Source organism: Rhinoderma darwinii, chromosome 1 (assembly GCF_050947455.1).
Source record: "Rhinoderma darwinii isolate aRhiDar2 chromosome 1, aRhiDar2.hap1, whole genome shotgun sequence".
Classification (NCBI taxonomy): domain Eukaryota; kingdom Metazoa; phylum Chordata; class Amphibia; order Anura; family Rhinodermatidae; genus Rhinoderma; species Rhinoderma darwinii.
In genome coordinates this window covers 479,683,986-479,756,074 of record NC_134687.1, presented here as the reverse complement: position 1 = coordinate 479,756,074, position 72,089 = coordinate 479,683,986, and the positions used below count along the sequence as shown (strand labels likewise).

General features: G+C 44.4%; 2 protein-coding genes across 2 annotated transcripts; both read left to right on the top strand.

Moving 5' to 3' along the window:
* The first annotated feature begins 46,090 nt into the window (after window positions 1-46,090).
* Window positions 46,091-47,062, top strand: LOC142743709 (uncharacterized). Its single transcript, XM_075854720.1, has 2 exons — window positions 46,091-46,240; window positions 46,356-47,062. The coding sequence occupies exons 1-2, from the start codon at window positions 46,140-46,142 to the stop codon at window positions 47,017-47,019; spliced, it is 765 nt and encodes a 254-aa protein (XP_075710835.1). The 5' UTR covers window positions 46,091-46,139; the 3' UTR covers window positions 47,020-47,062.
* Window positions 47,063-50,806: 3,744 nt separating this feature from the next.
* PSMD9 (proteasome 26S subunit, non-ATPase 9) lies at window positions 50,807-67,189 on the top strand. Its single transcript, XM_075834305.1, has 6 exons — window positions 50,807-50,997; window positions 53,511-53,613; window positions 53,931-54,124; window positions 64,753-64,854; window positions 65,003-65,091; window positions 66,169-67,189. Exons 1-6 carry the CDS (start codon window positions 50,884-50,886, stop codon window positions 66,194-66,196), a joined length of 630 nt encoding a protein of 209 aa, XP_075690420.1. The 5' UTR covers window positions 50,807-50,883; the 3' UTR covers window positions 66,197-67,189.
* Window positions 67,190-72,089: the final 4,900 nt, after the last annotated feature.

The window sequence follows — 72,089 nt, the reverse complement described above, 5'->3', positions numbered from 1 at the left end:
GCATGGTGATGGTAATGTGATGGTCTGGGGTTGCTTTGGTGCTGGTAAAGTGCGAGATTTGTACAAGGTAAAAGGGATTTTGAATAAGGAAGGCTATCACTCCATTTTGCACGCCATGCCATACACCTGTGGACAGCGCTTGATTGGAGCCAATTTCATCCTACAACAGGACAATGACCCAAAGCACACCTCTAAATTATGCAAGAACAATTTAGGGAAGAAGCAGGCAGCTGGTATTCTATCTGTAATGGAGTGGCCAGCGCAGTCATCAGATCTCAACCCCATAGAGCTGTTGTGGGAGCAGCTTGACAGTATGGTACGCAAGAAGTGCCCATCAAGCCAATCCAACTTGTGGGAGGGGCTTCTGGAAGCATGGGGTGAAATTTCTCTCGATTACCTCAGCAAATTAACAGCTAGAATGGCAAAGGTCTGCAATGCTGTAATTGCTGCAAATGGAGCATTCTTTGACGAAAGCAAAGTTTGAAGGAGAAAATTATTATTTCAAATAAAAATCATTCTTTCTAACCTTGTCAATGTCTTGACTATATTTTCTAGTCATTTTGCAACTCATTTGATAAATATAACTGTGAGTTTTCATGGAAAACACAAAATTGTCTGGTTGACCCCAAACTTTTGAACGGTAGTGTATATATATATACAGCACCAGAACCAAGCTCAGTACATAAATACAGTACCACAACCAAGGTCAGTACATATATACATCCCCAGAACAAAGCTCGTTACATATATACAGCACCAGAACAAATCTCATACATATATACAGCACAAGAACAAAGCTCAGTACTTAAATACAGGCACCAGAACAAAGCTCAGTACATATATACATCCCCAGAACAAAGCTCATTACATATATACAGCACCAGAACAAATCTCATACCATCCAACATCTCGCTGCAGATCATACAGTGACTACAGTGCTGATTAGAGGCAGAATAAACATTTACATTAAGTGACTCACCGGTGACGTCTCAGATTCTAGCTCTTTTCTTCTCCCTCCGGTCCAGAGCTCTATGATGGATTTCATCCCGGCTATGACCCATTTCTGCAGTTTTCTGCTCAGATGTCTTCAGCTTTTCACTTTTAAAACATTGCTGCACCTATAAACAAAGTTACAATTCTCAACACCTCTAAATATAATAAAGTGCCATACACTGCAGCTTTAACCATAATAGCGCCATACACTGTGTCCCTGATTATAATAGTAATATACACTGTGTCCAACACACACTGTGCCCCCTGTAGATAGTCCCCCATAGCCCCCTGTAGATAGTGACCACATAGAACCTCTGTAGATAGTGCCCTACAAAGAAGCCCCTGTAGAAAGTGCCCCACATTGTAATGCCAGGGTAGGGAGGCAGACAGGTGAGCCCTAATCTACCCGCCACTCAGTCCCTGCCTACTTGCAATGGCCCATCCTAGGTGACGGCGTACAACTGGGCGACGGTCCTTACTCTCACTATGTGCATGACAGACAGACAGACAGGGGTACAAAGAAGCAAAGAGAAAAGGGGCAGATGCCCACGGCAACACCGTGAGCACAAGAGTAGTGAACGAGCCGAGTCAAACCAGGAGTGTACGAGATACCAAACGCAGAGCAAGAGAGTAGTCAGTAAAGCCAGGGTCAATATGAAGCAGAGGACAAATAGTACAAGCAGCAGTAGCAGAGCCAGGAAACAAGTAGAATCACAGGCAAAGGAGAAGCAGGAAATGAAGGTATAAATAGACAGAGGCCGGGAGCTAGCTCCGTCTGGCCGGGCTGTGATAGGCTCTCCCACTCCTCAGCCTCCCAGACTGAGTGGTGGACGATCGAGTCACTCTATCAGACTTAGGAGCAGGTGCAGACTGAGTAACAACGGGCGTGTTATGGCAGGAAGGAGGTGAAGGGAACAAGTGAGCCCTAATCTACCCACCGCCCTGTCCCTGCCTACTTGCAACGACCCGCCCTAGGCGACGGGGTACAACTTGGCGGCGGTCCCTACGCTGACTAAGTGCAAGGGGATACAAACAGGGAACAAGCAAGGGAAGGGGCAGTAGCCCACGGAACACCGTGAGGAAACGGAGTGGTGAACGAGCCAGTCAGGATCAGGATGTAGTGGAGTATACAAACGCAGAGCATGGAGCAGGAAGCAAGCCAGGGGCAGAGCGAAGCAGGATAAGCGGGAACTGAAGCAAGGCAGAAGCAGGCTGGAGCAAGGCAGCAGTGGGGCCAGGAATCCAAGAAGAATCACAAGCAATGAGGAAGAGAAAACGGCAGGTATAAATGGACAGGGGGCGGAGCTAACTCCGACTGACCAGGCCGCGATAGGCTCTCGCACTCCTGAGCCTGCACCCTGATTGGTGGCAGCCGGTGTCAGTCTAAGAGGTCTGGCCTAAGGTGTCGACTGATTAATCCTGGGAGTATCCACAGACGTAGTGCCTGGCAGATCCTTTACAGTACTCCCCCTTTTATGAGGGGCTACCGGACCCTTACTAAGAGGACCCGGTTTAGTGGGGAAGAGAAGGTGGAACCTCCTGACCAATACCCCAGCGTGAACATCTCGAGCAGGTACCCAAGTCCTCTCCTCCGGCCCGTATCCTCTCCAATGGACCAGGTACTGGAGGGAGCCCTGGATCATCCTACTGTCCACAATCTTGGCCACCTCGAATTCCACCCCCTCAGGGGTGAGAACGGGAACAGGAGGTTTCCTCGAGGGGGAGCAGCGTTTAAGGAGGGAGGCATGAAAGACGTTGTGTATGCGAAAGGATGGGGGCAGCTCCAGACGGAAGGATACAGGGTTGAGGACTTCAATGACCTTATAAGGCCCAATAAATCGGGGAGCAAACTTCCTGGACGGGACCTTAAGGCGCAAGTTCCTAGACGACAACCACACCAGATCCCCGACAACAAACCGGGGGTTAGCAGAACGTCTTCTATCAGCCTGAATCTTTTGTACGCTCTGGGACGCCTCTAGGTTCTTCTGAACCTGGGCCCAGACTGTGCACAGTTCCCAATGAACGTCCTCTACCTCGGGATTATTGGAACAACCAGGAGAAACGGAGGAGAACCTTGGATTAAACCCGAAATTACAGAAAAACGGGGAGACCCCTGACGAGTTACTGACCCGGTTATTCAGGGAAAATTCAGCGAGGGGAAGGAATGAGACCCAATCAAATTGACAGTCAGAGATGAAACACCTTAAATATTGTTCCAGGGATTGATTAGTCCTTTCCGTTTGGCCATTAGTTTCGGGATGGAAGGCGGAGGAGAAGGACAGATCAATCTCCAACTTTTTACAAAAAGCTCTCCAAAATAAGGAAACAAATTGTACCCCTCTGTCAGAAACGATATTTACTGGGGCCCCATGGAGACGCAGAATGTGTTTAACAAACAAAGAAGCTAACGTCTTGGCGTTAGGTAGTTTCTTAAGGGGCACAAAGTGGCACATCTTGCTGAAGCGGTCTACTACCACCCACACCACCGACTTGCCCTGAGATGGAGGCAAATCGGTGATAAAATCCATGGAGATATGGGTCCAAGGTCTCTGGGGAATGGGCAAAGAACGTAGTAAGCCTGCAGGTCGGGACCTAGGGGTCTTGGACCTAGCACAAACCTCACAAGCGGCGACGTAAGCCCTAACGTCTTTAGGCAACCCAGGCCACCAATAGTTTCTGGTAATGAGGTGTTTGGTACCCAAGATGCCAGGATGACCAGATAGTGCGGAGTCATGGTTTTCCCTGAGTACCCTTAGCCGGTATTGCAGGGGGACAAACAGCTTGTCCCCAGGGAGGTTCCCGGGAGCTGAACCTTGATCAGCCGCAATGTCAGAGGCTAAATCAGAATCAGTGGCAGAAACGATTATACCAGGGGGTAAAATACAAGCAGGATCCTTCTCAGAAGGAGGATTGGCCATGAAACTACGTGACAGTGCATCAGCCTTAATATTTTTGGACCCAGCCCTATAGGTAACCAAGAAGTTAAATCTGGTAAAGAATAGCGCCCATCGAGCTTGTCTAGGATTAAGCCTCCGGGCAGATTCTAGGAAAACCAGATTCTTGTGGTCAGTAAGGACCGTTACCTGGTGTCTGGCCCCCTCCAGGAAGTGACGCCACTCTTCAAAAGCCCATTTAATGGCTAAAAGTTCACGGTTGCCAATATCATAGTTACTCTCCGTGGGCGAAAACTTCCTAGAGAAGTAAGCACAGGGGCGGAGATGGGTGAGGGAGCTGGTACCCTGGGACAAGACGGCCCCCACTCCCACCTCGGACGCGTCAACCTCCACAATAAATGGCTCCCTTTGGTTGGGCTGAACCAGCACGGGGGCCGAGATAAAGCACTTCTTGAGGGTCTCAAAAGCCTGGACGGCCTCAGGAGGCCAGTGGAGGACATCAGCACCCTTGCGAGTGAGGTCCGTAAGAGGCTTAGCGACGACCGAGAAGTTGGCAATAAATCTCCTGTAATAGTTAGCGAACCCCAAAAAACACTGTAGCGCCTTCAGGGGATTGGTGGGAGCCGGTGTCAGTCTAAGAGGTCTGGCCTCAGGTGTCGACTGATTAATCCTGGGAGTATCCACAGACGTAGTGCCTGGCAGATCCTTTACAGGGCGTCGACACAGAAGCTGTGTCTGGCAGATCCTTTACAGTACCCCCCTTTTATGAGGGGCCACTGGACCCTTTCTAGGTGGACCTGGCTTATTGGGGAACCGAAGATGGAACCTCCTAAGCAATACCCCAGCGTGAACATCCCGAGCGGGTACCCAAGTCCTGTCCTCAGGCCCGTATCCTCTCCAATGGACCAGGTACTGGAGGGAGCCTTGGACCATCCTGCTGTCCACAATCTTGGCCACCTCGAATTCTACCCCTTCAGGGGTGAGAACAGGGACAGGAGGTTTCCTCGAGGGAGCCAAGGACGGGGAGCAGCGTTTCAGGAGGGAGGCATGAAACACGTCGTGTATTTGAAACGACGGGGGTAACTCCAGTCAGAAGGAGACAGGGTTAAGGACTTCAATGACCTTGTACGGCCCTATATATGGGGGAGAAAATTTTTTGGACGGGACTTTAAGGCGCAAATTTTTAGAAGACAGCCACACCAGATCCCCGACCACAAACAAGGGGTTAGCAGAACGTCTTCTATCTGCCTGAGTCTTTTGTATGCTCTGGGACGCCTCTAGGTTCTTCTGAACCTGGGCCCAGACTGTGCACAGTTCCCGATGAACGACATCTACCTCGGGACTGTTGGAACCACCAGGTGAAACGGAAGAGAACCGTGGATTAAACCCAAAATTACAGAAAAAGGGGGAGACCTCTGACGAGTTACTGACCCGGTTATTAAGGGAAAATTCAGCGAGGGAAATGAAGGAGACCCAATCATATTGACAGTCAGAGATGAAACACCTTAAATATTGTTCTAGAGACTGATTAGTCCTCTCAGTCTGGCCATTAGTTTCAGGATGGAAGGCCGAAGAGAAGGACAGATCAATCTCCAAAACAATTAAACAAATTGTACCCCTCGGTCAGAAACAATATTGACAGGAACCCCATGGAGACGCAGGATGTGTTTGACAAACAAGGTAGCTAACGTCTTAGCATTGGGTAGTTTCTTAACCTCTTAACACACCAGGACGCACCGGTACGTCCTGCATTGAAGTGCTTTAAGGCACAGGGACATATCGGTGCGTCCTGGCTAAAAACTGTCACCCTGTCAAATGACAAGGTGACAGAACTGTGCCGTCAACTGTTTATGACAGTTGACTGGCACAGTAAGACGGCAGGGGACCATTCACAGCGGTCTCCTGCCAGCGATCGCTGTGATTGGTCAGTCAAAGCAGACTGACCAATCACAGCTCCATGATGTAGTGTATGTGATGGCGCTGGCTCAGCTTGAGCCAGCGCTATCACCGCCGGTAATCAGATGTCCGGCACCCCTCTGCAACGGCCAGGACCGGAGCTAGGCTCCGATCCGGCCGATTAACTACTTCGATGCATCGATCAACGCAATCGATGCATCGAAGTGTCTTGTAGCCTGTCGGCAACCAAGATGGTTGCCACGGGCGCGGATGTCAGCTGTTTGTCACAGCTGACATCGTGCTCTAACGGCCAGGACCGGAGCTAAGTGATTAGATCGCACGCTATGGTTGCTAATGACAACCATCGGCACCCGCGGGTGTTTTCCGATGGTTGCTATGGCAACCGTAGCTTAACAATCGCTTCCTAGTACAGAAGCCTATTAGGCCCCGCTGGGAGGCGAAGCCTAATAGGCTTGCTATCAGTGAATAGATGACAGCTCTAATACACTGCACTATGTAGGTAGTGCAGTGTATTAGAATAGCGATCAGGGCTTCATGCCTTCAAGTTCCCTAGTGGGACACAAAAAAAGGTAAAACAAGTTAATAAAAACGTTGTAAAAAAGTTTCATGAAAAAAAAAAGTTTCAAAAAACACTAACAGCCTTTTTTCCTATAATAAGTCTTTTATTATAGGAAAAATAAAAAAAAGTACACATATGTGGTATCACCGCATCCGTACCGAGCCAAAATATAAAAATATCACGCTATTTTACCCGTACGGTGAACACCGTAAATTTTTTTAATAAAAAACTATTCCAGAATCGCTGTTTGTTAGTCACTACCCCTCACAAAACAGAATAAAAAAAGGGATCTAAAAGTTGCATGTACCCCAAAATTATACCATTAAAAACTGAAGCCCGTCCCGCAAAAAACAAGCCCTCCCGCAGCTTTTTTGATGGAAAAATAAAAAAGTTATGGCTCTCAGAATATGGTGACACAAAAAATTAATTTGGAACAAAAGTGATTTTATTGTGCAGACGCTGCAAAGCATAAGAGAAACTATATACATATGGTATCGCCGTAATCGTACCGACCCGCAGAATAAAGTAAAATTGTCATTCATAGCGCATGGCGAACGCTGTAAAAAAAAAATTATAAAAAACATCAGAATTGCAGGTTTTTGGTCACCTTCCTTGCCCAAAAAATTAAATACAAAGTGATCAAAAAAATTGCATGTACCCCAAAATGGTACCAATGAAATCTACAGATTGTCCCGCAACAAATAAGCCCTCACCCAGCTTCGGTGGAGAAAAAAAAAAAGTTCTGGCTCTCAGAATATGGCGATGCAAAATGTGCAGAGTGTTCCAAAAGCGGATAAGATCTGGCACCATTTATCAGTGCGACACCGGCCACATATCTATGAATTATTTATTTACCCCATTAATATACCCTCTTATTATGCCCCTGATGTACTCCGCACAGATTACATATGCCCCATATAATAAACTGAAATACCAGCAAAACCCCAAACAAAACTACCACTAAGCAAAATCTGCGCTCCAAAAGCCAAATGGCGCTCCCTCCCTTCTGAGCCCTGCAGCGTGCCCAACGGGCGGTTTACGTCCACATATATGGCATCGCCATAACCGGGAGAACCCGCTTAACAGTTTGAGGTATTTGTCTTCAGTGGCATGAACTGGGCACAAAATATTGTGCACTAAAATGGCACATACCTGTGGAAATTTGCAATTTTCTCTTTGCACCATTCACTGAGCATTAATTTATTATAGAAAAAAAAAACCCTATGTGGTCAAAATGCTCACTACACCCGTTAATAAAATGCCTTCAGGGGTGCAGTTTCCAAAATGGGGGTCACTACTTGGGGGTTTGTTTTACTATTTGACCCCAGAGCCCTGCCATTGTGGGCTAATGCTGCGAAAATCACCAAAATAGGTCTCACATGCGCCTTTCACTCCTAAGCCCTGTCATATGTCCAGGCAAATGATAAATGCCTTGAGGGGTGTAGTTTACAAAATGGGGTCACTTCTCAGGGTTTTACACTCTACTCTGGTACCTAAGGAAGCTCTGCAAATGCGACATGGCGCCCGTACACCAGTCCAGCAAAATCTGTGCTCTAAAAGCCACATGGCACTCCTTCCATTTTGAGCTCTGCCATGTGCTCAAACAGCAGTTTAGGGCCACACATGGGGTATTGCCGTACTCGGGAGAAATTGGGTAACAAATTATGTGTTGTTTTTTCTCCTATTACCCCTTGTGGGAAAAAAATTGGGTGCAAAACTACATATTTTTGGGGAAAAAAATAATTTTTCATTTTCATACTGCCTCATTCTAATACAATCTATGAAACACCTGTGGGATCAAAATGCTCAGTACACCCCTAGATGATTACCCTGAGGGGTGTAGTTTCCAAAATAGAGTCACATCTCAGGGGTTTCTACTGTACGGGTACCTCAGGGGCTCTGCAAATGCGACATGGCGCCCAAAAAACAATCAACCAAAATCTACATGCCAAGTAGCACTCCTGCCATTCTGAGCCCTGTGGTGTATCCAAGCAGCAGTTTATGACCACATGTGGGGTATTACCGTACTCGGGAGAAATTGGTTTACAATTGTTGGGGCACTTTTTCTCCTTTATTCCATGTGAAAATGAAAAAAATGCAACATTTTAGTGGAAAAAATGTAGATTTTCATTTCCACTGCATAATTCCAATAATTCAGCAAAAAACTGTGGGGTCAAAATGCTCACTATACCGCTAGATAAATTCCACGAGTGGTATAGTTTCCCAAATGGGGTCACTTTTGCCGGGTTTGCACTATTTTGGCCCCTCAGTGGCTTTGCAAATGTGACATGGGGCCGCAAACCATTCCAGCAAAACTTGAGCTCCAAAAGTCAAATGGCGCTCTGTCCTTTCTAACTTCCGCCATGTGTCCAAACAGCAGTTTATTACCACATATGGGATATTGCTGTGCTCAGAAAAGTTTGCTTTACAAATATTATACGAAAACCATTCCAGCAAAATCTGTGCTGCAAAATCCAAATGGCCCTCGTTCCCTTCTGAAGTGTGCCGTGGGTCCAAACAGCAGTTTATTACCACATATGGGGTATTGTCGTAATCGGGAAACATTGTTTTACAAATGTTGGGGTGCTTTTTCTCCTTTATTCCTTGTAAAAACTAAAACATTGTATGTTTTTTCAGAAAAAAAGTAGATTGTCATTTTCACAGACCAGTTCAAATAAATTTACCAAAAAACCTGTGGGCTAAATATGCTCACTATACCTCTTGAAAAATTCCTTGAGGGGTGTAGTATCCAAAATGGGGTAACTTTTGGGGGTTTTCCACGGTTTTGGCACCACAAGACCTCTTCAAACCTGACATGGTGCCTAAAATATATTCTAATAAAATAGAGGCCCCAAAATCCACCATGTGCTCCTTTGCTTCGGAGGCCTGTGTTTCAGTCCATTACCGCACTAGAGCCACATGTGGGATATTTCTAAAAACTGCAGAATCTGGGCAATAAGTATTGATTTGCGTTTCTCTCGTAAAACCTTCTGTGTTACAGGAAAAATGTATTACAAATGAATTTCATTAAAAAAAAATTGAAATTTGTAAATTTCACCTCTACTTTGCTTTATTTCCTGTGAAATGCCTAAAGGGTTAAAAAACTTTCTGAATGCTATTTTGAATACTTTGAGGTGTGCAGTTTTTAAAATGGGGTGATTTATGGGGACTTTCTAATATATAAGACCCTCAAAGCCACTTCAGAACTGAACTGGTCCCTGAAAAAATAGCCTTTTGAAATTTTCTTGAAAATGCGAGAAATTCTAGCTAAAGTTCTAAGCCTTGTAACGTCCTAGAAAAATTAAAGGACGTTCAAAAAACGATGCAAACATAAAGTAGACATATAGGATATGTTAACTAGTAACTATTTTGTGTGGTATTACTATCTGTTTTACAAGCAGATACATTACAATTTAGAAAAATTCAGATTTTTGCAAATTTTCTCTACATTTTGGTGTTTTTCAGAAATAAATATTGAATTTAACGACAAAGTTTTTCAGTATCATGAAGTACAACATGTCACGAGAAAACAGTCTCAGAATCGCTTGGATAGGCAAAAGCATTCTGGAGTTATTACCACATAAAGTAACACATGTCAGATTTTCAAAAATCGGCTGTGTCCACAAGGCCAAAACAGGCTTAGACACTAAGGGGTTAAGGGGCACAAAGTGGCACATTTTACTGAAGCGGTCTACTACAACCCACACCACCGACTTGCCTTGAGATGGAGGCAGATCGGTGATAAAGTCCATGGAGATATGGGTCCAAGGTCTCTGGGGAATGGGCAAAGAACATAGTAAGCCCGCTGGTTGGGACCTGGGAGTCTTGGACCTAGCACAAATTTCACAAGCGGCAACGTAGGCCTTAACGTCTTTAAGCAACCCAGGCCACTAATAGTTTCTGGCAATGAGATGCTTGGTACCCAGGATGCCTGGATGGCCAGATAGTGCAGAGTCATGATTCTCCCTGAGTACCCTTAGCCGGAATTGCAGGGGAACAAACAGCTTGTTCTCAGGAAGGTTCCCGGGAGCTGAACCTTGATCAGCCGCAATTTCGGAGACTAGGTAAGAATCAACAGAGGAAATGATTATACCTGGGGGCAAAACACAAGCAGGATCTTCCTCCGAAGGAGGGCTGGCCATGAAGCTACGCGACAGTGCATCAGCTTTAATATTTTTAGACCCAGTCCTATAGGTGACCAAAAAGTTGAATCTAGTAAAAAACAATGCCCATCGAGCTTGTCTCGGGGTTAGCCTCCGGGTAGATTCTAAGAAAACCAGATTCTTGTGGTCGGTAAGGACCATTACCTGGTGCCTAGCCCCCTCCAGGAAGTGGTGCCACTCTTCAAATGCCCATTTAATGGCTAAGAGTTTGTGGTTGCCAATGTCATAGTTACTCTCAGTGGGTGAGAACTTCCTGGAGAAGTAGGCACAGGGACGGAGATGGGTGAGGGACCTGGTACCCTGGGACAAGACAGCCCCCACTCCCACCTCGGAGGCGTCAACCTCCACGATGAACGGCTCCATTTGGTTAGGCTGAATCAGCACTGGGGCCGAGATAAAGCACCTCTTAATGACCTCAATAGCCTGGACCGCCTCAGGAGGCCAGTGGAGGAGATCAGCACCTCTGCGAGTGAGATCCGTAAGAGGCTTAGCGATGACCGAGAAGTTAGCAATAAATCTCCTGTAATAATTAGCAAACCCCAGGAAGCACTGTAACGCCTTCAGGGAGGCAGGTTGGACCCATTCAGCCACTGTCACGAAGCGGGTTAGTGGACCCACTAGGCCGTACCGCCGCAGCGGGGAGGCAGCTGGCCAAACAACAGGACACCCCAGAAATACAATGTCCCGCACAAGGGTACCTGAATAGTCCAGATGGTGGCCGCAGCTCTGGCACAGATGAGATGTGTGCAGCAGATGGCGCCAAACGTGGCGGATGACACAGGAGCCGCAAGTTGCGCCAGACGTGGCGGATTCCTCCGGATGTGGCAGATGACACAGGACGTGGCGGATTCCTCCGGACGTGGCAGATGACACAGGACGTGGCAGATTCCTCCGGACGTGGCAGATGACACAGGACGTGGCAGATTCCTCCGGACGTGGCAGATGACACAGGACGTGGCAGATTCCTCTGGACGTGGCAGATGACACAGGACATGGCACGACTTGATACTAGGGCAAAGCACGGGAAACAGGAACAGGGAACAAGGTACGGGTAACAACAGGAACGGGAAACACTAAGGGACCATTTGCAAGACAGACTGGGAAAACTAACAACGCTCAGGCATCGAACTAGGGGGCTGGACCCCTCTTATAGCCCAGGGTACTCACGGGTCAAAGGTCGCTCAAGATGTCCGGCGCGCGCACTGCCCCTTTAAGAGCGGGGACGAGCGTGCGCGCGCACCCTGCGGGCTCCGGCGGAGGTGAGTGGATGCAAGCACTGGCGTCTCCTGAGGAGGTGGCTGGGGCCAGCGCTTGCCGACTCGTGGCTGCGGCTGTCAGTGGGAGGCTGGAGCTGACAGCCCGCAGCCACGGACATTACAGTATCCCCCCTCTTACGCCCCCTCTTCTTGGGACCGGAGCGAGAGAGAAACTTCTTTAGAAGAGTAGGGGCATTGAGGTTCTCCTCTGGCTCCCAGGACCTCTCTTCGGTACCAAACCTCCTCCAATCCACCAAATACAAGGTCTTTCCTCTCACTCTCTTGGTGTCCAAGATCTCCTTTACCTCAAAGATGTCCGAGGAGCCGCTGGGAGCAACCGCAGGGCTGGGAGTCTTGGAATAGCGGTTTAGGATCACAGGCTTCAGGAGGGAGACGTGGAAGGAGTTGGGAATCCTGAGGGTAGGAGGCAGCCGAAGCTTGTAGGCGACAGGGTTGATCTGCTGCAGGACCTCGAATGGTCCAAGGAACCTGGGAGCGAACTTGTATGAGGGCATCTTCAAGCGAATGTTCCGAGAGGACAGCCAGACTTTAGTCCCCAGAAGATACTGAGGCGGCTCTCTTCTCTTAGTATCTGCCTTTCGCTTCATGCGATCTACTGCCAGCAAAATAGAGGACCGGGTCTGTTGCCAGATTTGCAGGAAGTCCCCATATGCAGAGTCAGCAGCGGGAACCTGAGATGAAGTCGACACAGGAAGAAGGACTCTGGAATGTTGACTGTAGACGATGTGAAACGGAGAGCAAGTGGTGGACTCACTTGTGTGGTTGTTGTAAAAAAATTCGGCCCATGGTAGAAGCTGTACCCAGTTATCTTGCTGTGAAGAGATGAAATGGCTGAGATAATTTTCCATGATCTGGTTGATCCTCTCAACTTGCCCAATGGACTGGGGGTGATAGGCAGAGGAAAAGTCCAATCTCACATCCAGGAGTTTACAGTGGGCTCTCCAGAACTTAGAGGTAAACTGAACCCCCCGGTCGGACACAATGTGAAGAGGCAGGCCATGCAAGCGGAAGATGTGCTGGATGAAGAGACTTGCCAGATGAGGAGCAGAAGGTAGGCCGGTCAGCGGGATAAAATGAGCCATCTTAGAGAACCGGTCCACCACCACCCAGACAGTGTTACATCCTGCTGAGGGGGGAAGGTCTGTGACGAAGTCCATCGCAATGTGCTGCCAGGGGGCATTGGGTACAGGCAGAGGTTGAAGCAGGCCGGCAGGCTTGCTGTGAGTCACTTTGTTAGAGGCACACACCGTGCAAGAAGAGACAAAGTCCAGAACATCCTTATGTAGCGTGGACCACCAAAAGTGACGAGCAATCAAGTCTCGGGTTTTACGGACACCGGCGTGCCCAGCAAGTCTAGAACTATGCCCCCAGCGGAGAATTCTTCTCCTGTCCGCCAACCGAACAAAAGTCCTCCCAGGAGGGATGTCTCTAACCTGCAGAGGATTAGCAGTGACGATGCAGGACGGGTCTATGATGGTCTGGAGGGACTCCACCGTGTCTTCCATCTCAAACGATCTGGACAGGGCATCTGCCCTCACATTCTTGTCCGCGGGACGGTAGTGGAGCGCAAACAGAAAACGGGTGAAGAACAGCGACCACCTGGCTTGACGAGGATTAAGTCTTTGAGCGGACTGAAGGTAAGTGAGGTTCTTGTGGTCGGTGAAGATCAGGATGGGGTGAGCAGCGCCCTCCAGAAGATGTCTCCACTCCTCCAGAGCCAATTTGATGGCCAGCAGCTCCTGATCTCCAATGGAGTAATTGCGCTCAGCAGAAGAAAACAGTCTAGAGTAGTAGCCACATACTACAGCCTTTCCTTTGGAGCTCCTCTGGAACAGAAGTGCACCTGCACCGACAGAGGAAGCGTCCACTTCCAGTGAGAACTGCCGAGATACGTCAGGATGATGGAGGATCGAGGCTGAAGTGAAGGCACTCTTCAGGCTATTAAATGCAGACTCTGCCTCTGGAGTCCACACTTTGGCGTTCACACCCTTCTTGGTAAGGGTCGAGATGGGAGACGTCAGAGAAGAGAAGTTAGGAATAAACTGCCGGTAGAAATTGGCGAATCCCAGGAACCGCTGTATGGCCCTTAAGCCTTGGGGACGTGGCCACTCCAGGACAGCCTTCACTTTCTCAGGATCCATCTTGAGGCCTTGATCCGAGATGATGTAGCCCAGGAAGGGCACAGAACTCTTCTCAAAGACGCACTTCTCCAGCTTGGCGTATAAATGATTCTCCCTCAATCGTAGTAGAACCTGACGAACATGCCTCCGATGAGTCGTCTGATCTGGTGAGAAAATCAAAATATCATCGAGATAAACAACAACACAGACATAGAGTAGATCTCGGAAGATGTCGTTAACGAACTCCTGAAACACTGCTGGAGCATTACACAGTCCGAAGGGCATCACCAGGTATTCGTAGTGCCCGTCCCGGGTGTTAAATGCCGTCTTCCATTCGTCACCCCGGCGAATCCGGACTAGATTGTAAGCCCCACGCAGGTCTAGCTTAGAAAAAAATTTGGCCCCTCGTATGCGATCAAATAGCTCAGAGATGAGTGGCAACGGGTATTTGTTCTTGACTGTGATCAGGTTGAGGCCCCTGTAGTCAATGCAGGGACGAAGGGATCCATCCTTCTTTTTAACGAAGAAGAATCCAGCCCCGGCCGGGGAGGAAGATTTTCATATAAAACCCCTCTCCAGATTCTCCTTTATATAGGCCGACATGGATAGAGACTCAGGCAAGGAGAGAGGATATACCCATCCACGGGGAAGAGAGGCATTAGGAACCAGTTCAATGGGGCAGTCATAGGTGCGATGTGGAGGCAGCGTCTCAGCCTCCTTTTTGCTGAAAACATCTGCATACTGAGCAAAATGGGGAGGCAGTCCCGACAGTGACTGAGGCAGAGAAGGCTTGACAGGATGGATCTGCAACAGACAACGACCATGGCACTTGGAGCCCCATTGGAGAATTTCTCCAGAATTCGAGTCCAGAACTGGGGCATGAAGTCGAAGCCAAGGCAGGCCCAGCAGAACAGGATTGATGGCCTTGGGCAAAACAAGGAACGAAATAAATTCAGAGTGAAGTACTCCAACCTGGAGCTTCAACGGCTAGGTTTTAGAGATAATGGGATCAGGCAGAGGCAGTCCATTAACTGAGGCCACAGCCAAAGATGTCTCCAGGGGAACTGTGGGCAGCTGAAGATGATCCACAAGCTCTTTCTGGATGAAATTTGCAGCAGAGCCAGAGTCAAGATAGGCAGAGACTTGATGCGTCCTGTCGCTGGATACCAGGGTCACAGGAATAGTCAGTTTGGAAGCAAATCCTCTGTTAGATTCTGTTCCACCTAGGGTTGTCTCTCCAACCAATCCTAGGCAATGGGGTCTCTCCGGCCTCTGGGGGCACAGACGCACAATATGGCCTCCATGGCCGCAATACAAACAAAGTCCAGAAGTGCGTCTGCGTTGTTTCTCCTGGGTAGACAATTTAACATAATTACTCTGCATCGGGTACTCTGGTGGGACGACTGGGAAGTTCTCTCCCCCGGAGAACCTCTTGGGAACGTTCCCGGATCCTCATGTCGACACGGGAGGCGAGTAGGATAAGATCGTCCAGGGTAGATGGCAGATCGCGAGCAGCCAGCTCGTCCTTGATCCCTGAAGACAGTCCCTGCCAGAATATAGCCACCAAAGCCTTGTTGTTCCAGGTCAATTCAGCAGCCAGGATACGGAACTGAATGGCATACTCGCCCACGGAGAGGGCTCCCTGGTGTAGGGTCAGCAAGGATGCAGCAGCCGAAGAAACTCTCCCAGGTTCCTCAAAGATCGAGCGGAAGGTCCGTAAGAAGCACTGCAAGTCCCGAGTCTCTGGTCCCTGATGTTCCCACAGAGGATTGGCCTATGCCAGGGCTTTGCCGGTAAGGAGAGAGATGATGAAGGCGATCCTGACGTCATCCGAACAGAAGGACCTGGCATGTAGTCTGAAATGGATCAGGCACTGATTCAAAAATCCCCTGCAGGACCTCGGATCTCCATCATAGCGTGGAGGTAGCGGCAAGAAACACAGGGGGTTGGTACCGGTACAGACAGGAAGTGTAGCAGGCGGAACCGCAGGAACGGGTGCGGTGATGACTGTGGACGGAGCAAGCAGCCGATGGGCTATGGCGTTCACCGACAGGAGGAGCTGGTCTTGTCGTGACTGGAGATCCTCCATCTCAGCCAGCATGGCTTGTGTAGTCAACGTCTCAGGTTGACCAGCGGGGTCCATGGCCTGAGCGTACTGTCACGAAGCGGGTTAGTGGACCCACTAGGCCGTACCGCCGCAGCGGGGAGGCAGCTGGCCAAACAACAGGACACCCCAGAAATACAATGTCCCGCACAAGGGTACCTGAATAGTCCAGATGGTGGCCGCAGCTCTGGCACAGATGAGATGGGTGCAGCAGATGGCGCCAAACGTGGCGGATGACACAGGAGCCGCAAGTTGCGCCAGACGTGGCGGATTCCTCCGGATGTGGTAGATGACACAGGACGTGGCGGATTCCTCCGGACGTGGCAGATGACACAGGACGTGGCAGATTCCTCCGGACGTGGCAGATGACACAGAAAGTGGCGGATTCCTCTGGACGTGGCAGATGACACAGTACATGGCAGATTCCTCTGGACGTGGCAGATGACACAGGACGTGGCACGACTTGATACTAGGGCAAAGCACGGGAAACAGGAACGGGGAACAAGGTACGGGTAACAACAGGAACGGGAAACACTAAGGGACCATTTGCAAGACAGACTGGGAAAACTAACAATGCTCAGGCATCGAACTAGGGAGCTGGACCCCTCTTATAGCCCAGGGTACTCACGGGTCAAAGGTCGGAGGTGAGTGGATGCAAGCGCTGGCGTCTCCTGAGGAGGAGGCTGGGGCCAGCGCTTGCCGACTCGTGGCTGCAGCTGTCAGCGGGAGGCTGGAGCTGACAGCCCGCAGCCACGGACATTACAGCCACAGCCTGAACCTTGGCAGGGTCCATGCGGAATTCATGAGGAGTGAGGATAAGATCGAGTCACTCTATCAGACTTAGGGGCAGGTGCAGACTGAGTAACCACGGGCGTCAACACAGAAGCTGTGTCTGGCAGATCCTTTACACACATACAGCACTTTGTATAGTGCCCACATATGGACTCCAGAGCTGCAAGGCAATAGTGCTAACCACTGAGCCATCGTGCTGCCCTACATATAGCTTCCCCTATAGATAGTGTTCCACGTATAGCCCACCTCCGTAGATAGTACCTCACATATAGCTCCCCCTGTGTATAGTGCAGTGGTTCCCAACCGGGGTGCCGCGGCACCCTGGGGTGCAGCGAGAACCGTCCAGGGGTGCCGCGACACTCTGCTCATCCACTGCAAACAAAAACAAAAAAAAATAAAATAAAACACTTTTTTTGTTACAAGCTGCGCCCCCAACGTTGTAGTAGACGTGACCCGTGCACGTCTGTTACGAGTACCGCCCACCGCTTCCCACTAGAAGCCTGATGGAGGGAGAGGAGCCATTAACACTGGGCAGGGTAAGTATTTTTTTTCTTTAGTTTGTTAGCAATTGTGTGAGAAATAGAGCGAGGGGAATTCTGGTAGTTGTAGTCCCCTCCTCTTGTACCTCCTCCCTGTAATGTCCTCTGATATCCCATAATAACAGCCTGGACATGCTGGAAGTTGTAGTCCCCTCCTCTAATACCTCCTGTCTGTAATGTCCTCTGATATCCCATAATAACAGTCTGGACATGCTGGTAGTTGTAGTCCCCCTCCTCTTATACCTCCTCCCTGTAATATCCTCTGATATCCCATAATAACAGTCTGGACATGCTGGTAGTTGTAGTTCTCTCCTCTTATACCTCATCCCTGTAATGTCCTCTGATATCCCATAATAACAGCCTGGACATGCTGGAAGTTGTAGTCCCCTCCTCTTGTACCTCCTCCCTGTAATGTCCTCTGATATCCCATAATAACAGCCTGGACATGCTGGTAGTTGTAGTCCACTCCTCTTATACCTCCTCCCTGTAACGTCCTCTGAGTCTGGACATGCTGGTAGTTGTAGTCCCCTCCTCTTATACCTCCTCCCTGTAATGTCCTCTGAAATCCCATAATAACAGCCTGGACATGCTGGTAGTTGTAGTCCCCTCCTCTTATACCTCCTCCCTGTAATGTCCTCTGATATCCCATAATAACAGCCTGGACATGCTGGTAGTTGTAGTTCTCTCCTCTTATACCTCCTTCCTGTAATGTCCTCTGATATCCCATAATAACAGTCTGGATATGCTGGAAGTTGTAGTTCTCTCCTCTTATACCTCCTCCCTGTAATGTCCTGTGATATCACATAACAGTCTGGACATGCTGGGAGTTGTAGTTCTCTCCTCTTATACCACCTCCCTGTGATGTCCTCTGATATCCCATAATAACAGTCTGGACATGCTGGAAGTTGTAGTTCTCTCCTCTTCTACCTACTCCTCCTGTAAACTTTCTCTGATATCACATAACATCCTGGACATGCTGGGAGTTGTAGTCCTCTCCTTTTATATCTCCTCCCTGTAATGTCCATTGATATCACATAATAATAGCCTGGACATGCTGGGAGTTGTTGTTCTTATACCTTCTTATTTATTCCTTCCCCAGGAGTAAGCACACTTTCTCTCTGTGATGGACACTTTACTAGGGGGGCAGATGGTCATTTTACTGGGGGGGGGGGGGCGGAGGGATTATACTGGGGAGGGACTGAGGTTGATGGTCACTTTACTGGGGGAGCTGAGGCTGATGGTCACTTTACTGGAGGGGGCTTATGGTCTCTTTAGTGAGGAGTCATTATACTGTGAGTGGGGGGCTGATGGTCATTTTACTGTGAGTGGGGGGCTGATGGTCATTTTACTGTGAGTGGGGGGCTGATGGTCATTTAACTGTGAGTGGGGAGCTGATGGTAATTTTACTGTGAGTGGAGAGCTGATGGTCATTTTACTGTGAGTTGGGGGCTGATGGTCATTTTACTGTGAGTTGGGGGCTGATGGTCATTTTACTGTGAGTTGGGGGCTTATGGTCATTTTACTGTGAGTTGGGGGCTGATGGTAAATTTACTGTGAGTGGGGGGCTGATGGTCTTCGAGTGATTTCCGCCTCTGACCTCCCATTGAAATTAATAGGAGGCAGGAAATACCTGCGGCGCTCGTTTGGTGCTTTTTTGTGTGCGGTTTTTGCATTCGCTTCAATGGCTTAAAAAAATGTGGGCAAAAAACACAGCAAAAAAAAAAAAGTCAAACAACACTGTCAATTCAAAATCTGCCTCAGAATTCCTAAAGGAATTTTGAGGCAGATTTTTAGTTTCTGCCTTACAAAAAAACGTTGTGTGAACATACCCTAAGGCCTCATGCACACAAACGTATTTTTGTCCTCCCATAAATACTGAAGTAAATACGGGTCCTTGGTCACACGTATTCGACCCGTATTGCACCAGTATTTACGGACCCGTGCCCGTAAATACGGGTTCGGTATCACCCGTATTCCACCCGTATTTACGGGCACGTTTTCGCTGCAAAATTACACTCCAGTAATCGGCAGCCCTTCTCTCTATCAGTGCAGGATAGAGAGAGGGGACAGCCCTTTACTCAGAAAAAGTAAAAGAAATTCATACTTACCCGGCCGTTGTCTTGGTGACGCATCCCTCTCTTGACATCCAGTCCGACCTCCCTGGATGACGTGGCAGTCCATGTGACCGCTGCAGCCTGTGATTGGCTGCAGCGGTCACATGGGCTGAAACGTCATCCCAGGAGGCCGAACTGGAGGAAGAAGCAGGGAGTTCTGAGTAAGTATGAACGTCTTTTTTTTTTTACAGGTTGATCCATACTGTCCAGGGTGCTGAAACAGTTACTGCCGATCGTTTCACTCTTTCAGCACCCTGGACAGTGACTATTTACTGACGTCGCCTAGCAACGCTCCCGTAATTACGGGTGCACACACGTAGTCACCCGTAATTACGGGAGCCCCATAGACTTCTATGGGCCTGCCCGTGCCGTAATTACGGCCTGAAATAGGACATGTTCTATATTTTTTAACGTTAAAAAATATAGTAAGGATGCACTCCTAGTCGTTGGTGCTATTACTAGGTTCGGGTTGTACCCCAATTGTAGAGATGAAGAAACCTATAAAGCACTCCAAATGATTGTGTAGATTTCCAAGAAGAATTTGAATTTTTTATTATTTTTTATTATTCGTTCATTCCATAAGGTACATTGTGTACAGAACAAAGGAAATTAAATGCAAGCGATAGGTATTAAGGACGTTTCGGCCCAACCAAGGCCTTTCTCACATTCGCTGCAACTAGAAACAAGAGTATAAGATAACATATAACAATTTGTATTGGACTGAAAAAAATAAATAATATGCATATAAATTCAAGCATTTAAATACATTTAAATACAAAGTAATACAGAAAGTCGTACATTAGAACAATTTAATGTTATATATGGTATTCTGTATAAGCAGTAAGGTATATACCGTTTAAGTCTGACCATGTCAATGATAATCAAGTATATTTAGAAGGTCATCACCTAAAGTAAAGTATAAAGATGTAGACAAGGGGGATAGGACCTATAAAAAATGAAAACTGTTCTATATATAATGATACGTAGTATAGGTAAAGTGGAAATATATAGTAGTAGGAGAGGTATTATGGAAATATCTCTCTAGACCATACCATAAAATACCGGTGTGGAAAATGACTAGTGAACAATAGAGATATAAGGAAAGAAAGAAAGGGATAAACAAACAGTAGAAAAAGTAAGCTGTTATCATACTATCGGAATAGAGTAGTATCATACCTGTATATGGTCAAGAAAGAAGATGTGGGATCTAAATGGCGTCTGTATATGGATCTATTGTTTCTTAAGTATAGGAATATAGGGGGAGAAAAAGGAGCCATAAATAAGCAATAAATAAAGTAAACTGTTGTTATGGTGTCGGACTAGAGAAGTATCGTACCTGCATATAATCAAGAGAGAGGATGAAAGGTATATTTGGCGTCTGCCAGACGCTCCAGAGTGTGAAAAAGCTCACCAATGTGTCTGTTTTTAAACAACCTGTCTCGATACCGGATATCCGCTGCATGGCACGCAACTAGAAATAGGTGCATGCGCAATGTGGGGGATAGTGTCCCCTAGTGGAACGCAAGCTATCCTTGTTGTTATGATGCCCAGTAATGACGTATCTGGGTCTAATGCTGCTGTAGGTAAACAAAGCAATCGTGCTGGTGGATGTATGTGTTTACAACATTTTCAAGTTTAATATGTTATAGAAAATAAATGAGTGAATGTATCAAGAGAAACGGGCTAAAGATAAATTTTGCGTAGTGTATTGGAAACATCTATATATATCTAAATATATGAATAAATTATATATAATGAAATGAAAAGGAAGGTTATGTATTGATCAATGGCATATCTGTAATTAGATGTCAAAGACACTAAAAATATGGAAAGGAGAGAAAGAAAATGAAAAAGAAAAAGAAAAAAAGGAGGAAAAAAAAGGAAAAACAAGAGCAAAAGGTATGTGAACCGGTTTTATGGTACCTGTATCTGGTCGTCAGTTCAATTTAGCGTGTCTGGTTAAGAAATAGATACATAAATGGTATTAATAACATGGATCACTGCGATCGACAAAGACTAATGATAATGTCAGCATAGTAAATCAAATTCTCTGTTTAAGCCTTTGGGTGTCAAGGTATCTAGTGTGTGAATCCAATAAGATTCCCGTTGTTTCAGTAAGTGTATATGGTTGCCACCCCTCCTAGGTCGTAAAACCTGTTCAATAATTTGGAATCTCAGCTGGGAAATGTTGTGGTTAGATTTGATAAAGTGGTCGGGAAGTGGTAGCCACGTTTTCTTGCACCTAATTGTAGATTTATGACTTGAGATACGATCTCGAATGTGTTGAGTTGTTTCGCCAACATAGGTTAAGCCACAAGGGCATTTGATTAAATAAATGACAAAATTCGAGTCGCATGTGAAAAAACCTTTAGCCGGGAAGATTTTATTGGTGTGAGGGTGTTGGATTGTATCGCCTTTAATAATGTTGGAGCAGCATGAACAGTGCAGACATGGAAAAGTACCACTACGCTTAGTCTGAAGGAAAGTTTGGCGCGGTGTCTTACATAAGCTGCCAATGTCAGCTCTAATGACACGGTCGCGAACATTAGGGGGTCTCTTAGAACACATCATCACTGGGTTTTTGAACTCTTCGATCTCCGGATAGGCGGTATGTAATACCGACCAATGTTTGCGTACGCTCTGTAGTAGTTTCGGTATTATAGGATGGTATGTTAGCACCAGTGGTAACCTGGCTTGTTTTGGACCTTACACTATGGTCTCATGACCCGTCCCTGTAAATCTATCGAGTTCCTTTGATAAGAGTCGTCTTGGATAGCCTCTCTGTTCGAACTGATTAGACATACTCTGTAGTCTAATTTTTTTGGTGTCCACATCAGATACGATCCTAGACACTCGCATGAATTGAGACCGTGGTAAGGAGAAAAGTGTGTTCCTAGGATGGTTGCTGTTATAATGAAGTAGGCTGTTTCTGTCTGTGGGTTTAGAGTAGAGGTCAGAGCTGAGGGATCCCGTCCCATCTAGTTCAATGATGGTATCCAGAAATGAGATCTTTTCCTTATTAAAGTTAAGGGTAAATTTTAATTCCTCTCTCACCTGGTTAATGTGCATGACAAAGTCCTCTAGTGTTCCCATAGGTCCATCCCAGATGCAAAATATGTCGTCTATATATCTTAACCAGCATAGGGCATGTTGTATAAAGAGAGGATTGTTGTATATATACTCATCCTCGAATAAAGCCATATACGCATTAGCATAGGGCGGGGCGACATTCGAACCCATGGCCGTTCCGTATACCTGGACATAGAATACATCACCAAATAGAAAGAAGTTTTTGTGTAGAATTAATGTAAGCAGCTCCAAACATAATGATATTGAATCGGGTGACATAGTGGTAGATTCAAGAAGGCGAGTGACAGCTTGGATACCCTTTCGATGAGTAATAGAAGTGTACAGACTAGTGACATCCAGGGTAACCAAGATACAATTATGACTAATCGTTGGAAGGTCACTGATTTTTTTAAGAAAATGTCCCGTGTCCAAAATAAAAGAGGGTGTGGTCTTGATAAGCGGAGTAAGGATCTTCTCTAGAAAGATAGAGAGAGGAGAAAGAATGGAGTCCGTTGAGGCTACTATAGGCCTACCGGGTGGGTGTTGTAGAGATTTATGTATTTTAGGTAGAATATAGAAAACTGGAGTTATGGGATGGGGATTCTGTAGGAATTTGAAAGTTTTGTCATCGATTGTACCTCGGTCTTTATAGTCTTCTAGGATAGTGGCAATATTAATACGAATGCTGGATGTGGGATCACCATCAATCCTATTGTATGTCCTAGTGTCTGCTAACTGTTTCTCTATCTCAAGAATGTAGTCTTTTTTATCCCATACTACTATGGCTCCTCCCTTATCAGCAGGCTTGATGACTATATCCCTGTTGTTACTCAAAGCTAATAGGGCAGCCGATTCTAGTTTTGTCAAATTATTTTTATGTGGATAAAGACCCATCCTGTATCTAGTCAGGAGCGTTTGTGTATCCCTTTTAATTAGCTCAATTACCGCCTCTGTGGCGTGATATGTAAGAACAACGACCTGGTCATCAACATCTCCTCCTATACTTTGAGTCCAGCGGAACTGTCGGTCCTACAGAAAGGTTTATCCTTTTGTCCAACCGCTTCCTGCAACACGTTTATCCTAGAACAGGAACTCAATAGATTTTATAGATCTATGAGGCTTAAGACCCATTTTGGGGTTTCTGCTGATGTTACTGGTCCACCTAGCTCTGTTGTAGCTCAAACACCATTGTCGATTGATTCACTAGGTCTATTCAACCGCAGCAACTATTCTCCCCCAAGATCATATCACGCCACAGAGGCGGTAATTGAGCTAATTAAAAGGGATACACAAACGCTCCTGACTAGATACAGGATGGGTCTTTATCCACATAAAAATAATTTGACAAAACTAGAATCGGCTGCCCTATTAGCTTTGAGTAACAACAGGGATATAGTCATCAAGCCTGCTGATAAGGGAGGAGCCATAGTAGTATGGGATAAAAAAGACTACATTCTTGAGATAGAGAAACAGTTAGCAGACACTAGGACATACAATAGGATTGATGGTGATCCCACATCCAGCATTCGTATTAATATTGCCACTATCCTAGAAGACTATAAAGACCGAGGTACAATCGATGACAAAACTTTCAAATTCCTACAGAATCCCCATCCCATAACTCCAGTTTTCTATATTCTACCTAAAATACATAAATCTCTACAACACCCACCCGGTAGGCCTATAGTAGCCTCAACGGACTCCATTCTTTCTCCTCTCTCTATCTTTCTAGAGAAGATCCTTACTCCGCTTATCAAGACCACACCCTCTTTTATTTTGGACACGGGACATTTTCTTAAAAAAATCAGTGACCTTCCAACGATTAGTCATAATTGTATCTTGGTTACCCTGGATGTCACTAGTCTGTACACTTCTATTACTCATCGAAAGGGTATCCAAGCTGTCACTCGCCTTCTTGAATCTACCACTATGTCACCCGATTCAATATCATTATGTTTGGAGCTGCTTACATTAATTCTACACAAAAACTTCTATTTGGTGATGTATTCTATGTCCAGGTATGCGGAACGGCCATGGGTTCGAATGTCGCCCCGCCCTATGCTAATGCGAATATGGCTTTATTCGAGGATGATTATATATACAACAATCCTCTCTTTATACAACATGCCCTATGCTGGTTAAGATATATAGACGACATATTTTGCATCTGGGATGGACCTATGGGAACACTAGAGGACTTTGTCATGCACATTAACCAGGTGAGAGAGGAATTAAAATTTACCCTTAACTTTAATAAGGAAAAGATCTCATTTCTGGATACCATCATTGAACTAGATGGGACGGGATCCCTCAGCTCTGACCTCTACTCTAAACCCACAGACAGAAACAGCCTACTTCATTATAACAGCAACCATCCTAGGAACACACTTTGCTCCTTACCACGGTCTCAATTCATGCGAGTGTCTAGGATCGTATCTGATGTGGACACCAAAAAAATTCGACTACAGAGTATGTCTAATAAGTTCGAACAGAGAGGCTATCCAAGACGACTCTTATCAAAGGAACTCGATAGATTTACAGGGACGGGTCATGAGACCATAGTGAAAGGTCCAAAACAAGCCAGGTTACCACTGGTGCTAACATACCATCCTATAATACCGAAACTACTACAGAGCGTACGCAAACATTGGTCGGTATTACATACCGCCTATCCGGAGATCGAAGAGTTCAAAAACCCAGTGATGATGTGTTCTAAGAGACCCCCTAATGTTCGCGACCGTGTCATTAGAGCTGACATTGGCAGCTTATGTAAGACACCGCGCCAAACTTTCCTTCAGACTAAGCGTAGTGGTACTTTTCCATGTCTGCACTGTTCATGCTGCTCCAACATTATTAAAGGCGATACAATCCAACACCCTCACACCAATAAAATCTTCCCGGCTAAAGGTTTTTTCACATGCGACTCGAATTTTGTCATTTATTTAATCAAATGCCCTTGTGGCTTAACCTATGTTGGCGAAACAACTCAACACATTCGAGATCGTATCTCAAGTCATAAATCTACAATTAGGTGCAAGAAAACGTGGCTACCACTTCCCGACCACTTTATCAAATCTAACCACAACATTTCCCAGCTGAGATTCCAAATTATTGAACAGGTTTTACGACCTAGGAGGGGTGGCAACCATATACACTTACTGAAACAACGGGAATCTTATTGGATTCGCACACTAGATACCTTGACACCCAAAGGCTTAAACAGAGAATTTGATTTACTATGCTGACATTATCATTAGTCTTTGTCGATCGCAGTGATCCATGTTATTAATACCAGTTATTTATCTATTTCTTCCCCAGACACGCTAAATTGAACTGACGACCAGATACAGGTACCATAAAACCGGTTCACATACCTTTTGCTCTTGTTTTTCCTTTTTTTTCCTCCTTTTTTTCTTTTTCTTTTTCATTTTCTTTCTCTCCTTTCCATATTTTTAGTGTCTTTGACATCTAATAAGGGTATGTGCACACGTAGTGACCAAAAACGTCTGAAAATCCAGAGCTGTTTTCAAGGGAAAACAGACCCTGCTTTTCAGCCGTTTTTTGACCAACTCGCATTTTTCGCGGCGTTTTTCGCGCCGTTTTCGCGGCGTTTTTTACGTCCGTTTTTGGAGCTGTTTTCATTGGAGTCTATGAGAAAACAGCTCCAAAAACGTCCAAAGAAGTGTCCTGCACTTCTTTTGCCGAGGCTGTATTTTTACGCGTCGTCGTTTGACAGCTGTTTTGTCGTTTTGTAAACAATTTTTGGTAGGGGTGCCCTGAGAATTTTTTTTTTCCTGGTGTGCCTTGAGCCTGAAAAGGTTGGGAAACTCTGGTATATTGTCCCAAATATAGCCCACCCCTGTAGATAGTGCCCTACATATAGCCCCCCTGTAGCTAGTGCCCCATAGGTAACCCACCCCTGTATATAGTGTCCCACATATCGCCCGCCCCTATAGCTAGTGCCCTACAAATAGCTCCCCTATAGATAGTGCTCAACATATAGCCTACCCCTGTATATAGTGTCCCACATATAGCTCCCCCTGTAGATAGTGCCCCACATCCTCACATATAGACCTCCCTGTAGATAGTGCCCCACATATAGACCCCCCTGTAGATAGTGCCCCACATCCCCACATATAGACCCCCCCTGTAAATAGTACCCCACATCCCCACATATAGACCCCCCTGTATATAGTGGCCCACATCCCGACATATAGACTCCCCCTGTATATAGTGGCCCACATCCCCATATATAGACCCCCCTGTATATAGTGGCCCAAATCCCCACATATAGACCCCCTGTAGATAGTGGCCCACATCCCCACATATAGACCCCCCTGTATATAGTGGCCCACGTCCCCACATCTAGTGGCCCACATCCCGACATATAGACCCCCCCTGTATATAGTGGCCCACATCCCCACATATAGACCCCCCCTGTATATAGTGGCTCACATCCCCACATAGAGACCCCCCTATATATAGAACCCCCCCCCCTGTAGATAGAGCCCCCACTGTAGATAACACACTCAGTTTTAGTAGAAAAATAAATAAATTACATACTCATCCTGATCCCGTTCCCGCGCTGTCCGGTGGTAATGCAGATCTGCTCTCTTCTGAGCAGGTCTGCTGGAGCTGAACGACGCAAGCGGCGCGTCGTTCAAAGGCGCTGCTTGGCAGGGCAGAATGACTTGCCTCGTCAATCAGCGCATTTCAAGCACGGAAGCAGCACGATGACTTCATCGTGCCGCTAGCGTCGTTGAAAGGCGCTGATTGGCGGAGCAAGTAATTTTGCCCCGCCAATCAGCGTCATTGTAAGGCGCTGAATGGTTGGGCACAGAACTGCTAATGCATGTATTTGTACCTGCGTGCTATAGACGCAGGTACAATTACTGCAACAGGGGGTGACTGTCGCTAGCACCGGGGCCCCCTCCGGTGCTAGCGACGCCCCCGGGCATGAAAGGGCCTGTGTCGTCCGGCCCATACATGTCAGTGGCTCGGCGGCGCGGGCCCCGTAGTAGCGTCGCTACCGCTGTAGCAGCCATAACGCCTGCTAGCGGCGCCACCGGGCATATGGGGGGCGTGTCGGCTGCTGTATGTTTAAAAAATATTTAGAGTAGGGGACTTGATAAATTTCCTAAGCACTGACTATGAACTTATGTAAACCTTTGAATTCTTTTTTTTTTTAATAAAAATGTATCATATTTGTATCCTGAATACATAGAAGCTGAGTCTGAACTCAAATCCGAATCCGTCAGTTCTGCAGGACTAACGGCTTCGGTGACAGTGGGTCCTGCGTGTCGCTGACACACAAGATCCACCTTTCATGAATCACATCAAAGTTTTGAACTTGCTGTCACCGAAGCTGTCATTCGCGCTGACCTGACGGATTCATATTTGACCGCAAGATACAGCTGTTATGTATCCAGGATACATAGAAGCTGTTTCTCCAAAAGATTTTTATATATATATATATATATATATATATATATATATATATATATATATATATAAACCAATTACAAGGTAATATGATAGATTTTTTAAAAAAAGTGTTGGAAGGCTTACATAACCTTTAATTACTATTAAATGCGTACATAGGATATTCATGTGAGGCGTGGAAGGAGTTGAAGGCTACATGTGAGGGATCCAAAGATGATCACGTTTCCCACCAGTTACTAAAATAAATCTAATTGCAAAAAAAAAGGAAAAACTTATACTGTATGCTGTTTTTTTTTGTGTTTTGTGTTGTTTGTGTTGTTTTTTTTTAAAATCTCCATTTGGTAGCTTTTTTGCATTCTGACCATATGTCTTGTCTTGTTCATTAGAAAAGCCAAAGGAAAACTATGAAATTACTTCTCAGCAGGGGTTCTGCAGTACATAGATTTCAAGGGCTTCTCCTTGCTTCCCTTTTGTGCCTTATGAGCTTCATGACATCAGTGAGTGCACAGAGTGGTATCATCCTCCCTGTTTTCTTTAAAGGGGTATTCCCAACTTGGACATTTATGGCTCGGCTGTTTTCGTACTTCCTATACAACAGAATTGAGAGAGCTTCGGCCCTCTTTCCACTAGTTCCCGCCTGGAATATGCGGCCTGTGGCTGCCCCACCAGGCAATACTGGGGTCAAATGCGACCTACATCTATCAGACATTTTTGGCATATCCTGTGGATATACCATGAATGTCTAAGTTGGGAATACCCCTTTAAGAATAAATACTGCCTAATAAAGAAATAGCAGCAAGGTGAAGCCCACCGATCTGTACATGATGGGACCCGACATGAATAACATATTTTTTAAGGAGCAAGGGAATAACTTTATTTACTGTATTTTCTACTTTTTCCTTGAGATACACTTTAAAGACTAAACGAATGGAGAGGAGTGCATGACGCTGATTGGTCAGCGTCATACACTCATCTGTACAACGCCCACTTGGTCTAAAGTAAAAACACGCCCACTTGGGCATTAAGCAACTCATTAGCATAAATCTAAAATCGCTAATAAAGTGGTGAAAACAGATCGTTTTTTTTAAAATAAAAAGCACTGCTGTCACATACATTATTGCGCCGATCTCCTTATGTAGGAGATAGGGTACTTATAATGTGGTGACAGAGCCTCTTTAAGGACAATACACTTGCATAACTATTTATTGCAGTCTACTATGTTTCAAAGTCTCACCACCTGCAAGCTATTGGAAATGTGCCATTGACAATATATTGCAGAGAGAAGAAAAACAGAGGTTACTAGGAAGGTAATTGCTCTGCATGTGCATCTGGCTTCTAATGATTTTCATAAGGGGTGTTATCTGTAGTAAAAATCCCATTGGATGGTGAAGTGGGATGTGGAGCCAAAGCAAAGTTTGCATTGTTAGGACATAACAATGTAAGGTAACTATTTTTTAAACTATTACATTTATTAAAATATTATAACACACACATAATGACAAATAATATAATTAATATATTACATATGGACCTACAGCTATAGAAACATACCAGTACCTTGCAAAAGCATCCCCCAAACCCTTGGTGTTTTTTCCTGTTTTGTTGCATTACAACCTTGAATTAAAATAGATTTTTGGGGGTTTTGATTTTCACAGCATGCCTACCACTTTGTAGGTGAAAAATATTTCTACTATGACACAAACAATGTTTAAGCCCTTCCCGCTCCATGACGTACTATTAGGTCATGCTTAGCATATCGTTCGTGCTCAGTGAAATAATAGTATGTCATGGAGTAAATGCAGCGCCATTTTCACTGGTCGCGTTCATGAGCTGTGATAACTGCTGTTTCCGACACACAGCACCGCGTGCAGGGACCAATCACGAACAGTCAGTAACTACCAACCAATAGCGGCGATCGCGTACATCATTTCCTGCCCCTGACATCAGATCCTGCCGCACCCGCTCTGAACTTCTCTATTGACGTTAGTGAGTCGTTCAGAGCAGTTGTGTTGAGAGTTGCTGAGAGTTCCCGAAAACAAATCTAATATTAGAGTTTTTTTTGTTTTTTTTGCTTTCGTCTCTCTCCATCCACTTCCCACTTTTGCCCTCCTCCTCCTTGTGTTCCCCTAGTCATCCCCACGTTTTTGGTTCAGTGATCTCCTATCACTGAGCACTTTTGAGTCTTCAGGGCCACATTTCTTGGTCCCTGGGGCTTATTTCTTTTCTTTTTTTTCCCTTATAAAATATTTAAAAAAAAAGTTATTTTAGATAAAATTTAATATGGCAGGGCTCAGTGAGATGGACTTTTTCAAGTTCTTTTTCATGGATGAATTCATAGAGCTTATGGTGTCCCAGACAAATTTATATGCCCAACAGTATATCACCAAGAACCCTACATCTTTTTTTGCCCAATCCCACAGGTGGACTCCTGTAGACGCAGCAGAGTTGGGCAAGTTCTGGGGACTGCTCTTGAACATGGGGCTTCTGAAAAAGCCATTCTTTAGGGCCTACTGGAGTAGAGACATGTTATACCCCACCCCGATGTACCGCATGGCCATGTCCAGGATGCGTTATGAGGCAATAATTAGCTTCTTACATTATGCTGATAATGAGCAGTGCTCACCCTGAGATGACCCCAGTTTTGACAGTTTGTATAAAATGAGACCCCTATTAGACCATTTCAGTGACCGGTTTGCCCAAGCATACACCCCCAGAAGTGTATTTCTATTGATGAGTCCCTGGTACATTTTAAAGGGAGGCTTCAATTCCGACAGTACCTGCCAAATAAGAGGGCAAGGTATGGCGTGACGATGTATAAGCTGCGAGAGTGCATCAGGGTATACGTAAAAATTTAGGATATATGAAGGGAAGTACACCAGTATTCAGCCCCTAGAATGCCCCCCTTACTGGGACTTAATGCAAAAATTGTGTGGGATTTGATGCACCCACAGCTGGACCGGGGTTACCACCTCTACCTGGATCATTTTTATACCAGCGTCCCACTCTTCAAGTGCCTTGCTTCGATAAATACTGTGGCATGCGGGACTGCTAGAAAAAATCGGAGAGTCCTCCCTAAGATACTGCTTGGGCAAACACTCAGAAGAGGTGAGAGCAGGGAACAATCCTGCAGCAACATATTGTGTGTCAAGTAGAAGGACAAGAGAGATGTCCTTGTATTGACAACAATACATGGCCACACCAGCACCCATGTACCACGACAAGGTACCAGTACAGAGACCCCCAAACCAGACTGCATCCTGGACTACAATAGGTACATTGGATGTGTGGCCTTGTCAGATCAAGTCCTGAAGCCCTACAGCGCCATGCGGAAATTGAGGGTGTGGTATAAGAAGCTGGCCGTGCCTTAATACAGATGGCATTGTACAATGCGTACATGCTATGTCGATGTACAGGCCAGAGGGGAACTTTCCTGGAATTTCAAGAGGTGGTTATCAAGAACCTAAACTTTAGGAACCAGGAATGGGGGGCACCCAGTACTTCTGGTAAGCGAGGCCACACACATCGTACCAGGGCAACACTTTCCAGGAGAAGTTCCCCAAACTGGCAAGAAGGGAAGAAGTCAGAAGAAGAGCAAAGTCTGCTATAACAGGCGGATAAGGAAGGACACAATATACCAATGCGACACGTGTCCCGTAAAACCAGGGCTCTGTATAAAAGAGTGTTTTAAAATGTATCATACATCCCTTGATTTTTAATTTACCCCAGTGTTAGTTACCCTGATGCACTCCGTACAGTTTATCCCTCTCATCTTTCCCTTCTGAGCCCTGCCGTGTACCCAGGCAGCAGATAACAGCCACATGTAGGGTATTGCCGTACCCAGGAGAACCCACATTACAATTTATGGTGTGTATATCTCCGGTGGCACATGCTGGGCACAACATATCGGACACTGAAATGGCATATATATATATATATATATATATATATATATATATATATATATATATAAAATTGCAAATCTCTCTCTGCACCATCTGCTGCGCATTATCTTTTACACAGTACCTGTGGGTACAGAATTCTCACTACACCTCTAGATAAATGTCTTAAGGGGTGTAGTTTTTAAAATGGGGTCACTTCTCGGGGGTTTCAACTGTACTGGTACCTCAGGGGCTTCTGCATACATGACTTAGCACCAGAAAAGCTCCAGTAGGCCAAATGGTGGTCCTTCTCTTCTGAGCTCTGCCATGTTCTCTGGATCCCTAACGCTAAACCTAACTATGGTGATGGATTCCTGACGCTAAATTCCCTGACGCTACACCTAACTGCGCTTTTTGACGGTTCCCTGACAGATAACAGCCACATGTAGGGTATTGTCGTACCCGGGAGAACCCATATTACAATTTATGGGCTGTCTGTCTCTGGTGGCACATGCTGGGCACAATATATCGGACACTGAAATGGCATATATATGTGTCAAAAATTGAAAATCTCACTCTGCACCATCTGTTGACCTTTCACACAATACATGTGGGATATAGCACCTATACTGAGATATGGGCAGAAGACTCTGGACATGGCAGAAGACACTGGACGTGGCAAACGACAGCAGGTGCAGTAGACACGACTCCAACACTAGTAGGCACAGGAACAAGGACAGCACGGGATACAGGAACAGTTAACAGGGCACGGGTAACAACTGGAATGGGAAACACTAAGGGACCATTTGCAAGACAGACTGGGATAAACTAACAATGCTCAGGCAAGGATCAGAAGGGCTGGGGCCTTCTTATAGACATGGAAATCATGGGCCTTTGATGATGATGATTTCCTGATGTGCGCACACTGGCCCTTTAAGGCCGGGCACGAGCGCGCGCGCACACCCTACAGAACACAGCAGAACGGAGTGTAAGTGAGCGCTGACGTCTCCTAGGAAGGAGATGGGGACCAGCGTCACGGATCCATGGCTGCGGACGTCGGTAGGTGAGTAAACCCGACGGCCCGTGGCCATGGATGCTACAGTATCCCCCTCTTATGCCCCCTCTTCTTGGGGCCAGAGTGAGAGAGGAATTTTTTAATAAGAGCAGGAGCACTGAGGTTCTCTTCTGGCTCCCAGGACCTCTCCTCGGGACCAAACCCTCTCCAGTCCACCAAATAGAAAGTCCTTCCTCCTACCCTTTTGCAGTCCAGGATCTCCCACATCTCGAATATATCAGAAGAACCACTGGGAGCAACTGTGGAACTAGAAGTCTTGCTCTAGCGGTTCAGGACCATGGGTTTCAGGAGGGACACATGAAAGGAGTTGGGGATTCTGAGGGTAGGAGGCAGCCGCAGCTTATAGGAGACAGGGTTTATTATCTGTTGCAGAATCTCGAAAGGACCAAGGAACCTTGGAGCAAACTTGTATGAGGGCACCTTCAAACGAATGTTCCGAGAGGACAGCCAGACTATAGTACCCGGAAGATACTGAGGCAGCTCTCTCTGATACTGACACAGCAGAACATAGCGGAAGTGAGCGCTGACGTCTCCTACGAAGGAGATGGGGACCATAGCTCATGGATCCATGGCTGCGGGCGTCGGGAGGTGAGTAAACCCGACGGCCCGTGGCCATGGACGCTACAGTAACAATGCTTTATTAGGGATATACAGATACAAAATACATAAAAGGGAACCACAATACCCACACAAAATGGTTCCCCCCTAGTCCTGGTCTGTATACCTCTTTTCACTTGAGTTTCAATCTGTAGCCTTTCTTGTACCATGCACGTTTTGTGCTCTTGTTTTACCTTTTCTATAATGTGTTAGCTCTCCTTTGCTGCAATATGCCTGCACTTTAGTGAGGTTTTGACCCGGTCAATATGGAGAACCATTTTGTGTGGGTATTGTGGTTCTCTTTTATGTATTTTATATCTGTATATGCATAATAAAGCAGTGTTACTTTTTTGACTAATATGAGAATTTGTGTGATATTTATATTAGTGATACAATACGTGGGGTTAAAATGCTCATTACACATCTAGATATATGCCTTAAGGGGTGTAGTTTTTAAAATGGGGGCACTTCTTTGGGGTTTCAACTGCACTGATACCTCTAGGACTCTGCAAAAGCAACATGGCACCCGAAAACCAATCCAGCAAAATTTGGACCCCAAAGAACACATAGTGCTCCCTTCTGAGCCCTCCCGTTGGCCCAAATGACAGTTTATCATCACAAATGGGGTATTACCGCACTCAGGAGAAATTGTGCAACAAAATTGGGTATTTTATTCCTTGTGAAAATAAGAAATTTTTAGCAAAAAATACATATTATTGAAAAAATATCTTTTTTTTAGTTTTTATTTCCAATTCAAATAAGTTCTATGAAAAACTAAAAATGGGGTCAAAATGGTCACAACACCCATAAATTAATTCCTTGAGGGGTGTAGTTTTCAAAATCGGTTCTTTTGGGGGTTTTCTGTGTTTTGGCACCACAAGACCTTTTCAAAGCTGGCATGGTGACTAAAATATATTCTAATAAAAAAGAGGCCCCAAAATTCACTAGGTGCTACTTTGCTTCTGAGTCCACTAGCACACTAGAGCCACACGTGGGACATTTCTAAAAACTGCAGAATCTGGGCATTAAATATTGAGTTGCGTTTCTCTGGTAAAACCTACTGTGTTACAAAATAAAATGGGTTAAAGTGTAGCTAAACGTTTGACAAACTTCTGACATGTCATAGTGACATGTCAGAAGTTTGTATTGGTGGGGGTCCGAGCACGGAGACCCCCCCATCAATCGTTAGAATGAAGCAGCTGAAGTGCTCGTATGAGAGCTCAGCTGCTTTGTTTCTGTTCGGCTTTTTCCGGAAAGCCGATGTATCGGAGTACGGGCTCATAGACTTTCTATTGAGTCGGTACACGGATACATTTATTTCCGGAAATAGCCGAACAGAAACGAAGCAGCTGAGCGCTCACACGAGCACTTCAGCTGTTCGTTCTAGAGATTGGCGGGGGTCTCAGTGCTCGGACCCCCACCAATGAAAACTTCTGACATGTCACTATGACATGTCAGAAGTTTGTCAAATGTTTAGCTACACTTTAAAATTATATTTGCAAATTTCACCTCCATTTTAATTCTGTGAAACTCCTAAAGGGTTAAGAAACGTTCTAAATGCTGTTTTGAATACCTTAAAGAGTACAGTTTTGAAAATGGGGTGTTTTATGGGGGTTTCTAATATATAAGGCCCTCAAAGCCACTTTAGATCTGAACTGGTAACTACAAAAAAAAGGCTTTTGACATTTTCTTGAAAATATGAGAAATTGCTGCTTATGTTCTTAGCCTTGTAACGTCCTAGAAAAAAAAAAGGATGTTCAAAAAAACAATGCCGATCTAAAGTAGACATATGGTAAATGTTAATTAACAACTATTTTGTGTGGTATAACCAACTGCCTTACAAGCAGAAACATTTAAATTTAGAAAAATGCAAATTTTTCCACATTTTCTCAAAATTTTGCTATTTTTCACAAACAAACACTGAATGTATCGACCAAATTTTATCACTAACATAAAGTGCAATGTGCCACGAGAAAACAGTCTCACAATCATTTGGATTAATAAAGGCATTCCAAAGTTATTACCACATAAAGTGACACATGTCACCCAGACAATTTTGTGTTTCCATGAAAACTGACACTTATATTTATCAAATGAGTTGCAAAATGACTAGAAAATATAGTCAAGACATTGACAAGGTTAGAAAGAATGCTCCATTTGCAGCAATTACAGCATTGCAGACCTTTGGCATTCTAGCTGTTAATTTGCTGAGGTAATCGGGAGAAATTTCAACCCATGCTTCCAGAAGCCCCTCCCACAAGTTGGATTGGCTTGATGGGCACTTCTTGCGTACCATACGGTCAAGCTGCTCCCACAACAGCTCTATGGGGTTGAGATCTGGTGACTGCGCTGGCCACTCCATTACAGATAGAATACCAGCTGCCTGCTTCTTCCCTAAATAGTTCTTGCATAATTTGGAGGTGTGCTTTGGGTCATTGTCCTGTTGTAGGATGAAATTGGCTCCAATCAAGCGCTGTCCACAGGTTATGGCATGGCGTTGCAAAATGGAGTGATAGCCTTCCTTATTCAATATCCCTTTTACCTTGTACAAATCTCCCACTTTACCAGCACCAAAGCAACCCCAGACCATCACATTACCTCCACCATGCTTGACAGATGGCGTCAGGCACTCTTCCAGCATCTTTTCAGTTGTTCTGCATCTCACAAATGTTCTTCTGTGTGATCCAAACACCGCAAACTTCGATTCGTCTGTCCATAACACTTTTTTCCAATCATCCTCTGTCCAATGTCTGTGTGCTTTTGCCCATATTAATCTTTTCCTATTATTAGCCAGTCTCCGATATGGCTTTTTTTTTGCCACTCTGCCCTGAAAGCCAGCATCCCGTAGTCGCCTCTTCACTGTAGACGTTGACACTGGCGTTTTGCTTGTACTATTTAATGAAGCTGCCAGTTGAGGACCTGTGAGGCGTCTATTTCTCAAACTAGAGACTCTAATGTACTTGTCTTGTTGCTCAGTTGTGAAGCGGGGCCTCCCACTTCTCTTTCTACTCTGGTTAGAGCCTGTGTGTGCTGTCCTCTGAAGGGAGTAGTACACACCGTTGTAGGAAATCTTCAGTTTCTTGGCAATTTCTCACATGGAATAGCCTTCATTTCTAAGAACAAGAACAGACTGTCGAGTTTCACATGAAAGCTCTCTTTTTCTAGCCATTTTGAGAGTTTAATCGAACCCACAAATGTAATGCTCCAGATTCTCAACTAGCTCAAAGGAAGGTCAGTTTTATAGCTCCTCTAAACAGCAAAACTGTTTACAGCGGTGCTAACATAATTGCACAAGGGTTTTCAAGTGTTTTCTAATCATCCATTAGCCTTCTAACACAGTTAGCAAACACAATGTACCATTAGAACACTGGAGTGATGGTTGCTGGAAATGGGCCTCTATACACCTATGTAGATATTGCATTAAAAACCAGACGTTTGCAGCTAGAATAGTCATTTAGCACATTAACAATGTATAGAGTGCATTTCTGATTCATTTAATGTTATCTTCATTGAAAAAAACTGTGCTTTTCTTTCAAAAATAAGGAAATTTCTAAGTGACCCTAAACTTTTGAACGGTAGTGTACTTACCGTCTCAAAGTTGCAGATGTCTTCCGTCTAGTGTCACATGACTCCGCCACCGTCTGAACTTTTCTCTTCCGCTGACGTCTCGTTCGGTCTTCTTCAATCCCGACTTCCGGACGAGCTCCTCTTCTGGTCTTCTTACTTCTTACTTCTTCCTTTCCAAATGACGTCTTCTTCCCCTTGAGCCTATTATGCATGCGCAGTAACCTACAATATTTTGCGCATGCACATTGAAAGCAATTTCATTGCGCATGTGCATTAACAGTAAGTTCATTGCGCCTGTGTTCGAGGCATCCTAAGCCTCCTCAATACCCGCCCTGTTCTTTCTTTTGATTACGCCTCAATGCGAGCACTATTTTCTTTTCATTCATGTTATCCCTTAGTGCCCGCGCGCCCCGCAAAGATGGTATCTACAGTGATAATTGCACTGAGGAATAACGTGAATTCATGTTATTCCTCAGTACCATTATCACTGTAGATACCATCTTTGCGGGGCGCGCGGGCACTGAGGGATAACATAAATGAAAATCAAATAGTGCTCGCATTGAGACGTAATCTAAGAAAGAACGGGGCAGGTATTGAGGAGACTTTAGACCAATAGGATGCCTCGAACACAGGCGCAATGAACAGACTTTTAATGCGACTTGAGAGGGACCTTATTTAACTAATTATTTGACTTCTGAAGGGAATCGGTTTGACTAGACCTTATTTATGGGTTTCATAGCAAAGGGGTTGTATACACTTCAAATTTTTTATTTTTTTTCTTCCACTGTAAGAATTTGGACCATTTTGTCTGGTTCACGACATAAAATCTAATTTAAAATCCATTTTAATTCTAGGTTGTAATGCAACAAAACAGGAAAAACACCAAGGGGGCTGAATACTTTTGTAAGGCACTGTACGATGCAGCCTGTAGTACACAAATGTCCAGTACATCATATGGTAGTATTTTAGCAGTAAGAGGCTGATACAGACCCAAAAAACACATTGGTAAAGAATGTCACATTTTTCTGTAAAGCGGCGCTTCCTATGTCAGCAGCAAATTCTATGCACTCTATTACTTCTAAATGCTATTATAAGTTATAAGTAATGCTGTCGGTACATAAAGAACTATCTCTCATTTGGTAATGAGTTTTTGTTAACAATTTTTCATCATGTATAGTAGACAATAATGATGCCAATTTTCTTAAACACTTTTGTCCCATGATTCATACACACATATTAAAAATACTTTCAGAAAGATAAAATGCAGGGGCAAAACTTTTCTTCATTGGCTTATAGAGTAAGGAGCCATGTTAATAGGAATTACCAATTTCATGAATAATATGCATAGAATGCTATGACAAGCTCAGATTATTGTGAGTTGGTTCATCGTGGTGCGGTTTTTCGGACAGAACGTGTTGCGGATTCCAGGTCAGATACGCTGCGCAGTTTTTACGCAGCGTATCCAACCTGTGGGAACTCGATCCCAGGCTGGGTTTTCAAGCTGCAGTTTTGTTCCTTTTTTTGCTGCGATTAGTGCAATATAGTGGTTAAATGCTATCGTTTTTTTTAGTAATTTTGCAAAAAAACGTTGCATTTTGCCGTAATTTCACAGTAGTCGCAGCCAAAAAAAACAACGCACGACAACCGGATGTGTGTGAGCCCAGCCTAAAGTATGGAACGGGACTGCTGAGGTCAGTGATTTGGCTGTTTGTTCCACCTACTCTTTTGTAGTATACGTCTTGTCTACCAGTGCAATGCCTCACTTAATTGTTCGTTAGCCACCCCCCTACTGTAAATGCTCTGACTTTGTATTTTTGCGTTGATTACGGCTAATGATTTTTTTGCCTGCCTACTTGTGTTGGCCCCGCCTGCCACCAATTTTGACCTACCTACAATATCAGGGCCCCTTTAGATTTTTTTCCTGGACCACTGTAAGTTCCCAATCCGCCCCTGGCTACAGGCCACGTTCGGCCTGCAACCTTTAAGGCACAAGGACTGGATCCCTGCGAAGGCTGGCGTGATAACGTCACTGGATCACACCAGCCTACGCAAGGATCCCGTCGGCATTGACATTGCTTTGGAGAAGCTCCATTCGTCACGGGAATGGGGCCTAGGTGAGTATAATTTTTTTTGTTTTATTTGTTTGGGTGGCGCTATCTACTGGGGGCTGTATTGCACAATCTACAGGAGGGCTGTATGGCGCAATCTACAGGGGAGCTGTATGGCAGAGAATCTACAGGGGTGCACTATCTACAGGGGGCACTATCTACAAGGGTATCTGTATGTGGCACCCAGGGAAGGGGGGCCCAGTCAAAAGTTTGCTATGGGGCCCATTCTTTCCTAGTTACGCCCCTGGCTATCTGACATTTCTTTTAATGACAGAAGAGCCTATACTGGTAAACTCACTGTAAAAATACGTAGTTGATTGCTGATCCAGGCTTATTGCCATGCAGGAACAGGAAGGAATTGTTTTTCCTTTTAGGGCAAATGGGCCTATTGGGTTTTTTGCCTTCCTCTGGAAAAACATGGGTAAACTAAGAATTCCGTTATCTCTCCATTGCACTTTACCTTCCCTCTTTAAATGTGATGGGTATATGTCCTTTTTCAATTAAACTATCTGTAAATGTAAAATTTGGAAAATATGGCTATAGCTAAAACTGATTCAAGGGAGTATGTCACCACTTGTGCCTCCCGTTTTTGCCTCACCGCTAACACAGCTGGATAGGTGTAGAGGGTATAAGTTTTATTATACCTGTGTTGGTGATCATACTTCAAGCAACACTAGGAAAATTACGTTTTAATCCTCACATGCCGTATGCTAATGTGAAGTGGTCAACTTCTCCCCTCTGGCTACTGCGTTCAAGAGAATAGTAAGATAAATTCAAGTAATTTTTTTACAATTTGGCATAGACTACGACTAATGGTGAGGCCCAGGCATTGCCATGTTCTGGCTGGTGATGTCCCAACAGAAAGAGATTGAGAAGCTTTGTATAATGAGAACATAAGTAAAACATTGATTGTAAGTTGGTCATAAGCAGGCTTCCTGGAGATCAAGAAGACTGATGAGATCCCTGCTCTCAAAGGGCACATTCAGACGTGGCGGAATTTTTCCGCTGCAAATGTTGGTGCAGATTTGGGGCAATTACGCAATGAATCTGCACCAACATTTGCATATTTGACAGGTAATTCAGTCATTGCAGATATCACAGCGGACTTGCCACCGATTTCAGTTTTTGCATTGCAAAGGCTGAAATCCACAGTGAAATTCCGCTTCTTCTCCACAATGGAAAGAGCATGTAATGTTCTGCAACGTCTAAACTAACTTTCCTAAAAATGTATAGAAAGAAATGAGTCGCTGGAGAATTCCACTGCGGAATTCCACAGCAATTTCGCCACGTCTGAACATGCTCTAAGTTAGGCAACAATTGTAGCACTTGGCATCACCCCATCTATGTGAGTGTATTCCTTTCTTCTTCCTATGTAAACAAACTTGTCATTTTATAAAAACAAGTAAGCTCCTTGTGAGCTCCTTCTACAGAACAATACGCAAAATATTGATCGTATTGACTTATAAACTGATAAACGCACAACTTCCTAAAACCCCTAGTAAGTTTTTTATATAAGAAGACAAAATTGTTATGGGCTTCCCTTGATAAAAGGCACATAATTAAAGGGATGTTATAGATTTGACAAGTAATTTTCATGGAACTGAGAAATAAATTTGGTACAGAATTGCACAGTGGATATTATTAACTTACATATATCTATATAGTAGCCTAGAAAAGATCACAGATATCAATGTACACATTGCATCCATGTAAGCTGCTGTGTGAATGTAAGTAAATAGTCCCGTCTTGTCCCCCTCCAGTGTCACACTGAAGTTCCTTGGGCCGACCAGGGGGCTAGCGCTACATTTGTACAAATGGACATCCACCTGTTATGAAACCTTTGTTGTTCTCATTGCACACATAGGACATATCATAAATAAGGTCAAATAGGTTATGTGTGAATGATCCCATTAGAAATATAGCCTAGTGACCAGTGATTGACTTCAAAGTCAGCTCCAAATGGGGTTTTATTCTACTGACCTTCTGGGCCCAATTATTGTGTCAGAGCCTGGACCCGCCAGAGGATCCTTTAGAACTCTGGTGGGCCAGTCTGAACCTGGTCCCCCACCACTGCTACAAGCACCAGAATCTATGCTAAGGGACTTACTTTCAACATATATTGTACATACTATATTAGAAACTTAGAGCACCAGGGTCAGACTGACCTACCAGAGGACCAGAAGATCCTCCAGTGTAACCAGGTTCATAATAATGAGGCCCTGCCACAATAGAACCCATAGGGCAATAGAATAAAGCACGTAACACTTTCTATTATCTATGCAAAAAAAGGTTTTTCTTAGTGTATCAAAAATAATTAATTCAACATCAGTGAGAAAAAAATAATTAGTAAGTATAATAAATCAGTTTAGTAAATAAATAAACTTCACAAAGTCTCAGAAATTCCACCCCCTTTCTCAAGCAACCCCCCGAAACATCGCGCCGATGTAGCAAGACGCCAATCTTTCTTCCTCGTGGAGTTTCCGCAAAAGATCCACATGTACTGAAATACATTTGGAACCTTTATGGACTTTTCTGGCAGTTTGGGTGAAGTTTAATTATTTATATCTCACTGATATTGAATGAATTGTTTTTGATACAATAAGAAAAACATTTCTGCAAAGCAAATAGAAAGTGTATAATGTTAGTATTTATTTATGGTATAACTATGACAATCGTAGTAATAGACTTTATATTGCAATTAAAGGCATTGTCTCATGAAGACAACCCGTTTTTGCATGCAAAGATCAGCTGAAAAACAAAGACAAAAAAAATTTAATTTGTATAGTGGCTTCCCTCTCCTAAGTGATTCCTCCTGGCCATCATCCTTGGCATGCAGCTAGCACTGTTAGGGTATGTTCACACGGCCTATTTACGGACGTAATTCGGGCGTTTTTGCCCCGAATTACGTCTGAAAATAGCGCCTCAATAGCGCTGACAAACATCTACCCATTGAAAGCAATGGGCAGACGTTTGTCTGTTCACACGAGGCGTATATTTACGCGCCGCTGTCAAATGACGGCGCGTAAATAGACGCCCGCGTAGAAGTGACCTGTCACTTCTTTGGCCGTAATTGGAGCCGCTATTCATTGACTCCAATGAATAGCAGCGCTAATTACGGCCGTAATTGACGCGGCGTTCAAGCGCCTGCACATGCCAGTACGGCTGAAATTACGGGGATGTTTTCAGGCTGAAACATCCCCGTAATTTCAGCCGTTACGGACCCCCGCCGTGTGAACATACCCTTAGGGTATGTTCACACGCATTGATCAAAAACGTCTGAAAATACGGAGCTGTTTTCAGGCGAAAACAGCTCCTGATTTTTAGACGTTTTTGTAGCAACTCGCGTTTTTCACGGCGTATTTTAGGGCCGTTATTGGAGCTGTTTTTCAATGCAGTTAATGAAAAACGGCTCCAAAAACGTCCCAAGAAGTGACATGCACTTCTTTTTCGCGAGCGTCTTTTTACGCACAGTATTTTGACAGCGACGCGTAAAATGACACCTCGTGGGAACAGAACACTGTAAAACCCATTGAAAGCAATGGGCAGATGACTGTAGGCGTAATGGAGCCGTTTTTTCAGGCGTAATTCGAGGCCCGAATTACGTCTGAAAACACTGCGTGTGAACATACCCTCACTTTTGCTGACTGGCCGATAATCACTGAAGAAAGGAAAATTGCCATATCTGTCCTGAAAACGGGAGGCCCTCCTGGAAAGATGGAGTTTGTTCAACCGGAGCGATCAGTGACTGCTTACGGAACATAAATACTTCCCAGCTTTGATCTCTGCTGATAAGAGATCAGCACCTGGCTTTCTGAACAAAGACTTGTTTGCTTCTCAAGTGTAACTTCCTGGCAGCAAGCAGGGGCACTGGAGCAAGGAAGTATGTTTATTTCTTTTAGAATATATTGAACGTCACTGGCACTATTTACGGGGTCACTCTGGCTGGCACTGTTTAAGGAAGCACTTGGACACTATTTATAGGAGAATGCTCTGCTTGGCATTGTTAAGGAGGGCACTCCTTGACTTTTGCTGCAAAAAGTGTTCCTTATGTTATCCTCCTCGTACCAAATTCTTGAAATAAATGCCATTGTCTGATCCCTTTATCAACTTCATTTTTCTTTCTGCTTTGGATGAAGAATACTGTAAGGCCTCTTTTCACATGGCAGGGTTTCCCGGCCGGGTGCCAGCCGTTCATAAATTGGCCGGCACCCGGCTGCATTAGGAATAATAGACCCGGGAAATCCGGCCGTCAAAAAATAGGACATGCTCTATCTTCGCCCGGGTTCCCGGCCGCCCGGCTCCCATAGAAGTCTATGGGGCCGGGTATTACACGGCCATCACCGGAATGTGTTCCGAGTGATGGCCGGGTTTCCCAGCGCTTGCGCTCTATCTCCTCCTCACAGCGCAGAGTGCATGTGAGGAGGAGGAGTTGATGTGGCATCGCTGTACACTGTGTGGCAGGGCCGGGGTGTACAGCAGGTGGAAGGGAGCGCTGCGCTGGCTCCCGTCCCCTGCTTGTTTTCCTGGCCCGGCGACACCTTCGATGGCGCCGCTAGTAGCAGCAGCTGCTGCTGCTGCGGCTGCTACTACTGTAGCGACGCCACTATAGCAGAGCGGGGAGGTATCTCCCCGCTCTGCTATGTGCTAGCCGCACTTTAGCTCCTTGAAGGAGCGGAATCCCCGTGTTTTCGGGAAATCCGCTCCTGGACAGAGCGCTTGATGTCTCTGTCCATATCTGGGCAGTGACATCAGGGGAAACTCCTGAAGCGGAATCCCCGAACACATGGGGAGTTGCCGCTGTTGTCACTGTCCGGATCTGCCCGACCCGGCACGGATGCAAAGCTTAAAGAGGCTCTGTCACCAGATTTTGCAACCACTATCTGCTATTGCAGCAGATCGGCGCTGCAATGTAGATTACAGTAACGTTTTTATTTTTAAAAAACGAGTATTTTTGGCCAAGTTATGACCATTTTCGTATTTATGCAAATGAGGCTTGCAAAAGTACAACTGGGCGTGTTGAAAAGTAAAAGTACAACTGGGCGTGTATTATGTGTGTTACATCGGGGCGTGTTTACTTCTTTTACTAGCTGGGCATTGAGAAGAGAAGTATCATCCACTTCTCTTCACAACGCCAAGCTTCTGGCAGTGCAGATCTGTGACGTCACTCACAGGTCCTGCATCGTGTCGGCACCAGAGGCTACAGTTGATTCTGCAGCAGCATCAGCATTTGCAGGTAAGTAGCTACATGGACTTACCTGCAAACGCCGATGCTGCTGCAGAATCATCTGTAGCCTCTGGTGCCGATGTGTCCTCGCTCGTCTGACACGATGCAGGACCTGTGAGTGACGTCACAGCGTGATCTCTCGAGAACACGGCTGTGTCTGCACTGCCAGAAGCTGGGCGTTCTGAAGAGAAGTGGATGATACTTCTCATCAGAGGGCCCAGCTAGTAAAAGTAGTAAACACGCCCCGATGTACGCACATAATACACGCCCAGTTGTACTTTTACTTTTCAACACGCCCAGTTGTACTTTTGCAAGCCTCATTTGCATAAATACGAAAATGGTCATAACTTGGCCAAAAATGCTCGTTTTTGTAAAAATAAAAACGTTACTGTAATCTACATTGACAGAGCCTCTTTAATGCAAACCGGCCGGGCAAAATGGCCGATTTTACCGGCCGACACTCGGGCTCGGGAACGACCCGGTCGTGTGAATCCCGCCTAAGGCTGGGTTCACACGACCTATTTTCAGGCGTAATGGAGGCGTTTTACACATCGAATTACGCCTGAAAACATGGCTCCAATATGTCGGCAAACATCTGCCCATTACTTTCAATGGGTCTTACGATGTACTGTGCCGACGACCTGTCATTTTACGCGTCACTGTCAAAAGACGGCGCGTAAAATAACAGCCTCGTCAAAGAAGTGCAGGACACTTCTTGGGACGTAATTGGAGCCGTTTTTCATTGAATCCAATGAAGAACAGCTCCAAATTACGTCCGTAAAAGACGCCTCGCAAAACGCGAGTACATGCAATTACGTTACAATTACAGCTCCGTAATTTCAGACGTAAATACAGTTATCGTGTGCACATACCCTTAGGCCTCATTTACACGAGCGTAATATACGCGCGTGCGAAGCGCGTGCTTTTCACGCGTGTCGTACGCACCTATATTACTCTATGGGGCAGTGCAGACGATGCGTGAATTTTGCGCAGCGCGAGTGCGTTGCGTAAAACTCACGACATGTTCTATAATCGTGCGTTTTTCGCGCATCACGCACCCATTGAAGTCAATGGGTGCGTGAAAAATACGCATGACACACGGACGCTCCTGCGTTGCATGCGCGAAATTCACGCATCACTTGTTATGTCCATGAAGAAAAGTTTATAAAGCTGGACAAAGCAAACAAAAACCAGGAAGTGCTTGCGTTTTCACTGCGAGTGGGCAAGCCTATTGACACAGAACTTTCCCTCCACTGACATCTGCTGCCATGCCGCGTGGGATTGACGTGGAGCGCCTCATCGCCCTGGTCCAGGGCCATGGTGCGATTTGGGACACTCGCGCGGAGGCGTACCACGACCACACTTTCAAGGAGGACGTCTGGGAGGAGGTAGCGAGGGAGCTTTTTGGCGAGGAGTGGGAGAGTGGCCGAACCCGGGACCGCAGTCGGTTGGGTGAGTACCATGTTTTTTCCTGCAATGCAATGTCATCCCTATTGAAGAACTGGGGCCCTGTATGTGTCTTCCTCGCATTTGCCCAATGACCTTTTGTGGAGCAGGCGCATCACCGTGTACCATGTCATTGGCAGGACAGGGCCCCTCATTTTAGTGAGAGGGCACAGTTCTTATGGCGTTATATTTGTTTTTACTCCAACAGTCCAAGACATCAAAACACGGTGGCGGAGCTGCCGGGACCAATTCCGCCGAGAAATGGGGGAAAAGGGACGCAGCGGAGATGGCGGCTCGCGTAAGCGCCCCTACATGTACACAAAACAGTTGATGTTCCTGAAGGACATAATGGAGATGCGCACGTAAGAGATTCTGCTTTTGCATGTGTCTAATGTGTGTTCGCCCATGTCCTGTTTGCCATCGTGTTGTTGTGGGCATTGTTCTATATTCTGTTCTTACGCAATTTTCCCATTATAGAACCACCGACAATTTGGAGGATACAACTGAGGAGACGGACATCGGAGAGTCTCTGCCGGAACCTCCTGCTGCCCATGTCCTGCCCCTTAGCCCCGAGCCGACACCCCTGGACCCCGCCCCTGTCCAGTCTGCACGGGCCGTCGCCTCTCCGGCTGAGGAGCGCCCCGTGCGTGCCCCCACTCGCCGGCGCCGTGCTCCACAGGCCTCCGCTGCTGGGCAAGTTGATAGCCGGGTCCTTGAATATCTACGCCGAGCCGCGGATGAGGACGGGAACGACTCCTTTGGGCGCAGCATCGTTCCCCTACTCCGGCTGGTCCCCATGGATCGTATGGCCCGTCTGCAAGCGTCGATCATAACCTTGATCGACGCCTCCACACCGCCCCACAATCCAAACCACTGCTTCACGGCCATTGAGCAGTGGCGCGGATTAGCCATGCCGGCCACCACGCCCCAGATGCCGGCAACATACCATCCAGCCCCCCAGATGCCACGGCCGCACCCCTATATGCGCCCTATGGCTCCCCACTTCCCTGCCCCAACGTACCACGGACAACATCAGCACCACTATGCTGGCGAGGAACAACCTCTGCAGCTCCAGGTCCAGCATAGTGGTGCTGAAATGCCGGCGTATTCCTCCCCGGGCCACCACTACCAACACCTGTGAGTGTGTTGGTGTCGTGATATTTGGGCGGCCAATTTGTTTTTTATGAAGGGATGGCAACTCGTCCTCTCATGTAGATTACACCATGTTGGTGTTCGTTTGTTTCTACAATATGTATGTGTATTTTCCTGACCACACCATGTTTCCGTTGTGTGAATTCCGAACACATTAAAAACATGGATGTTGATTGTTTCTATTGCGTGTTGTTTTTATTTTACACCCCTCAACACAATGTTTGACCCACATTTATTTTGGCTATACCCTCTCACACTTCTGGCCTTTGGGCCAAATGCATGCCCACGTGATATGAGGTTTTAGTTAATCTCTCGGGGTTTGACATTGTTTGCAAGAGGTGCGAACGTTTGGGTGCTGTCATGGGCCCCGAAGCACACTAAGTACACTTGCAATTGGACTTGCCTAACTTTAGGCCGCCCATCATTCTATCTCCAGAAAGCATGTTGCCAAATGTCAAAAGTCCTGCTCAAACCCCGACAGATGTAAGCTTGCAACCCGCGTCAAGGGTCCTCATGTTTTGCGAGTCCCTAACCCAACACGAACCCCAAAAACTTCAAAAAACCCTGGACACATGTGACGTGTGTAGTGAAGCCTCCAAACAACAGACAACCCTTCAAAGGTAATCACGCCCCCACGGTGCGTCTCCTGATGGGCACTCGAAATATGCCGCCAAAGTATCCCGCTCTCGAAGGCCGGATGAGAGAGATCGGCCGAGAGGAATAACCGGGACAGTGTGGCTGCTGCCTGCATGTGTTAGGATATATTCTGCATCAAAGGTAGCATCATTAATGCGGCAGAAGTTATGCAGAACGACACACGCTTGTATAACACGTGTGACATTCTGCATGGACAATTGCATTGTCGTCAGAAAGACACGCCACCTGTTCGACATAATGCCAAAGGCACATTCCACACATCGACGAGCTCGGCCTAGGCGAAGACTGAACATGCGCCGACGGTCATCCAAGCCCCTTCTCGCAAAAGGACGCATGACTTGCCTTGTCAGGGCAAACCCCTCATCCGCCACGATGACATACGGGATTGGGGGTCCGCTGGAGCCCGGGAGGATGGAAGGTTCCGGCACCGCCAGTCGATTATTCACGAGTCGCTTCCCCATTCTTGATGAACGGAATATGCGGGCATCTGCCGAGCTTCCATACGAGCCGATGTCAACAATAGTGAAACAATAATTCGTGTCCGCCAAGGCTAACAATACCATGGAAAAAAACTGCTTGTAGTTATAGTATTGCGAGCCACTGCGTGGGGGCTTTCTCACACGAATGTGTTTGCCGTCTAGGGCACCAATGCAATTTGGAAATTCACTTGCTCTAAGAAATCCCTCTGAAATTCTTAGCCACTGTTCTGTCGTGGGCTGAGGCATGACCGTGGTCTTTAACCTCTGCCACAACACGACACAGGTGGATGTGACAATGAACTAAATGGTGGTCACTCCCAAAAGAAATTCAAAATGTAAGGAGTGATAACTATTGCCTGTGGCCAGAAATCTAGAAAACAAAGAGAAAGAAAAAGAAAGCCACAACACATGTTAGGGGGGGGGGGGGGCTGGTAAAGCAGACAGCGTCATTGACTAAGTAATAGCAGCTGCACACATACCTCAAGGTCACAAGCAGACGTTCCTCGGGCGAAGTGCAGCGTCTCATGTTGGTGTTCTTGTAGGTGAGACCAGAGCGAATCTGCTCAAGCAGAAGGTCAAATGTGGCCACAGACATGCGGCAGAAGGCTCTAAATTTTTCAGGATGCTGTCGTAAGTCCTCATACAGTCTATGGAAATGGCCTTTCTTCGTACGTTGGGCCACAAGTGGATGAACCCAAATGCGACATCTTACAGGCGTCTGGTGCTGCAGCATGGGTCGACGCTCCCCAAAACGACGTGAGATCATCCAGGCAAGAAGCACACGTGCCAGCGACTGAGAAGGCATAAGTGTGCCGTGCAAAGCCAATTCCAACTTCAATGGAGAAACACACACTGGGGTTTCTGCAGAGGTGGAAATAAGGTGCAAAACCGGCTTCTCCCAGCAAGCAGGGGTTGGGCCAGCTGGCCTATTTGTAGGCTGGCCTCGCATTAATCCCCTCTGCGTTTTTTACGCGCGTTGTAAACGCTAGTCGTGCGCGCGTTTAAAACGCAACAACGCTGCATATACGCAGTGCAAACGCAATGCCAACGCGCGCAATACGCTGCGTTTTTTCCGCGCGCAATACGCACATGCTCGTGTAGATGAGGCCTTAGGCCTGATTTACACGAGCGTGTGCGTTTTGCGCGCGCAAAAAACGCTGCGTTTTGCGCGTGCAAAAGGCATTTGACAGCTCCGTGTGTCATCCGTGTATGATGCGCGGCTGCGTGATTTTCGCGCAGCCGCCATCATAGAGATGAGGTAAGTCGACGCCCGTCACTGTCCAAGGTGCTGAAAGAGCTAACTGATCGGCAGTAACTCTTTCAGCACCCTCGACAGTGAGTTCCGATCACAATATACACCAACCTGTGAATCAAAAAAAGACGTTCATACTTACCATGAACTTCCTGCTTCCTCCAGTCCGGTCTCCCGGCCGTTGCCTTGGTGACGCGTCCCTCTCTTGTCATCCGGCCCCACCTCCCAGGATGACACGGCAGTCCATGAGACCGCTGCAGCCTGTGATTGGCTGCAGGCTGTGCTTGGCCTGTGATTGGCTGCAGCTGTCACTTGGACTGAATTGTCATCCCGGGAGGTCAGACTGGAGGAAGAAGCCGGGAGTTCTCGGTAAGTCAGAACTTATTTTTTTTTTACACGTTCATGTATATTGTGTTCGGAAGTCACTGTCCATGGTGCTGAACCAGTTTAACTCTTTCAGCACCGTGGACAGTGACTGTCTCCTGCCGTCGCGTACCCGAACATTTTTTGCCGGGTTCGGTCAAAACGAGTTCGGCCGAACCCGGTGAAGTTCGGTGCGCTCATCTCTAATTTGACACTTTTGACACGTTTGGATGTTTGTAAACAGAAAAGCACGTGGTGCTTTTCTGTTTACATTCATCCTTTTGTCAGCTCTTGCGCGAATCACGCAGTTCGCACGGAAGTGCTTCCGTGCGGCATGCGTGGTTTTCACGCACCCATTGACTTCAATGGGTGCGTGATGCGCGAAAAACGCACGATTATAGAACGTCGTGAGTTTTACACAACGCACTCGCGCTGCGCAAAATTCACACATCGTCTACACTGCCCCATAGACTAATATAGGTGCGTACGACACGCGTGAAAAGCACGCGCGTCGCACGCACGTATATTACGCTCGTGTAAATGAGGCCTTAAGGTAACAGTCGCACCGCCTAAAATGATGAGGGGTTGTGTGACTAAAGTCTTGTGGAGCTAAAAGGTGTCACTGTTTCCCAGGACAACCAATCAAGTCACTCCTTTCATGTTCTAACATATTCTGTAAAAATAACAACTAGAATCTGATTGTTTACACTCACTGTCCTAGCATGAGGCAAAAATAATTTCTTGTACATAGCACCTTATAACCATAATACAGAGCTACCCTTTTATAAATACTGATGCACTGACTCGGGAAGATATATTGATATATAACGCTCCCCGTTCCTATTCCCATGGGTACAACTGTTATTTCCGTATTTTAGTGACTGACAATTCTTAGACTTTTTTGTTACATATATACTGGTAGATTTAGTTATCATTAATAACTATAGTCTCAGTTTCCTTCTAGTAGGATTAGTAATAACCTTACTGCGCATGACCAACGTTACGTCAGCATGTTTTTCTTTTCCGCGCTACAAGCTTTTTGTCCCTCTGAGGCATCCGTACTTGTAGTCAGATGTGGCCGTAGTTGTAGTCTGTTGTAAATATGTCTGAAGCTGGGAGCCCATCAGCCGCTTCCATGCGGGATGTACAAGAGCTTGTCGCCAGGAAGGACGAGATCGAGGAGCAGATAAAGGCTTATCATGATGTCCTGGAGGATGTAAGTTGGCGGGAGGTTAAGACTTCGGTACTTGATAACAGTTCCCTGCGTCCTCAGTACTAGCCAGTCATTACAAATCTAATATACAGGTGTCGTAATTCTATACACAGTAATAATGTTATAAGTTTACTTTTACAGAAAAAAAATTATATATTTCAGTGTATGTTATATAAGAAACATAAATACCCATAAAGGGTTATCCTAGTATATAACCCTGAGTCATTTGTCCTGTGTACTGAGAGCTGTGGCCTGGATTAGTCATGTGCTGGCTGGAAGTTTTAATAGTACAAAATAACTACTTTATTTATAGCTGCTATGAGTGAGGATAAAGTTTACTAATTGAGTTTTTATTATTTTGGTTATTTTATTATATTTACAATAAAGGTTCAAGGGCTTGTCCTGTATTAGACAAAAAGGATCTGCTTTTTTCTGGAAACTGCGCCACTTTTGTCCATGGGCTGTGTCTGCAGTGCACTAACAGAGTACAGGCTGCTGTATACATGATCTGTGCTGTTTAACGGTTAAAGTGTACCTCCACTTATTGATATCCTGTAAGAACTGACATAGAGACGGTTCTGCGTGCTGGGCGGTAGGGTATACTATCTGGGCATCGTACGGTTGCCACAACAACTGGTACCGCCCAGTGATCTCCATGCCAGATGTCAGGTTGGGCGGGAGATCACAGTAGGAGGTGCACTTTAACAATACTACCTGCTACGGTGCTAGTTGCACATTTTAGTTTTAACAAAGGTTGTCCGCTTTCATCAAAAACATAAAATGTCCATATTCTAGGAATTAAGAAGTTAGAGCTGTAGCCAAAGTTTAGTATTTTTTTATTTTTTTTTACTTCGAAAAGTTTTCCTGTTTTGTGGTGACCATTTTTGAGAAAGTAATATTAGGAAATCCAGGCATGGGGTGGTTTTTCATACTGATGACCTATCCACAGGATATATATAGGATCAATATATGATCGTGGGGGTCCGACACGTAACCTCGCGCTGATCAGCTGCATCCGGGCACCGGAAGTTATTCAGTGGTTGGTGCCGTAAGCAGATGGCTCCGGTCACAGTATAGCAGCCGTGCTGCAGCTCTGCTCCTATTCACTTGCTATACTGAGACCTGAGCCATCTGTGGACCCCCACCGCCCCATGCCTGGACATTCCCTTTAAGGCATATTGTTGTCACCTTTGAATTAGCAAATCGAAAAGCGTTCCTGAGAAGCTAATTTCTAGGTGACAACAAACACAAAAAAATTTAAAAATCTCTGTATGAAAATAAAACAGAATTACCAATCTTCGGCTGCTGCTCTAATTTCTGATTTACTAATATATGGCCAATTTTACATGAGCGTAGATACCCTCTTTAAGCTAGAGCTACAAAACTGTCACATAAGGACTCGCCTTTCTGCATCTCCATCCTACTGTTGTGCCTTGAACAGAGTGAGGGTATGTTCACACGCAGTGTTTTCAGGCGTATTTTGGGGCGTTTACGCCTCGAAAAAAGACTGAAAAAACGGAAGCTGAATGCCTACAAACATCTACCCATTGAGATCAATGGGAAAAACCGCATTTAGTTCATACAGGGAGTCTTATTATGCCGATGTTTTAAAAAAACGGAGCGAAAAATGCGCTCCGTAAAAAGAAGTAGCATGTCACTTCTTCAGTCGTTTTTTGGAGCTGATTTTCCATTGAACACTATGAAAAACGCCTCAAAAGAAGCTCCAAATTAAAAGAAGCTTCGTTTTCAGCTTCAAAAACACCTGAAAATCAGAGGCTGTTTTCTGTGAAAACAGCTCCGTAATTTTTAGAAGTTTTTTTTTTAAGCGTGTGCATATACCCTAAGGCTTGGTTTAAGAATAAGGGTATGTTCACACGCAGTGGTTTCAGACGTAATTCGGACGTTTTACGCATCGAATTACGCCTGAAAAAAACGCCCCTAATACGCCTACAAACATCTGCCCATTGCTTTCAATGGGAATTACGATGTTCTGTTCCCACGAGCCTTTATTTTATGCGTCTCTGTCAAAATACGGCGCGTAAAATTACGGCTGGTCAAAATAAGTGCAGGACACTTCTTGGGACGTTTTTGGAGGAGTTTTTCATTGACTCCATTGAAAAACAGCTCCAAAAACGGCCGAAGAAAAACGCGAGTTGTTAAAAAAAACTTCTGAAAATCAGATGCTGTTTTCGCCTCAAAACAGCTCCGTATTTTCAGACTTTTCTGGTCACTGCGTGTGAACATACCCTTAGGCTCCTGTTAGGGGCCTCCGTCACAGATCCGGCAGGGATTATCAAAGAAAATAGCGCAGCCAGACGGTATCTATTAAAGTCAATGTGTTCCATCAGCCGCTGGCGTGGTCCGTTGCTTCCGTTATTCCCTTGTTCTGCTCCTCACGCAGGTGTGAACGAAGCCTTATGCTGTCACTGGGGCTACATCCTTCAAAATGTGGTGAATTGATCTGAAATTATTTATTTGGTATTTCACACGATCTATTTATGTATTTTGTTTTGCAGCAAAAGAACATTGGAATGGAAGGAACCCTGGTTGACAGAGAGGGATACCCAAGAGCAGACATTGATATTTACCAAGTGCGGAGTGCACGACATAATATAATCTGTGAGCGTTTCTTCTCTGTTTGCAGAAAATGCATATTGTGAACGTGTTTTACAGGGTATTTGCATTACGTCCCTACATCCATTATCTCGCTAGCTGCAAGTAGCGTGTTCTGTGGAGTGTTTCGACCAATGGAGCAGATTTCCATCTATAGGAGCCTTACCTATATAGTACCATAAGTGATTATTGTTAAAGGTGGTAAAATAGTTGGGTCTATATATCATTCAGAAATATGTGATTCTGGAATCTACAGTTTATTATTATAAGCTATGTGCACTGGACATTATATAGTGTATGTCATTTGAGTCTTCTATTTTTAGGTTTGCAAAATGACCATATATCCATCATGAAAGAAATTGAAGAGGCCTTGCACAACCTACATGCCAGGGAAAAAGAAAAGAAACAGAAAGATGAGGCAGAGGCCAAGGTTGAAGCACTACAATGCAACCAGACGTTACCTGATGCCTTTGCCAGAGTTGATGCGGTCACCCCAGGATCTCCTGCTAGTATGTGTGTAAGTGAATTAATGTCTTGTTGCGAGTGCTTCTCCCGAGGTACACTCTGCAACTGCTGCACTTAAATGGAGCTGTGTTACGCTGTTTCTGTAACTTCCATTTACTTCTATGGGAGTTCCGTAAACGGCATAACAAAACGCGCTTCGCTATTTCTGGAAAACCGGACCACCAAGTGAGACAGTGGCTGGAACCCAGAGGCAGAAGCTAGGAATGAGTTCAGAGGGTCCCATTTTAGAGATAGGAACAGGTCTCAGAGGTGGGGCCCGCATTGATCAGACATTTATGAAATTTTTCTGAGATGGGAGTACCCCTTTAATTATTGGAGGACAGTGGAGTTGCCTGAAGTAGTAAAATATTCATAAATAGATGGAAAAAGGCTGGCACTGTTGGATATCGGACACAGCACTACACCTGTACGGAGTTTCTTATCTTGGCAAATCCACTTGATAGCAGACTCGGCTATAACATATGCCCACGGAGTGCTCAGCGACTAGGACAGTACAACAGCTTGTAAATATCTTCGATAGTAGAACAAACATTGCGGAACTCACCTATTTATGCAATAATTTCTTTATTTAGTGATCATGGTCCGTAAGATACTTTACTAAACAGAACTTTACTTTTATAAACCGTCTTAAAGGCTTTTTCTCACCAAGACTACCCCTATCCATATGCATTCATAGGGCACATGGACATTATTGAGGGGGGGGGGTCTCTCACTTGGGACCTCTCTATTGGCTATAGCACAACCGCTAACAATGAGCAGCATTTACTATTACATTTCCCCTGCATTGGCCACCATGGCTGGGTGCAGCATCACCCAACGTTAACTGCTGACCTTCATTGTTTCTGAAGCTGGACAAGCAGTGATCATTTTACGGTATTTTTAACTTTGGAACTCTGTATGCCATTGAATTTATTGCAACACATATAACTTCTCTGCACATCTTATAATAATGTTAACCCCTTCCCGACATTTGACGTACATGTACGTCATGGAAAGCATTGACTTCCCGCAAAATGCCGTACATGTACGTCAAAAGTTTGGCACCGGCTCAGAAGCTGAGTCGGTGCCATCATCGTCGGATCTCAGCTGTATCTTACAGCTGACATCCGACTGTAACGGGGGGGACCGAAATTAGCTTCGATCCCCGCCATTAACCCCTTAAGTGCAGCGCTCAAACGCGATCGCTGCACTTAAGGTGTTTGCAGCTCATCGGAGCCCCAGCAATGAAATTGCCGGGGTTCCGGTGGCTGCAATGGCAACCGGAGGCCTAATACTGGCCTCCCGGTCTGCCTAGCACCGAAGCCGGTCAAGATCCGCCCGGCGGCGGAGCCTGATCGGCTTCCGTAGCTGCCGGCAAGATGGCGCCGGGTCAGGAGCTGATCCGGCGTCATCAGCGGTGGAGGTCAGCTGTACTGTACAGCTGACATCCACCTGTAACGGCAGGAACCGGAGCTAGCTCCGATCCCTGCCATTAACCCCTTCGATGCAGCAATCGAAAGCGATTGCTGCATCGTAGCGGTTACAAGCAGATCGCCAGCCCTGACAGGCAATCGGGACTGGCGACTGCTGTTATGGCAACAGGAGACACAATGGTCTCCTGCTCTGCCATTACGGAAGCCGATTTAGGCCCCGCCGGGAGGCGAAGCCTAAACAGCTTGCTGTCAGTGAATGACTGACAGATCTAATACATTGCACTACATAGGTAGTGCAATGTATTAGAAAAAAAAAAATCTGACCGTTGGACCTTCAAGTCCCCTAGTGGGACTTGAGAAAAAGTGTAAAAAAAGTATAAAAAAGTGTAAAAAAAAGTGCAAAAAATAAAAGTTTGAAAACAATAAAAGTTTCAAGTAATCAAATAAAACACAATCCCCCTTTTACTCTTATCAAGTCCTTTATTATTGAAAAATAATAATAAACCATATGTATTTGGTATCGCCACGACCGTAACGACCGGAGGTATCAAAATATTATATTATTTATTGCACGCGGTGAACAGCGTAAAAAAAACCCGTAAAAAACGTTACCAGAGTTTCTGTTTTTTGGTCACTTTGCCCTACAAATATTACAATAAAAAGTGATCAAAAAGTCGCACGTATCCAAAAATGGTACCTATAAAAACTATAGCTCGTCCCGCAAAAAACAAGCCCTCATACACCTCCGTCGACAAAAAAATTAAAACGTTATGGTTCTCACAACTTGGCGACAGAAAAAATACATTCTTTTTACAAAAGTAATTTTATTGTGCAAAAAGTTGTAAAACATAAAAAAGTCCTATAAAATAGGTATCGCAGGAATCGTACTGACCCGCAGAATAAAGGTAACATGTAGTTTATAACGCATGGTGAACGCTGTATAAAAAAACGAAAAAAGCTGTGCCAGAATTGCGTTTTTTTGTTTACCTGGCATCCCAAAAAATAGGATAAAAGGTGATCAAAAAGTTGCATGTACCCCAAAATGGTACCAATAATAACTACAGCTCGTCCCGCAACAAACCAGCCCTTATACCGCTACGTCTATAAAAAATAAAATTAGTTATGGCTCCAATAAGTCAGGAAATAAAAAAATATGCAGTTGTGCCCAAGGGGAACATTTCTTCTGTTTCAAGAGGCGATTTATCAAGGACCTAAAATTAGGGAACCAGGAAGGGGAGGGCCCAAACATATCCGCTGGAAGCGACGGTGCCCGTATTATACCAGGATAATACTTTCCCAGCAAAATTCCCCAAACTACAAAGGCGCGGAGTGTGGACCAAAAGGGGGATAAGAAATGACACCATTTATCAGTGCGACACCGGCCTGTGCAGAAAGGATTGCTTCACAGCGTAACACACATCTATGGATTATTTTTATTTTTTTATACCACCTGACTATGCCCCTTATATACTCCGCCCCGCTTACATGTACCCCCACATTATAAAACACCAGCAATACTTAAACAAATATAGTACCAAGCAAAATCCGCTCTCCAAAAGCCAAATGGTGCTCCCTCGGCCCTGAACCCTACAGCGTCCCCAAACAGCAGTTTCCTTCAACATATATGGCATCGTCATACCCGTGAGAACCCTTTTAACAATTTTTGGGGTGTGTGTCTCCAGCGTCATAAGCTGGGCATGACATATTTGCCACTGAATGGCATATCTAGGGAAAAATATTAATTTTTAATTTGCACCATCCGCAGCGCATTCATTTATGGAAAAGACCTGTGGGGTGAAAATGCTCACTACACCCCTTAATAAATGCCTTGAGGGGTGCAGTTTCCATAATGGGGTCACTTATCAGGGGTTTCTTTTTATTATTTCACATCTGAGCCTCTGCAGTTGTGAACCAATACTTTGTAAATCGCCAAATTAGGCCTCCACTCCGCATGGTACTCTTCACTTCTGAGCCTGGTCGACTGTCCAGACAAAAGATTAGGGCCACATGTAGGGTGTTTCTAAAACCGGGAAACACCGCATAATAATTAGAGAGCTGTCTTGTTATGGTGGCACAAGCCGGGCACCACATATTGGCATATCTATGGAAAAAAATCCCATTTTCACTCTGCAACATTGAGCGCACACTAATTTCTACAAAACACCTGCAGGGTTAAAATGCTTACTACATCCCTTGGTAAATGAGGGGTGTAGTTTACAAAATGGGGTCACTTCTGGGGGGTTTCCACTGTTTTGGGCCCACAGGTGCCCAGAAACCAATCCAGCAACATCTGCACTCCAAATGGCGGTCCTTCCCTTCTGAGCCCTGCCGTGTGCCCAAACAGCAGTTTATGACTACATATGGGGTATTGCCGTACTCGGGAGAAATTGCTTTACAAATGTTGGGTTCTTTTTTTCCTTTATTTGTTGAGAAAATGAAAAAATTTGCGCTAAAGCTACGTCTTATTGAAGAAAAAGGACTGTTTTTATTTTCACTGCCTAATTCTAATAAATTCTATGAAACATCTGTGGGGTCAAAATGCTCACTACACCCCTAGATGCATTCCTCAAGAGGTGTAGTTTCCTAAATGGAGTCCCTTTTTGGGCGTTTTCATTGTTTTGTCCCCTCAGGGGCTTTGCAAATGTGACCTGGCCTCCGCAAACCATTCCTGCTAAATGTGATCTCAAAAAGTCAAATAGTGCTCTTTCCCTTCTAAGCCCTGCCGTGTGTCCAAACAGCCGTTTATTACCACATGTGGGGTATTGTTTTACTCGGGAGAAATTGCTTTACAAATTTTGTGGTGCTTTTTCTCCTTTAGTCCTTCTGGAAATGAGAAAAAATTAGCTAAACCTACATTTTCTTTGAAAAAATTTAGATTATTATTTTCAGGGCCTACTTACAATAATTTCTGCAAAAAAACTGTGGTGTCAAATCGCTCACTATACCCCTAGATAATTTCCTCAATGGGTGTTGTTTCCAAAATGGGGTCACTTGTGGGGGGTTTCCACTGTTTTGTCCCCTCAGGGGCTTTGTAAATGTGACATGGCCTCCGCAAACCATTCCTGCTAAATTTGAGTTCCAAAAGCCAAATGGCGCTCTTTCCCTTCTCAGCCTCGCCGTGTGTCCAAACAGCCGTTTATTACCACATGTGGGGTACTGTTTTACTCGGGAGAAATTTCTTTACAAATTTTATGGTGATTTTTCTCCTTTAGTCCTTGTGGAAATGAAAAAAAATTAGCTAAACCTACATTTTATTTGAAAAAATGTAGATTTTCATTTTCACAGCCTACTTGCAAAAATTTCTGCAAAAAACCTGTGGGGTCAAAATGCTCACTATACCCCTAGATAATTTCCTCAAGGGGTATAGTTTCCAAAATGGGGTCACTTGTTTGGGGTTTTCACTGTTTTGTCCCCTCAGGGGATTTGTAAATGTGACATGGCCTCCGCAAACCATTCCTGCTAAATGTGAACTCCAAAAGCCAAATAGCGCTCTTTCCCTTCTCAGCCACGCCGTGTCTCCAAACAATCGTTTATTACCACATGTGGGGCATTGTTTTACTCGGGAGAAATTGCTTTACAAATTTTGCGGTGCTTTTTCTCCTTTAGTCCTTGTGGAAATGAGAAAAAAAATCGCTAAACCTACATTTTCTTTGAAGAAATGTTGATTTTAATTTTCACGGCCTACTTCCAATAATTTCTGTAAAAAACCTGTGCGGTCAAAATGCTCACTACACCCCTAGATAATTTCCTTGAGGTGTCTAGTTTCCCAGATGGGGTCACTTTTGGGGGATTTTGACTTTTGGCACCGCAAGAGCCCTTCAAACCTGACATGGTGCCTAAAATATCTTCTAACAAAAATAAGGCCCCAAAATCCACTAGGTGCTCCTTTTGCTTCTGAGGCCGGTGCTTCATTCCAGTAGCACGCTACGGCCACGTGTGGGATATTTCCTAAAACTGCAGAAACTGGGCAACAAATATTGAGTTGCATTTCTTTGGTAAAACCTTCTGTGTTATAAAAAAAATTGTATTAAAAATGTATTTCTGCAGAAAAATATGAAATTTGTACATTTCACCTCTACTTTGCTTTAATTCCTGTGAAATGTTTAAAGGGTTAAGACATTTTCTAAATGCTGTTTTGAATACTTTGAGGGGTGAAGTTTTTAAAATGGGGTGACTTTTTTGGGGTTTCTAATATATAAGGCCCTCAAAACCACTTCACAACTGAACTGGCCCCTGTAAAAATAGCCTTTTGAAATTTTCTTGAAAATGTGAGAAATTGCTGCTAAAGTTCTAAGTCTTGTGAGGTCATAGAAAAATAAAAGGATGTTTAAAAAACGATGCCAATCTAAAGTAGACATATGGGTGATGTTAATTAGCAAAAATTTTGTGTGGTATAACTGCCTGTCTTACAAGCAGATACATTTAAATTGAGAAAAATGCTAATTTTTGCAATTTTTCGCTAATTTTTGGTGTTTTTCACAATTAAATACTGAACATATCAAGCAAATTTTGCCAGTAACATAAAGTCCAATGTGTCACGAGAAAACAATCTCAGAATCGCTTGGATAGGTGAAAGCATTCCGGAGTTATTACCACATAAAGTGACACATGTCAGATTTGAAAAATGAGGCTCTGTCAGGAAGGTCAAAAGTGGCTAAAGAGGGAAGGGGTTAAAAGTAAATCCCAGCAATATGTACAATGGGCTCGTAAGGCACATACAATGCATGGTTCTTATGTGTAGGATAAATTATGCATTATATGAATGTTAAAGGCTATGTAAACCTTTTGAAGTATTTTTTTATATATATATATATAATTGTGTATAATGTGATTTGTAAACCTCTTTCGAATAGGTTTTTAATAAAATACTTTTAAGATATAACTTCTATGTATCCTGTATACATAGAAGCTATATCTGGCCGTCTAAACCGAATCCGTCTGGTCTGCATGACGGATGGCTTCGGTGAGTGCTGGTCCTGCATGTCTTAGACACGCAGGACCCACCTGTTATCAATCACATCAAAGGGTTAGAGACGCAGGATCAGCGATCACCGAATCTGTCAGGTCTGCAGACGGTAAGATAGAGGATACAAAGAGGCTGTATCTCAAAACGTAAAAACATTTTTTAATAAAACCTATTTAAAAGTTGTTCACAATCACATTATACAGTTTGTTTTATTGTTTTATAAAAGACTTTAAAGGTTTTCATAGCCTTTAAAGAGGATCTGTCACCAGTTTATGAATTCCCTATCTCCTCACTAATCTAATAGGCGCTTTGATACTGATAACTACAGTGTAATTTTTTTTTTTTAAAACGTTTATTTCAAAGTTATGATCATTTTTCTAAATATGCTAATGGGGCTCTAATAGCCAAATAGGAGGTGACTCTTTCTTTTCACTCTGGGTGTGTAATGTTTTCTGTATGACGCTGTCCAATCAGCATGCAGCTTCCCTGCCCAGCAACACAGCGTGATCATATAGTATACAGCTTCTATTCCCGACTGTATTCAACTGGTGATCTCTCCGGTTGTGTCACAAATGGAACTGCGGTGGTCCACTGCATGAGATATGGCTGTTTGAAGTCCTCCCCCTTCCCTCCTGCCTCAGTCTCTCACAGTGTGTGGAGCAGCTTCATGCTGATAGGACAGCGTCAGTCTGTGCTGTAGCTCCACCTTTGGAGAATCGCTGGTGTTACCTCCCACTCGTCTAGTAAAGGCTCATATACATATTTAGAAAGAAGCTCATAACTTTTAAAATAATAAACTTTTTGAAACACAATTTTTACTAGCGTTATCAGTGTGACAGCGCCGTTTAGATTAGTAATACCCAATCTCCTAGCTAAACTAGTGACAGAGCCTCTTTAGGCCACAATTATTGAAATAAGATATTGAGAACATTTTAGAAAGGTCGGTGGAACCTCTAGTTTCTGTGTGAAATGTTATCGTAATTACTGATCTGCTGAGACCATATAACCTGAATGACGTTTGAATGTTTTTATGATTTTTACGTGTATAATCTTAATTTGCCCCTGCCACAGGTGAGTATTTAACCATTCCTTACAGGTATACGGTACTGTACATGAGTAGGAATGAGATTTACATTTACACAAGGATGCTGTTTCTAATAATCTGTCTGAATGTTATTGCTCTTATTGAGAAACCAGTATAAGGCAGTTTTCTGTAAAGAAGACATTTCACCATCTGGTCTTCATTGAAATTACTTGTTCCAGTGACATCTGTTGTGGAGTGGGAAGCAGCCCTGTCTTCTGTATATAATACTGAGTCAAACCTCCCACCAACTCCAAATCACTTTCTTTATTGACTGTTAGTTTTGGACATTCATATATTAACCCCGGGGCATCAAGCACGCGGGCCGCATGTGGCCCCTGAGGCTGTCATCTGTGGCCCGCGGGACGCAGAGCTGCTAGTATAGGCTCTGCTCCGGGACTCTGTGGAATTCCCTGACATCACTGTCCATACAGAGCGCTAGTATAGGCTCTGCTAGGGGACTCTGAGAAATCCCTTGACACCGCTGTCCACATATGGACAGCGATGTCTAGGGCTTCCCCAGAGCTGGACAGTGATGTCAGGAGCACAGCTGGAGTCCCAGTAGGAGCGCTACTAGCGCTCTGCCCGGGGACTCCAGCTTTGGGGTTGCCCCTGACATCTCTGTCCATATATGAACAGTGATGTCAGGAGCAGAGCTGGAATCCCAGCCAGAGTGCTAGAAGCGTCTCTGCTCCGGGACTCAAGCTCTGGGCAAGCGCCTGACATCACTGTCCATATATGGACACTGATGTCAGTGGCTTCCCCAGAGTTCCAGAGCAGAGCCTATACTACTGCTCCGCTCTGGGACACCGGCTCTGGGGTTGCCCCTGACACCACATTCCGGTACACGAGGAACCCCTGACGTCACTGTGTATGGACAGTGACGTCAGGGGCTCCTCCAGCAGAGGAAACCCTGGCCAAAGCGTCGGATTAAAAGTAATACGGCCCGTCCACTTCACATTTTTTCTATATGTGGTCCACTTACCCGGTCGAGTTTCAGACCCCTGTGTTAACCTGTGCCTAAGGAAATATATTCTTGAAAAATTTTAAAAGCAGAAACTGCATAAAATGTCTTCAGCTAGTCTCACGATATTTTACAATATATTTGACAATATACACCATTCAGCCATAACCGTAAAACCACTGACAGATGAAGTGAATAACATTGATACCTATCAAGGGGTGGAATATATTAGGCAGCAAGTCAACAGTCAGTTCTTGAAGTTGATGTGTTGGAAGCAGGAAAAATGGGCAAGTGTAAGGATCTGAGAGACTTTGACACGTGCCAAACTGATGCTAGACGACTGGGTCAAAGCATCTCCAAAACGTTCTGTCGTGTGGGGTGTTCCCAGTATACAGTGGTTAGTACCTACCAAAAAATTGTCAATGGAAGGAAAACCGATGTCCCTGTGATAGGAACATGGGCGCCTAAGGCCCGAAAGTTAATGCAAGCTTTGGTAGAAAGGTGTCCGAACACACAGTGCATTGCTTGATTCTTTTGCGGCTATGTAGCCAGACCATTCAGGGTTCTCCTTGCTGACCCCTGTCGACTGCTAAAAGCACCTACAATTGGCACGTGAGCATCGAACAGGAACATGGAGCAATAAAAGGTGTTCTGGACTGACGAATCATGTTTTCTTTTACATCATGTGGACAGCCGGGTGGGTGCATGTGCGTTGCTTACCTGGGGAAGAGATGGCATCAGGATGTACTATGGGAAGAAGACAAGGATAATGTGTCCTGCCACACTGCAGAAATTGTTTAGGAATGGTTTGAGGAACGTGATAAGGTTTTGAAGGTGTTTACTTGGCCTACAAATACTCCAGATCTCAATCCAATCGAGCATCTGTGAGATGTGCTGGAAAAACAAGTCTTAGGCCCCATGCACACGAATGTAAAAATCGTCCGTTATCACGGTCCGCAATTACGGACCCATTCACTTCTATTGTCCACGGACACCTTCCCGTTTATTTACGGGAGGGTGTCCGGGCCATAGAAAGATAGGACATTCATATGGGAGCACGGGCCGAAAATGCGGGGGGTTGTCCGCAATTAGTGGGCAGTGATTACTGGCACGGCCGTGTGCATGAGGCCTTATACTCGGAGGACCTACCTCACAACTTACAGGACGTAAAAGATCTGCTGTTAACCTCCTGGTGCCAGATACCACAGGACATCTTCAGAGATCTTGTGGAGTCCATGCCTCAAAGGGTCAGAGCTGTTTTGGCAACATGAGGAGGACCTACACAATATTAGGCAGGTGGTTTTAATGTTATGGCTGAATGGTTAAAATTTTAAAACCGATGCACATATATGCCTATACAGTTACATATGTCTGTTGACTTCTGTTATATAATCTCTTAACATGTATGTGTGTGTGTGTGTGTATATATATATATATATATATATATATATATATATATATATATATCTTAACATATATTCTTTTGTGGTTCTGAAAAATGGAGCAAGAAAAGGAGAATCTGTACGTGAACCGGCAAAATGTATGCCGAAGGCATATGTCTGGCACATAAAAGCCTATGGGTACTGTATAGTATGTATGGATACAAGTTTTCAGTGACAACAACCAGTCAGTATTGTGCTTTTATTACTGTTGAATGTTCAAGATATGCTTTTAAAAACTTGTCATGAAACTCGAAATGAACCGAAATTAATTATCTGACGCACAGAAAATGCAGCCATGATTTGGTATATCTACTGGAGGTTATAAATGAAAAAGCTAAGCATGATGGTTCTGTAATACGTGCTAGCTGATATCTGCTCTCCAACTATTCTCCACAATTTGCTTAGTTGACGGCAGACTTCTTTTCCAAAAAAGAAAATTTACTTTACAAATACATCTGTTTCTCTGTAGGATTAAAGGAGCATACTTTAACTACGGTTCATACAAAGCAATTTGCTCTGTGTTAATAATCTAATACCTGACATTAGAAAGTAACTGAGCCCGCTAAAATGTGTATACAGGTAATGGTGCCACTGGGTTACCTAGTGGCATCACATTCCGATTTTCCATTGCTGGAGATCTGACACATTAGACTACGCTGGTTTACAGAGACGGAATCCCATGGTTGAGGATCTGTATTTTGTATTGTTCCAGTTTACTTCCATGCAGGTCTTAAATATATTTCTTTTTTTCTTAGGGATTGCAGGTTGGAGATGAAATCATTGCATTTGGTTCAGTAAATACAAGCAACTTTCAAACACTACAGAATATTGCCACTGTAGTACAACACAGTGAGGGGGTAAGTGCACATGTATGTTGTTTTTTTTATTTTTATGTAGGTAACAAATTCTCCCTGTCATAGCAGTTTCCAATGCAGCCAGGTCTGTTCGTGTGTATTGTGAAAATGCAATATTATTTCTTAATTGTAAATTTTCTTGTGATTTCAGAAACCATTAAGTGTGACTGTTGTTCGAGATGGAAAATCAGTTCATTTGGGACTCACACCTCAGCGATGGAGTGGAAAAGGACTTTTAGGGTAGGTTGAATGTACATATTCATAACTTAAACAGTAGGGTATGACATGTACCTCTCCTGAATATTGCTGTACTTGTATTCTTTATGTCCAAAATGTTTATTTAAGTGCTCCAATCACATACCCCATGCAGGGAGTACCTTAAGCACCACTGCCACTAGTCCACTTATAATTACATCTTAATATGTACCAGTACTTACTGATACAAGGTTTCTTGTAATCTATTTCTTTGAAGGACCGTGCCTCTCTTTGCTAATAATCCACGCTCAACACTGTGGCTGTACTACTTCAATAACTTGCTGTCAACATGTTCTGTACCAACCAGAAGCCTCAATCTCTTCCACAAGCTTAGTGGCAGAGGCATCCTAGTGTGTGCAGGTGCCTAGAAGAGAGACCTGCCCACGCAGCCTCGCTTCAGGAGATCACTGCAAGTTATTGCAGCCGTGCAGTGGGGATGTATGGCGATGATTATTAGTCTTCCAATGGAGTATGTTGCAAAGAGACTTGTTTAAGTAAGTACCAACACATATGAAATTGTATTTTTAACTGGTGGTACCCTACAAAAATAAGGGCATCTATAAGATTCTGCATTCACAGTCCTTCTGAAAAGACTTACGGGCAGCACTTCAAAAAGTAACGTCCGCACCAAGGGGTTAAAAACTATTAAAAATATAATTTACACAATATACTGTGTATTGTCTAGAGCTGCTTACTCCATTCCTTGATGTCTTGCATGTATTCCTTATAGATTGTAAGCTCATATGGGCATGGCTCCTATCTAATGTATCTTGTGAACAATGTTTCACTTGTCTGTGCCATACTGTCTTTTGTAATCGTTACAATGCGTTACCCTAATATTGTGCTATGTAAGGCACTGCGCAAGTTAATGGCACTATATATATATATAAATAATAATAAACGGCAATCGGAGTTGGCATATAAAAGGGACTAAAGCAGAAATGACCTCAATGAACAGCTTTTTTTTTTCTTGTTCAACTGAAACAGTGTCATGACCATCTTGTTAATCTTTTCCCCTCTAATGAATCTGTCATATAAGATATCCGTTTATCTTCTTCACAGGTGTAACATCATTCCAATAAAAAGATGAAGCTTCCAAATAACTAAGGTTACAGTTGTGCTTCCCACTGTTTTAAGTTTTTGGAACATGGATTGATCTCAGAAGAACTTTGCTTTCCTTAAGAATTGCACTTAACTTTGCCTGCCTTCTTTTGAAGTTCTGAGTAAAACCGAGAAGGATTTATACAGTTTGCTTTCTTTTCATATTTTAAAGTTTGCCAGTCGCAGTCAACCAGTGGAAGTCATATTGTGGGCTGGAAAAATATTATTAATAAATTATATGAGACTTAAAGGGGTATCTCCACCTTAGACATATATGGTATATGCCATAAAGGTCTAAGCTCTGGGATCCGCACCCATCTCTAGAATGGGGGTCACCCGACCCCGTCCCACCTGATAAAGTGGTTACCGCATCAATTGAATTCTATTGGATTTACGGAAAAAGCCGAGCAAGCTGGCTTCCCTCCATTCATTTTCGGCCGGGATGCAGCGGCCACCTCACCAGGCAGGACAAGGGTCGGATGACACCGTTCTATATGTGCCATAAATGTCTACGGTAGGAATTTGACATCTCTAAGTGGACTTGTTGAGTCTGAGTGGCCTATTAGCATTCCTTTGCTGGACTTGCCTAATACTTTTCTAGCAATATAGACCAACAGCCATCATTTCCTGCAAGATGACAGGTAGAAGCGCTGGTGGTAGTATTGGCAATATATACTACCAGCATATTCAGGCATGGTTGCTGACAGCCCCCAAATTTATTTGAGCATTGCATTTGCAGAGCTTATTGTAGGACTCCCTTATATGTAATTACAATACGAACCTGTCTCTTTACTAGACTTGACATTATTCTGCACAAAATGGTTTTCTGTGTTGTTTCTTGGTGACTGGTAAATTTTAAAAAAGGTGTGTTACAATATATACTTAATGCTGAAACAAACAATGATATGGTAGATATCGGAGCTCGGGTTATTGTCACTTGTTTTGTATGTAACTTAGGAAAATTAAAAGTATGAACTGAAAAAAAAAAGTTAGTATTTCTGTTTTTTTTGGTGTACAAACCTGTACATTTCAAAGCAGTTTTTGGTATAAATGAATTACACAACAATTATGACGTGTGTTTATAAGTAGGATTCCATTTTAAAAAAAAAAGCTTGTTCCAGATCAAATACTCCTATGACTAAGTGTAAGGATATGTTCACACGCACTGTTTTCAGACGTAATTCGGGCGTTTTACGCCTGAAAAAAACAGCTCCATTACACCTACAAACCTCTGCCCATTGCTTGCAATGGGTTTTACAATGTTCTGTTCCCACGAGGTGTTTTCTTTACGCGCCGCTGTCAAAATACGATGCGTAAAAAGACACCTGCGAAAAAGAAGTGCATGTCACTTCTTGGGATGTTTTTGGAGCCGTTTTTCATTGACTCCATTGAAAAACAGCTCCAATAACGTCCGTAAAATAAGTCGCGAAAAACGCGAGTAGTTACAAAAACATCTGAAAATCAGGAGCTGTTTACGCCTGAAAACGGCTCCGTATTTTCAGACGTATTTTGCTAAGCCGTGTGAACATACCCTAAGTGGTACTGGATGTTCGCTGATTAACCTCTTCCCGCGCTGCTCCGCAATAGTACGTCCTGCAGAGGGGTTAGTTCCCGCATCCAGACGTACTATTGCGGAGTAGTTCCCGGCGCACAATGTCCTAACGGACAGTGTCCGCGAACCGGGAGGTCAGCTGGCCCTGACAGCTGACACTCCAGCCTTGCCGGTCAGCGGACCATCGCCGCTGATTTCGGCAATTAACCCCATAAATGCGGCGACGGATTGCCGTCGCCGCATTTAAGTGGTTTGAAGCACATTGGCAGCCCCCACAAAGTGATCGTGGGGGCTACCGATGCTTGTCGTGGCAATCGGAGGTCAGATAATGACCTCCGGGTTGCCATGTACGGAAGCCTCGGAGGAGCAGCCTCCTGCCGCTTCTCCGAGACTTCCTGTCAGTGTGACTGTCACGTCACAATGACAGTTGGAGTGCATTACACTACGTGTGTATATATGTAGAGGAATGATCGAGGCACTCACCGAAGCTGGCAAAAAATATTCTCTTTATTACAAAAAAGGATCTAGGTCAGGATGTGGAATTGCCTACGGCCGTTTCACGTGCTGGTACACGCTTTCTCAAGGCCCTAGCGTCACTTCCTTCACCTGCCTTTTTATTCACAAATTAGTACACGTTGTTACATAACAAAAAATTAAAAAAGACAGGGAAATGCACAGTATACTTTGATGGTTCATACAACTGGTACATTCTAATCTTAGAATATCAATATTACAATACCAAATTCTCTAAAAACAAATAAGGTTCATGTTAAAAACGAACTCAGATCATTCCGATCATTGAGACCGAGCGGTCCTAGTGCACCTGTCAGAGAAATAATCTCTGCCTCTCTCTGAAGCAGAGATTTGTGTCTGTCTCCTCCTAACGCCAATGGCTGAATGTGAACAATACCCACAAATCGCATGCGTCGAGCGTTATTTTCATGTTTCTCCTGCATATGTTGTATCAGCCTAGGGCATCCCTCACATGTATTTAGTGATCTTATATGTTCACGAAATCTTACATACATAGGTCGTATAGTTTTTCCTATATAAAATCTACCACAATCGCAAATTACTGCATATACAACATATTGGGTCCTACAGGTTATTAATCCATTAATTTCAAACGTAATGCCCCCTAAATTCAGGTTCCTTGTACGTATTATGGAATTGCAATAATTGCATTGTCCACATCTGTGGTTACCCTTTGGACTATTAGCTGTCAACCAGTTCTCTTTGCACTTCTCTTTTTGGGAAAAACGTCCCCTGACTAAAATGTCTTTTAAATTTTTACATCTACGAAAGGATACGATTGGTTTCCTAATTGCGACTTCCATAAGTAATGGATCATTCTCAATTAGGTGCCAATTGTTTCGAATACTTGTTCGGATAACATCACTCATTGGGCTATAACCGAAGGATAGAACAAATCTCTGATCTTTTTTGATAGGAGTTTTTCGACTATGTTTTTTATGATGGAATAACGATGTTTGTTTAGTTTCACTAGCTCTATTTAAAGCATCTTTTACCAATTGTACCGGATAACCTCTTGCTTCCAACTTTTGACTCATCTCATCTGCCTGTTCATAAAATGTCAAATCACTACTATTAATTCGTCTTAGACGTAAAAATTGAGCATAAGGTAAAGATTTAGTTATATGTCTAGGGTGATAACTATCATACCGCAACAATGTATTGGTGGCTGTAGGTTTTCGATAACCTTTAGTCTGAATTGCTCCCTCCTCTATTGTTACATATACATCCAAAAACTCAATTTCTTGATTACCAAATTTATGTGTAAAACTCATATTTGATGAATTTACATTCAGGTATTTTACAAAATCTAGAAATTCCTGCTGGGTACCAGACCACACTACAAAAATGTCGTCTATATAACGCAGGTATAGCTGTAGGTATTTGGCATAGGGATTAGAAAGATTGTATATCATTTGTTCTTCAAAGTCCGCTAAAAATAAATTCGCAAAAGTCGGAGCTACGGGAGTACCCATAGCCGTTCCCGACTTTTGTCGATACCAGATGTCATCAAATTGAAAGGAATTGTGACTCAACACATACTGTAATGCCTCACATATGAAGTCCATAAACGCATGATCACTTTTAGTATACTGCAATTGACGTCTAACGGCCTGTACACCGGCATCCTGAGGGATACGGGTGTATAGGCTTTCGACGTCAATACTAGCCAATTTGAATCCTTTTTGCCAACCAAAGTCCATAATTATTGACAAAAAATCTTGTGTATCCTGTAAATAGGAAGGAATATTCCTATTTACTACGTGTGTAGTGTAATGCATTCCAGCAGCGATTCAAAGCTGCATGTCTAAGTGTCCCCTAGTGGGACAAGTGAAAAAAGTTAAAAAAAAAGATAATAAAAATGTTTTAAAAAAGTGTAAAAATAAAAGTTATAAATCATATAAACAAACACTGCATTTTTTTCCTATAATAAGTCTTTCATTATAGGAAAAAAATGAACACGTTAAAAAAAGTACACATATCTGGTATCACCGCGTTTGTAACGACCCCAACTATAAAACTGTAATGTTATTTTCCCCGCACGATTAACACCCCAAAAAAAATCAATAAAAAACTACATCAGAATCGCTATTTTTTGGTCACCACCCCTCCCAAAATACAGAATAAAAAGTGATCAAAAAGTCGCATGTACCCGAAAATAATACCGATAAAAACTACAACCCGTCCCGCAAAAAAACAAGCCCTTACACCGCTTTTTTGACTGAAAAATAAAAAAGTTACGGCTCTCAGAATATTGTGACACAGAAAATAAATTATTTTATAAAAAAGTGATTTTATTGCGCAAACGCTGCAAAACATAAAAAAAACCTATATACATATGGTATCGCCGTAATCGTACCGACCCGCAGAATAAAATATAATGGTCATTTATAGTGCACGGTGAACGCCGCAAAAAATTAACTAAAAAACATTGTCAGAATTGCTTGTTTTTGGTCACCCGGCTTGCAAAAAAATTTAATAAAAAGTGATCAAAAAAATCGCATGTATCCCAAAATGGTACCAATGAAAAGTACAGATTGTCCCGCAACAAATAAGCCCTCACGCAGCTCCGGTGGTGAAAAAATAAAGAAGTTCTGGCTCCCAGGAATATGGCGATGCAAAATGTGCAGTGTTTTCTAAAAGCGGGTAACATCCGACACCATTTATCAGTGCGACACCGGCCACGCATCTACGAATTATTATTTATTTACCGCATTATTATACCCTCTTATTATGCCCTGATGTACCCCGCACAGCTTACATATGCCCCCACATTATAAACTGAAATACCAGCGAAACCCAAAACAGAAAAACTACCAAGCAAAATCTGCGCTCCAAAGGCAAAATGGCGCTCCCTCCCTTCTGAGCCTTGCAGCGTCCCCAAACAGCAGTTTGCGCCCACATATATGGCATCACCATACCCGGGAGAACCCGCTTAACGTTTTATGAGGTATTTGTCTTCAGTGGCACAAACTGGGCACAACATATTATGCACTAAAATGGCATATCAGTGCAAAATTGTAATATTCACACCATCCGCTGTGCATTAACCCCTTTGAGCACTATGACTTAATAGCACGTCATGGTGCAGGGGTGATGTATGGAGCGGGCTCACGTGCTGAGCCCGCTCCAAATGCTGGGGGCGTCGGCTGTGTATTAGAGCTGACACCCAGAACTAAGGGACAGGAACAGCGATCGTGCAGTTACAGAAGCCTGTAAGAATAGCAATATACTGCAATACATTAGTATCGCAGCATATTGTACCCGCGATCCAATGATCGCTGGTACAAGTCCCCTAAGGGGACTAATAAAATGTGTAGAAGAATTCAAGTTATTAGTAGTGAGAGAGAAAAAAAAGTTAAAAAAAAAAAAAAACTTTTACCATTTTTCTTCAAAAGTAATGTAAAAAAATAAACAATTGATATCGCTGTCACGATATCACCGTGCCATTATTTAACTCGCACGGTGAACACCGTAAAAAACTTAAATAATTTAAACCGCCAAAATCGCTGTAGTTTTCGTTTTTACCGCACGGCGAAAGCTGTAAAAACGAAAACCCCAAAAAATGGAATCAGATTTTTTTTCCTATATTACTATATTTTCCTATTTTTTTTTTTCAGTTTCCCAGTACTTTTTATTTCACTTTAAATGGTATCAATAGAAACTACAATTCCTCCCGTAAGAAATAAGCTCTCACATCACTCTACTGATGGAAAAAGAAAAAAGTTATGGCTCTTGGAAGGCGGGTAGTGAAAAACGAAAATAAGAAAGCAAAAAATGGATCAGTCCTGAAAGG

Coding starts and splice junctions, on each gene's coding strand:
- LOC142743709 (XM_075854720.1), top strand. CDS start 46,140: ATGGGGGAAAAGGGACGCAGCGGAGATGGCGGCTCGCGTAAGCGCCCC. Junction 46,241..46,355: donor GACATAATGGAGATGCGCAC/GTAAGAGATTCT, acceptor TTCCCATTATAG/AACCACCGACAATTTGGAGG.
- PSMD9 (XM_075834305.1), top strand. CDS start 50,884: ATGTCTGAAGCTGGGAGCCCATCAGCCGCTTCCATGCGGGATGTACAA. Junction 53,614..53,930: donor TGCACGACATAATATAATCT/GTGAGCGTTTCT, acceptor TTCTATTTTTAG/GTTTGCAAAATGACCATATA. Junction 54,125..64,752: donor GATCTCCTGCTAGTATGTGT/GTAAGTGAATTA, acceptor TTTTTTTCTTAG/GGATTGCAGGTTGGAGATGA.